Source organism: Chionomys nivalis, chromosome 4 (assembly GCF_950005125.1).
Source record: "Chionomys nivalis chromosome 4, mChiNiv1.1, whole genome shotgun sequence".
NCBI classification, from domain to species: domain Eukaryota; kingdom Metazoa; phylum Chordata; class Mammalia; order Rodentia; family Cricetidae; genus Chionomys; species Chionomys nivalis.
Genome location: NC_080089.1, coordinates 55711606 through 55781710, shown reverse-complemented (window position 1 = coordinate 55781710; position 70105 = coordinate 55711606). Strand labels below are relative to the sequence as shown.

Here is a 70105-nt window from a genome sequence, read left to right as displayed (position 1 = left end):
CTCTGCAGAGAAATGCAAACTATAGTGTTCTGTCTGCCTGGGTACTAGCAGAGCTCTGGTAACAAAGTAGCTGTTGGATACCCCTATGGAATCAGAGGAACCAAAGTTGCTCCATTTTATTGGGTGTAGGTTCACGAAAAGAAGACACATAGGCACTCTAAGGATGATTTTTGCCTTTTCCAGCTGCAGAGGGGCAGGGAGGGCAGGATCAGCCTCTGGAGGACTGACTTACTGCTGTTTAGTGAGGACTACTGAGAACTGAAGAACAATGGCAATGGGTTCTTGATCCTATTGCACATAATGGCTTTGTGGGAGCCCAGGTAGTTTGGATGCTCACCTTAATAGACCTGGATGGAGGTGGGTGGTCCTTGGACCTCCCACAGGGCAGAGAAACCTGCTTGCTCTTTGGGCTGAGGAGGAAGGAAGACTTGATTGGGGGAGGGGGAAGGAATGGGAGGTGGTGGCGGGGAAGAGGCAGAAATCTTTAATAATTAAATTAATTAATTAATAAAAAAAATCAGCAAGAAAAATAAAAAAAAAAAAAAGCAAAATGGCTTTTTATTTATATACAATTCACACGGATAGCAAGTCAATTTTCATCCACCAACACCTCTTATCTAAGCTCCCCAAAGAGACAATGCCAATGCAGATTTTCAGTTAGGAGACATCTCGGTTTGCTGAGTCCTCCCCCAACCACATCCTGCTTTTGCACCCTTAAGAATTTCCCAGACAAGATTGACATATTTCAAATGGAAAGTACTGGAGTCAAAATAGCAGTCACAAAAGACGATTAAGCTAGATGCTAACCCTGGCAGAATCAAATCAGCTGCAGCTCTGCAGGGGCTCTTCTTACAACTCCCAAAGTGGGAGCCTGACATCTTGGCTTGAGGGTATCTCTGTGGGAAGGCAATAACTGTTACTGCAAACCACTAAGTACCTAGAGCTGGGCATACCAGTGACTGGGGCGGGCTGGACTCTACCTGGGATGGACAGAACTAAACAATGTTTACTACATGATAAGAAGGTTTGGGTGCCGGAAGCAAAGACCTGTATCTTGAGATCCGCATTTTTGTGGGATAGATGGCACCCAACTTAGGGCCTGAGGACCCCATGGAGGTTTGAGGAACATCACTGCACATGGAGGACAGGCCTGTCCACGCACTTGGACCACCGCGACCAGTGGGCAAAGCACTGGTCCAGCAAGAATCGCCATGGTAACCCGACCATGAGACAGATTCGAGGGGATTCATCAGTGACGCAAGGTAAAAATTTTTTTGCCATGGGGCAAGCATTTTGTAAGCAGGATATGTTTACTCGCGGACTCAAAGAGTCCCTCAAGAAGCGATAAGTAAGGGTACGGATCCACACAGCTATGCCTGCCAAGCAGGCTGGCTGCCAGGCCTAGAGAGCCTATGTCTTAACCCCCAGTCATATGGAGCAGAAGCTGCAGGCAGGTTTGCAAAAAGGGAACTAGCATCAGAAAACTACAGCTTCAGGACAGTAAAAGGAAGTTAAACATGTTTCTTTTTCATTTTATAATTTTGCTTTATATCAAAAGAAAATCTTTAGTTTGTAGGCATATAAATTTATATCCAAGGTAGATTAATTTCAGTACTGTGGTTCTGTAGGAAAATTTTTTTTTTTTTTTTTTTTTTTTTTTTTTTTTTTTGGTTTTTTCGAGACAGGGTTTCTCTGTGGCTTTGGAGCCTGTCCTGGAACTAGCTCTGTAGACCAGGCTGGTCTCAAACTCACAGAGATCCGCCTGTCTCTGCCTCCCGAGTGCTGGGATTAAAGGCGTGCGCCACCATCGCCCGGCTCTGTAGGAAAATTTTAAAATCAAAGATTGTGATACATTCAAAGTTTCCTTAATTGCATAGGATTTTTAAATTGTTTAGTATATCCTGAGTTTTTTTTTTCTTATTTTTTTATTATGTATACAATATTCTGTGTGTATGCCTGCAGGCCAGAAGAGGGCACCAGATCTCATTACAGATGGTTGTGAGCCACCATGTGGTTGCTGGGAATTGAACTCAGGACCTTTGGAAGAGCAGGCAATGCTCCTAACCACTGAGCCATCTCTCCAGCCCTCTATCCTGAGTTTTTATATTTTCTTATAAAGTTGAAGATTGTTCTTTCGAGTTCTGTAAAAAATTTTGCTATAATTTTAATAAACATTTACATTAAATCTGTAGGCAAGTTCTGTAAGAAATGTTGCTATAACTTTTCATGGACATTTACACCAAATCTATAGATTGCTTTCAGTGAGATTGTCATTTTTGCTGTGTTTCTTCTACTTTCCCAAGAAAATAGGAGATCTTTCCATTTTCTAATGTCTTAAATTTCTTAAAAGATTTAAAGTTCTTATCATACAAGTTTTTCCATTCGTACAGTCTGCTCTTGGGTGGGAGTCGAATTGTCTCAGCTTGTGGTCCTTTCCTGCTGCCAGGTGTAGCTTCAGGGTGGACTGCTGAGACTCAGGCCTCTTACTAAATTTATCAAGGACCAGAGTTCTAATCTGACAGATAATAATGGTTAAAAATGAAAAACATTTCCCCCTTCACAAGCAGAGATGACAGGACCCAACCTTCTGTCCTGCTTGCTTAGAGTTACTCCAAGATATTTTTTGGTATTTAGGGCTATTTAAAAGGATGATGTCTCATTTATCCTAGGTGTAAAAGAGCTATATTTTGAGTTGTTTTCAGGTTCTGGCTATGATAAAGTAATTCTGCTGAAAACATAGCTGAGCACATGTCCTTATGGTACGGTTGAACAACTTTTGTATTTAGGCCCAAAAAGGTGTATTGTTGAGTTTTAAGGTAAAAGGTTGCTTAATTTTTAAAAATAGCCATACTATGAATGATCCAAAACGGCTGTGCCAGTTTGCACTTCTAGCAATGGAGTTTTTTCTTTACCCACATTTTTTTTTTAAGATTTATTTAGTATGTATACAACATATTTGACCTCCATATATGCCTGTAGGCCAGAAGAAGACACCAGATCTCATTATAGATAGTTGTGAACCACCATGTGGTTGCTGGGAATTGAACTCAGGACCTCTGGAAGAATAGTCAGTGTTCTTAACCTCTGAGCCATCTCTCCAGCCCCTACTCACATTTTTTTAAGCATAAGTTGTGAGCAGTAATTTTTAATCTTGGTCATTTTTACAAGGATAAGATGAAATCTCAGAGTTTTGATTTGCATTTCTCTGATGGCTAAAGGATGTTATGTTTAAGCATTTTTAAGTGTCTCTCAGTCACTTTTTAAGTTCGTCTGCAGAGAGTTTTCAGTTTAGGTCTGTAACATTTTTATCGGATTAATTTTTTGATGACTAATTTTCTGAGTTCTTCATGTTTTTGGAGTGGGTTTATGATAAGTAAAGATCGTTTTCCATTCTAAAGGCTGATATTTTTGTTATACAAAAGTTTCTCAATTCAGGAGATCTAATTTATTGTTTCTCTCAATGTTTATACCACTGAGGCTATGTTTAAGATTTGGCAAAGTGTACTTCTAATTTTTTCTCTGTGAGGTTCAATGTAATTTTTATATGCTGAGGTCTTTGACTCATTTAAACTTGAGTTTTGTGCATGGAGATGGATGTGGATCTATTTTCATTCTTCTACATGTTGATGTCTAATGAGACCAGCATCATTAGTTAAAATGCTTCCTTTTTCCATTTTCCTATCAGCGAGGCAGACTTGCAACTTAAGAAGAGAATAGTTTACAAACTTTTAGTTAGATATACTATTGTTCCTTTTGGTTAAAGCCTTAGTTATAATATTCTTATGGGAGATATTGAGCCAATAGGTAAAATTCTTACAGAAAACAATGAGCCAATTTCCAATAGAGAGATTAAAGAAGCCGCCTAACAGGTACTCAAGCAGGTAAAGTATAGATCAACAGGTAAAGTATACAATAATGTACAAGTACAGCATATTAATAATGATTCAGCTATGGCGAGTGTGTGTATTAAGTACAAACTTATTCTACAACGGTTTTATGAAAAAGCAAAATGTTTTTTATGGCTACACCTTCCCAGTTTTGTCAGTTAAGATATTAAAGTCTTGGGCTGGAGAGATGGCTCAGAGGTTAAGAGCATTGCCTGCTCTTCCACAGGTCCTGAGTTCAATTCCCGGCAACCACATGGTGCCTCACAACCATTTGTAATGAGGTCTGGTGCCCTTTTCTAGCCTGCAGGCATACACACAGACAGAATATTGTATACATAATAAATAAATATTTTTTAAAAAAGATATTACCTTTAATCCCAGCACTTGGGAGGCAGAGGCAGGTGAATCTCTGTGAGTTCGAGACCAGCCTGGTCTACAAGAGCTAGTTCCAGGACAGGCTCCAAAGCCATAGAGAAACCCTGTCTCGAAAAACCAAAAAAAAATAAAAATAAAAAAATAAAAAAAAATAAAAAAAATAAAAAAAAATAAAAAAAGATATTAAAGTCTTAATTTAGAGCAGTAGCTTGTCTGGTACAAAAGAGCAGGATGAAATCCGGGAGATGGTTTAACAGAATATTGACTATAATCAATGTTTCTTATACTAAACAATAGAGTCATTGATAATTTTAAGACTGATTCCTGGACAATTGTGTTTACTCAATTCAAAGGCCAGAATAATAATCTTTTCCCAGATGATCATTGCTACAATTCACACAACTGTATTTTGCTAATGCTACAGCTAAAAATCCCTTAAAGGATTTTATACTAAATTTTACAATGGCTCTTCCTATGGAAAAACTGCATATATGGTTAATAATAAAAAGAAATTGTGGAGCGTACCATGGCTCCTTGAAAACAACTTATAAAAGTTACAGACAGATCCTGATGCAAACAGATCTGACATGGAGACACCAAGCTGACCTTTACTAAGGCAAGGTAAAAAAGCCCTTGCAATGCATTATGAAAAGACCCGACCTATATATATTTGAAATCGAGGATATGTTTGTGTTTTTTTTCACAGAAAGAAAATAAAGCTGGGCCTGATGATGTCGTAGCACCCCATAAAGGAGTTCGAGAAACGCGTTGGAAAGTAATCCTTGATCCAGTCTTCCCTGCCCCCATGGAGAAAAATGCCTGCTCGCAGTACCTGCTAAGCCACTCTACACATCCTGCCTCCACTCACAAAGAGACCCCGCTGAGATAATTGCCAAGATGTGCTTAAGGTAGCTGAATCCCAGGAATCCCACCTGCCCTGAAGCACAAATGCTGAGCTGCTTCCAGACCTGGGACGCTGATACAGATACCCTGCTGAGATGACCTGACCATGGCGACTACAATTTTCTGCAGTTTGAATCCTGTTTGCTTTGGAGCTAATATGCAGACTAAACATCTGACTTTTTAAATCCTTGGGACACAGAACTCATTTTGATTAAAATATTAACCCCTCTTCACTTAAGAAGGGGGCAGACTTGGGGTTTGACTGTTGCTCAGAGACTGGAATTGGTGTTTAATAACAACGTCTGTCATTGTACTCTTACTGGAATTGACCTAATGATATTTGTAACTTCTTATAGATGTTAAGAAAAGTTTGACACACCCTGTAAAATCTTTGGGTTTAGTGCGTATGTTAAGAATTTTAGATTTTTGCTCCCTTTGCACTGCCCTAAAAGAGAAATGTTGTTTCTATGCTGACCGCACTGGGATGGTTAGAGACAGTTTTACTAAGGTCACAAAAGGATTAGAGCATAGAAAAAAGCAGAGAGAGCAAGAGGAGGGATGTTTTCCCCTGGGTCACCACACTTTTACGTTCCCTTTTGGGACCCCCTTTTAGGATTTTTTTATTATTGACGGCTTTTGAACATTGGGCCCTTACTAGGCTGACTAAGTTTATTTACTAACAGGTGGCATCCAAGCCCATTCAGGTCCATTATTACCAGCTTGATCTGGCTGATCGAGGGCTAGAAGAGCCCCTTGAGAGCGAGTCTCCTATAGAAGCCATATAAAACCCAGAGATGTGTGCCTGTCCACGATAGGCATGGGCACCAACAAAAGAGATGCGAGGCAAAGCACTGCAAGGAGAAGACCATGCATTCTGTCTCTGGGTCTCCTGAGGAACGTGCCTGATTGCACAGAGGTTGATGTCCAGAGGTATTGACATAAAAACCTAGACCCTCTCCTCCCCAAAAAGACTCTGAAAAGAAAATTCTTCCACCAAGTTGGAAAGAATTTTCCCCCACCAATTAGACATGGGAGGATCGGGTCTCTGTCCCCCCCACTGGTTAATGCCCGCTCATCTACCAGATGACCTTTAACTCGCCTCATTCTAATACTTAAAAAAGGCGGACATACCGGAAGCAAAGACCTATATTTTGAGATCTGCATTTTGTTTACAGCCATCTTAAGCTCACAAATTAAGAAAAATATTTACCTCTATTCCCTCAGCAGGGTAGAGGAAATCAACTGGCATCTTTTCTCCTAGCAGAGACCTGCAGGCACCAGGCTCCGGAATCAGTTAGCATTTTCCTTTGTTAGTCAACAATCGCAGACCCTCAGTATTTACTTATCAGCTGGGGATGTCCCCGACCTGAATTTCAGCAGACCAGAGTTTCCTGACACCCTTCCCTTCCCCCCCCCCTTCGCCCGTTTGCTATATAACAGCTTCTGAGGAAATAATAAACTGGGCGGCTTGATCAGAAATCCTGTTTTGCCATCATTTCTCCTGTGTCTTGTCCCTTTCATTCCTCTCCACTAGGTTTATCAGGGACCCCTGTTGGTATCCCCCTGGTCGGCATAGTTGGGCCTTTGCCCAGGCCAGTCACTCAGCAATGGGGGGGGGAGGAATGGGGAGGACGGAGTCTCCTTCTACAGCAGGGTGTACTCCACCCAGACAGCCCACAGGGTGAAGTCAGCCCGTTTGATATTCCCTCTCAGGGCAGAAGGACAGTGAGACAGTTTCAGTTCCACTCTCTGGTTTTTGTTGTTGATTTTGAGATGGTTATCTCACTGGGTAGTCCAGGCTGGCCTGGAATTTGAGATTCTCTTTCCTTGGTCGCATAAGTGCTGGGATTACAGAATATGCCATTATGCCTGGCTACCCTCTGTGTCTGAACGGAGAACTCCTTCCTGATAAGTTTTATCCTCCACCTCTGCTGGCAACTGTTGCTCTTCCAGAAAGAGGTCTTTCCAGGTGAGCATGAAGCGGTGACTTTGGCCAGACACTTCTGTCCTTTTCATTGACAAGTAGGACTAACTTTTCTGTAGAAGGCAGTGTGTTTGGGGCTGCTGCACTAATCAGGGACTGGCCTTTGGGAGACACGGGTAGGAGTGGACTGTTTCCTGTAATATTAAGTTGGGGGCCTCATCCCAACCCTGGGCATCCATCTTTGGAAGTCCCCTCCCCTGGGAGTTGCCTTGGTCTGGACTCCACCTCTGGGAAAGCCTGTCGAGCACTGACCCCTCCCTAGGGAGGGTCAGGACCACTCCCACAGGCTATTTCGGCTGCTGCCCAGGTTCCCTGTGGTCTTGCTGGCTCTTTCCCCCTTGCCACGCTGTCCTGGCCACACGGGAGTGCTGCACTAAACGTGGGCATCTTTTATTCAGTCTAATTTGGTCTGATTGGAATTATTTGCATCAGCAGAAAGGCTTGTCTTAAGAATATTCCTAACAGTTCCCTCCACCCGATTAGACCTGGTTGCGTAGGGCCCAGCCATGACAAGCTCAATAGAGGCCCAGGGGTCTCGGGAGTTTACTCTAAGGCAAAACCTGGTTCCAAGAAAGACCACACATTGAGACCACCAGGCCCTACCCAGAACAGAGCATGCAAAGGAAATTTATAACGTTCTGACCGTTGTAGACAGGATCACCTGACAGCATACACCCATGGCTTTTCACCAGGACACCCCTAGACAAATGTCAGCCAATCAGGGGTCCTAAACCTTAGAAATCCCTCACCTCAACCTCTGTTATTATAAAAATCCCACTACAACTGAGCTGGGGCTCTCTGATTGTGCCAATGTGTTGGACACACGGAAAGTCCTAATTCGAACTTAAATAAAAATAAAGGCTCTTTGCTTTTACATACAGGACCTGGTCTCCTAGTTGGTTTTTGGAGGACTCCATTATCTGGACATAACAGTTGCCCACCAGCAATCTCTACTCAACTTCCTTCTCTTGACCTTGGTGGAATGCCCTGCAGTTAGCAGACATTTCGGAACCCTACTGTAAGGCAGGGAATGTAGGGGAATTTATAAACGTGCAACATGAAGGGAAAGTCAAAATACTCCTCGACAGGTTTGTATGGTCTGACTCCTTCCAGCCGAGCTACTAATGGCATGGCTGTAACTGGCCTTGTTCCTGCCACCCCCTAGTATAATGAGCTAGCTCCAGGTTGGGGAGATGCCTGCAAGGCACCTTAAACAACTGTGCAGTGTGAATTCCAATTGCCCATAGCCTTGTTAAAATCTCACTCAGCCATCTGGGGAAAGGCCTGGGAATCTCTGGTTCCTTTTTGCAGTGTTAATGATTGGGCCCAGAGCTTTATACGCCAGTTTGATGTGGGATTTCATTGGTCAATAAAGAAACTGCCTTGGCCCATCTGATAGGGTAGAATTTAGGTAGGCGGAGTAAACAGAACAGAATGCTGGGAGGAAGAGGAAGTGAGCTCAGATGCAGGGCAGCTCCTCTCAGGGGCAGACGCGATGCAGCCAGCTGTCAGGTCAGACATGCTGAATCTTTCCCGGTAAGACTAGTGCTACACAGATTATTAGAGATGAGTTGATCGGGATATGAGAATTAGCCAGTAAGGGCTAAGGCTAATGGGCCAGGCAGTGTTTAAAAGAATACAGTTTGTGTGTTGTTATTTTGGGGCATAAGCTAGCCAGGCAACTGGGAGCTGGGTGGCAGGAACGCAGCCCGCAGCTCCTACTACACCAGTTTAGGTGAGGGCTCCTTCATTGAGCTGCAGCCCAACCTGGTTCTTCATGTCTTTCCTTTATTTATATGAAATAGATTCTCATACAGCCCAGGCTAGTCTTGGACTGGAACTTGGTATGTAAAAAGACTGGCCTCAATCTTCAGATCCTCCTGTCTCTAACATCCAAATGCTGAGGTTATACGCATGTGGCCTGCCATTTATTTATTTATTTATTTATTTATTTATTTATTTATTTGGTTTTTCGAGACAGGGTTTCTCTGTGGTTTTGGAGCCTGTCCTGGAACTAGCTCTTGTAGACCAGGCTGGTCTCGAACTCACAGAGATCCGCCTGCCTCTGCCTCCCAAGTGCTGGGATTAAAGGCGTGCGCCACCACCGCCCGGCCTGCCCTTTATTTTTTAACAAGTTCACAGATAATGCTGCTAGCCCACAGAGCTCTTTAGCAGCAAAGAAGACAGCCTCTTTTATTTGAGCTGAAGGACCCAGGGGTGGGGGGGGGTCACATGAGCCCCTCTGCAAACCACCCCTGACAGAGCCTCAGGAAGTTATCTTGGGATTAACTTCAGTCTCTGGCTGACAGTGCTCAGGTTTGGGGGACAGGAGAACTCCAGTACCAGCCACACTTCTGTTCGTCTAGAAAAGTCCTTTCTTGATCACTGCTTGACTTAGCTAAAGGTTGTTTCACATATGAAATGGAAAGGAGCACAGTTCAACCCATTCATTATCTTGGTGGCCACAGGAGGCCCTCTGAGGAGGTGACGCCCTTCATGAAGACAGCAGCCATCAGTTAAAGACTATGATTCATTACACCAAGGATGGAAACAGGCTCAGTTCCTGTGGCTGCCTGATGTTTCTTCAATGGAAATGTCCAGAAGTCTGTGAGGAGAGAAGGGAGCAGACAGAGCCAACCAGCCTCCTCCCTCCCCATTCTGGGCTTCTCCTAACTGGCTTGGGGCACACATTGTGGTTTGTTAGTTATTGGAATGTCTGGGGCTCTTCAGGAAGGGCTAAGTGGACTCCTATTCGCATCTACCACAGCAATTGTGGCTCGTTGTGCCAAGACCTGAGTCATCTTTGGCCTAACTTCAAAGTACATAGGAACTGCTAGCGTTTACTGTGAGGGGACCCAGGGCAAGAAGGACTCAGGCCAGTCTTACCTACTTGCCAGAACTCCTCCCATGTTGTGGACAGGAAAGGGATCCAGAGAATCGGAAGGTTTGCCTTGGGACCATCATTCCTTTAAGATCTGTAACTTCTGGGAAGTGAGGGAGATGCCAGCCGCTCTAGCAGTTTTTATTGGTCAGAGGGAGGTTAGGTAGGAGATAGAGGGAACACTTCTCTGGCTTCTTAATTGGAAGATGAGTGTTCTAACTCAGTGAGCTGCACAATTGCCATAGCAGCCATACTTAAAGGGCCAGTTTAGAGGGCTCCCCTCTTTACACTGTAAGAGGCTCTAAAGAAATAGGCAGTGTTTCCAAGCTGGGGACCTAGAGATCTGGGCCCCCGTGGCAAGCCCTCCCTATATCCATGGGTTCTCTTTTCAATGATGTTGGCATAGGTCCTTTAATGGGCAGGGTGTCCTGACTCCCTTAGCTCCTAGGCATTTGAGAGGGCCCCAGGCAAAGGGTCCATGCTTCCAAAGCTTGTGAGCATCCTTCATGGATTGTACATTATGTTGACAGATACTGATCTCTGTGCTGTGTGTCCAAATATTACAAGAAACTCATGTTCAAATATATAGCCATGTGTGTTTGTGTACAAAAGAGAGGGTTAAGTTTTCAACATCTTAAACATGGGGCACAGGTCCATTCCTGTTTATAGCCACAGCCTAGAAGAAACAAATTCCTTAAGGATGGGAGAGGATGAATGGTGTGGTATAATCCCCCCCCCCCCCCCCCGCCTTAGTCTTGCAAAACAATGAACTTGGGCCCTTATGCTAGTCAAGGTTTTGGTTGCGGGTTTTTTTTTTTTTTTTTTAATCTTTAAGATTTAACATTTTTTAAGTGTATGGGTATTTTGCCTGCATGTATGTTTTTTTTTGTTGTTGTTTTTTGTTTTGTTTTGTTTTGTTTTTCTGCATGTATGTTTATATGCCATGTGTGTGCCTGGTGCCCAAAGAAGAAAGAAAAGGGTAGTGGATCCCCCCCCCGAACTGGAGTTACAGTTAGTTGTGAGTGACCATGTAGGTGCTGGGAATCAAAACCTGGCTCCTTAGAAGAGCATCCAGTGCTCTTAGCAGCTGAGACAGCGCTCCAGCCCTGCATTCTTCCACTGAGCTATATCCTGGCCTTGCTGAGTTATTTAGTGGAGGGGAGGGAACCCCTGCCCTTAAGTTTTAGGGGTATATTCAAAAGGGTCAAGTCGTGCGCCCCCTATCCCCACCCACCGCAGTCGTGTTAGGTCCTCAGCTCAGTTGTATATTGAAATCTCGCAGGTCCTAGCAGGGTTGTAGGCACAAAGCCTGGGCTCACCACCTAGCCCAGGCTTGGAGCAGAAGAGCTGTGTCAGCCTGCGCCAGTGCCTGGGGGCAGGGCAGGCTGTGTGAATAGAGGGTGTTGTCGGTCCTCTAGGGGAAACAGGAGACAGGGCAGATCCTGCCTGGCAGGTCTGTCACCCACAGCTCCGCTTACACTTTCAGGGAGCTGATGACTCTGGGTGGAGACTGGCCCCAGATATCAAGGCCCTGAGGAGCCAGCCTTAACTTCCTGGGAGTGGCAAGGTGGAGCTGTGGGTGCGGTGTGGGGACACTCTGGACTTGATCTTCCTAACCTGGGGAACCAGAGATGTGCAGTTTATAAAAGGAAAGTAGTGTATTTCTGGGGGCCAGAGTTAACTCCAAGGCTTCTAGGGGTCAGTGCTTTTTGGGGCGGTGCTTTTCTGAGAGGCACCCCTGAAGTCTTGCTGGGCTTCAGGCGTCTTGTCTACCATTGTTTTGCTGGGTAACTCTCACAAACCCTTTCAGATTCTGTCTCCCTTTCCCTCTGGTTCCTTTGGAGACCCTCCCTTATGTCAGTGACACACCTGGATTCTCTAGGGGCAGGGTGGTGATGAGAAAGAGTGGGCTCCCTTCCTATCCTTGTTCCTGGCTCAAATGTTACAGATGCTGGGGCACATCAAGAGATTATCCTGGTCCCCAGATGCAGGTCAGCTGCCAAAGGCTGGGTACAGCTCTTTGCCTCTAACCTGCCTGCTCTTGGGCCCCAAGAAATCCTAATTTCCCCTTGGAGCTCAGACCCCTAGTGTCTCTGTCAGAATATTGAATATTGAATTTTGAATGTGGTCAAGAATGACTTTGAATTCATTCTCCTGCTTCCACCCCCCAAATGCTCGGATGACAGACAAGTGACACTTGAATCCGCTATCAGGACCAGATGATCCCCTGGGCCAGAGTTTGTTTTCTTTGCCCCTGATCTTGCATCATCCTCTTTTAGGAAGGGCCAGAGGATTCTGTCCACCGTGTAACTCATATAATGGCTTTTCTTTTGGGGACTTGGCATTTTAGGACCCATTGCCAGCTGAATGGTGTGCTCTAGGGCCAAGCACAAGGCCATATGGTTTCCCTGTGTCTGCATCGCTTCCTCTCCTTTGGCGAAATACCTTGATCATCCTGGTGAAGGATGGAGACTGAAAGATCACACAGAAGTCTACATGCCCAGATCTTCCCTTTATGCACCCACTGTGCCCCAAGTTTTGACATCCTCAAGCCCCTCCCACCCCTCCACCCCCACCCCTACCCCCCACAACCAACCCCCCTGCCATTTCTCTCACTTTTGCTGTTACACCCAAAAGGAAGGGAGGTGGGGAAGGATGGGGCTGTGGAGGCCAAGACCCAGGCTAAGAAGTCTAGGACTGGGAGCATTTCTTTTTATTTTTTTTCCCTGAAGTTCCCTGTAGAGTAAGGGCTTTGGTCCCATCTCAACAAACAGCCCATCTGCCTGTACAGGTAAGAGTGAGGTCTTTGGGAAGGCTCCAGGAGGTGGAAATTCAAGAGCTTGCCCAGATTTGTCCATCCCCACCCCCACGAAGCTAGGCCACATGGCCTGCCCCAGGGGAGTGAGGCTGCCGTGGATAAGAGCCCAGTGCACAAAGACAAACAGTGCACAGCTGCCCGGAGCCTCTGGAGCACCATTTATCGAGGCTCCATGGGGTCAAGTGCCCCAGTTTGTCTGCTCCCTAGTCTTGAGGGGAGCATGGCCATCAGAATGGCCTTCAACATTCCCAGTCCAGGCATCGATGGTTGCTCACCAATGCTTCAGTGCCGTACCACAGGGTTCTGTGGAGAAACGGCTTCAGACACTTCTCCATCCCATACACTCCAGGGCTCCATCAGGCCTGGCTAGCCCAGTGCCGTGTTAAATAGCTTTCTTGCCTTAAATTAACTAGCCCCAGAGCAACCCACCCACTTTGCACCTTGAATATATTAATCTATTGACTAACATCCCTCCCCATTCAGCTTCAGGAAAATGCCAGGGAGGGAGAGTTTGTACTTCAGAGACAACAAATGGCCAGAGCTGGGGTGGACAACCCAGGGTGCTCTCTTCTCCTGACCTTCTAGGCAGCCTGGGTCAGGTATGACTTATCTAAGGTCACAGGCCCAGGACCCAGAGTTGTTTGTGATCAATCTAGGCTGCTACCGTGTTTTCCACAGTGAGCCGACTTTAGCTGCCTCTCACCTTGGCCCCTGCAGTTCTCCAGGTCTAAGTGAACTGAGGAAGGTTCCAGCTCTTGACTCCACCCACTCCAGGATCTCCAGACTGTCTCCCAGTCCCCTCTACCCCTGGCATCTCAAGGTCTTTTTGGCCCTGGAGATCCTCAGGCCAGACCAGGGTACAGAAGCAGTGAGCCTGGAGGGTGGGCAGATTCTGGGCACAGGCCAGGTCTCACACCCAGTACTGGCCATTCCTGAGAGCAGGATTGGGTGTCCGGCAAAACTGCAGTAGCTCTGGGTCAGGCTGGCCTCCCGGTGGGGGCCCTTGGCCAGGCACAGCGGTGAGTGGAATGGTTTGGCCCGGCTCTACCTTGCGAAAGGTCTCTGTGTCACCGGCGAGGCCATTGCGGGGTTTGGCGGTCAGCACCTGGACATCATGTTTGCCTGTCTTGTTGCGTTTGCGGAGGTAGAAGAGCAGGGGCAAGATGAGGGCCAGGAGCAGGAGGACCAGGCACACAGGGATGATGACGCTGAACATGTTGGCCTCTAGGAAGCCCAGGAAACCGCTCCTGGCCACAGTGGGAACAGGGCTGGATGCTGCTGGGCCTGGCTGGCCAGTGGGGGTATTTCTTCTTGGTTTCTCTGTTTCTGTCCGAGGAGCATTGGGAACACTGAGCAGGGCCACACTGTAGGCCTTGGCTGCATGGTAAGGTTCGGTGGCAAAGTCCAACAAGGTCACCGCGGGTGGGACACCCCTTGCCCACAGCTCCAAAGTAAGACTGTCACTCATTGGGCCCGTGGATCTACCATCTGGCCTGCCCACCTCTAGACCCAGCCTTCCCTCTTCCAGGTCCTGCTGAGTGAAATGCTCCACAAGCTGGTTGCTCCTCGGTTCTGCACGGGCTTGGGACACACGAACCACACGGCCATATCGGGGTCCGGCCAGGAGCCGGAAGTGGGGCATACTGCCTGTGCGGTTGGCCAGCTCACTGGCATCTAGCACAGTGGGGTCGAGGCGCAGGGTGGTACCCTGAGGCCATGGCCCACCTGCCCACACATGCAACAGAGCTTGCACTGTGACATTCACGGTGGCGGATGCATTTACACCCCTAGCCAGAGCCAGGACTTTGAAGTGATCCTGAGAGGAGGAGAAGTTGGTGAAGGCAAAGACCACTTCCCCCTGGTCTACCTGCATCTGACTGAAGGCAGAGGCAGGCTGCCCACCCACTAGTAGCTGCCCGTACAGGGGCCCCTGGGTGAGGCGATACGCAACATCCGGCTCCTCACGATCTGAAATCACCTGGAGCTGCTGTCGGCTCAGTGAGGAGCGCCCTAAAGCTTGGGGCACCTCCAGGGGTGCTCGCAGCTGCACTTCAATGGTGGATGGCAAGACGTCCACAGCCAGGGACATGGGTATCGGGGGGCTGGCTCCATCAGACATGCTCAGCTGGAAAACGCCGGTCACACTGCTCCCATTTGCCACAAAGGCCAGCCGCCCCGCATCCACGTCAGCCTGTGTGAAGTGGGTCACGGGCCCAGCGTCGTCCCCAGCCAGGCTCAGAAAGCCATTGTGGGGTGCCCGCTGTACTTCATACTCAATCTCCCCTGGAGCCGAGTCGGGGTCTACTACACTCAGCTGGGCTCGAGAGACAGGGGCTCGTAAGCCCCTGGTGACCCGGAGTGGAATGGAGGCCTGTGGCTGAGGGGGCCGCTCATTCACATCCCGCACAGTGATGGCAAAGGCCTCAGAGGTTTGGGGTCCTGCCACGGAAGCTCCTGTTGGCCCCTGGAGATGGGCACGGAAGCGGAAGCCATCTTGCTGGGTGCCCCCACCACCATGGGCATATACCAGCTGTCCTGCAGCCAATTCAGATTGCAGGAAGTGGGGCCTCCCGGCGTGGAGTGGCTCCTCAGACACCAACAGCTGGCCCCGGGTGGGGAACTGTGTGACCTGGAAGAGCACATCATGCCGAGAGCGCTGAGATGCTGGGACACTCGCTAGGAGGTTGGAGGCATCGAGGGAAGCCACGGTGATCTTGGCCCGCTGGCCCTCAGGGACCCAGAGACCTAGGGGTGAGACATAGGCTATAAAGGTCTGGTCCACTGGAGGAAGAGCCAAGAACTCCCAGAAAGGAGACCCCAGAGCAAGTCTGTGCATTTCCTTTAGACCGGTAGCTCCAGGATGGGGCTCATGGCCCTGGGAGAACAAGGACCGTGCCTTCCGCTGATGTCATTGTTCCCCACACACTATCCCCATACCTTCTGAGGGCCTGGGACTAAGACAGGAGCTGCTAGCCAGGCCTCTAGCCCTCTGTCTGAGGCAGTTTTCTGCATCCTCAACCTTACCATCCCATCATGCTGTTCACCTTTGTTTCTCCAGAGGCGGCTGGGGCGCTGGGGACAGGCAGCATCGAAAGACACAACCACAGCAAGGGTGGCAGCCACATCCCTGGCAGGTGGTGAGGACAGCAGGAGACCAATGGTGTCATGGGCTTCCCAGAAGGGCTCAGGAGACATCTCATGCTCGTACAGAATATTCCCAGCATTCACCTGGGGGAGACGTTATGATTGGGTATGACAGGTAGGCTCACGCTTTAGTACCTGAAAGCTTCCTATCGGGCTGGCAGGACACCGGCACTCTCATGTCCCCAGTGTTCTTCTGGCTGGACCTAAGTCTCTCTGTGTAGCCTGCTGTCTACCTACCTCATGGCTTCAAGGGGTCACCAATAGGCAATTATGTGGCAGAGAAGAGCTGGGCTTTGGAGCCAGAAGCCTAAGTTTCAGCCCCAGCTCCAGCTGGGGAAATTGGTCATTTATTCAAGTTTCCATTGAAAGCGGGGTCTTTCTGCCTTTGCAATGGGTCCCATCCTCCTTGCTTCCCACATTCTGTTCTGTCTTCTGTTATGTCAGCTTTCCCCCAAATAGATCATCTTTTTTTCTTGCTATGTAACCAAGTTATTTTTTTCTTTCATCTTAAAGAAAACTACTTTGAAATTGACTTTTCCTTGTCTTAACTGAGGGTTTCATGCATCCTAGTCTGTCCTGGAGCTTGTTAAAATGCCACTTTTATGTGGTGGCTGATGACTGAACCCAGGGCTTCATGCTTTCTAGGCGGGCACTCTTCCGACTGAGCTATGCCCCCGCACCTCAGTCCACAGTTTCCACGGCATTTGCTCCCTCCTGTTTCTCATTGTTTCCTTTGCAGTGAAATTCCTCAAGAATAATCTCCACTGTTAATACACATCACTCCACGCGGGATTTTGCTCCCCTGATGTCATCAAACCCATTTCATCAAGGGTACTAATGGGTCCTCTGCATTAGATTCAGAGGTCTCAGTGACTGCTGGGCATCACTTGATACAAATGAAGCTTCTGAGTGTGATGTTCTGCTTTGAGGCTCCTCACACCTCACAGACTCGCTGGTCCTGCTCCTCAGTCATGTGGCATGCTCTCAGGGGCCTCAAGCAGCCCTTATCAGAATCTCCAACTTACCCTCGCTCTCACTGGTCCCCTAGTCTCCAATTTCCACCTGTGTCTTGCTTCACAGAGATGTCTACCAGCTATTCCAAGCTCCCTAGACCCAGATATGCCCCAGTGGCCTTGCCTCCTGAGACTCCATCACCATGTCAGCAGCTCTGCTGGTGAGTGGCTCAGGGGGAACCCCAGAGTCCTCCATGGCTCCTCTCTGCCTTGCCACTCAGGTCCTGCCTGGATTTCTGCAAGGTTCCTCTCTTTTTTTTTTTTTTTTTTTTGGATTTTTCGAGACAGGGTTTCTCTGTAGCTTTTTGGTTCCTGTCCTGGAACTAGCTCTTGTAGACCAGGCTGGCCTCGAACTCACAAAGATCCACCTGCCTCTGCCTCCCGAGTGCTGGGATTAAAGGCGTGCGCCACCACCGCCCGGCAAGGTTCCTTCTCTTGTGTTCCACCCCAGGCCTCTGCCCACTGCCTCTGCAGAGTCTTAACACAGAGTGAGTCTTTGAAAATATACAATTAGTCCACTCTGGGTTTTTTTTTTTGTACCAGGGTCTCACTATATTGCTCAGGCTGGCCTTGACCTCCCAGGTTCAAGTGATCCCCTTGCCCTAGGCTCCTAAGTAGCTGGTACATGCCACCGTGTCAGGCTCAGCATTTAAGCTCACTCTTGCTCAAATGCTACATCCTCATGCCTTATCTTTGCTTCTCCCCTTTTAGGAGACACAGAAAGGTTTTCCTTTCAGTAACACAGGACATGTGCAATGGTAACACGGAGCCGGTGTGGGAGCGCTGGTAGTGAAGGGTCTACCGCAGTAGGGCCCTGCTGGCTACCCTGGCAACAGACTCGTGCCAAGAGAGGCTTTTTCCCAGTGCTTTGCTACAAGAAGGAATCAGGGCATCAGGTTTGTGTGACATTTCCTAAAGCTCTAGTGTTGACAACTAATGTTAAAACATTAAATGTAATGTGTACTCAAATAAAACACATCTGTGGGCCAGATGTGTTCTAAAGGATTGATGACTGCCTGTTGAAACCTCTGGTCCAGCCGGGCGGTGGTGGCGCACGCCTTTAATCCCAGCACTTGGGAGGCAGAGGTAGGCGGATCTCTGTGAGTTCGAGACCAGCCTGGTCTACAAGAACTAGTTCCAGGACAGGCTCCAAAGCCACAGAGAAACCCTGTCTCGAAAAACCAAAAAAAAAAAAAAAAAAAAAAAGAAACCTCTGGTCCAGGTTGATGGTGGACATGTTAGAAATGGAGACACCCCCTCACCCCTCAGCAGCGGCTGTGGAGGTCAGGGTGATGCCTGGCTATCAGTGCTCCTGTAGGAGAATGCCTGGATGGGAAAAAGGCAGAAATCAGGCCAGGCATGCAAAGGTCTCCCAAGCTGTGGGAAACAGTGTCCTTAGGCGTAGGGAACTCGATGAGCAGTCAGAAGGCTTGGTCTTGGTTTAGCGACTTACTAGCCTAGTGCACTGCACAGTCACCTGACTTCCAAACGAACATCCTTGTCTGCAAGTTGAGGCTACCTGAGCCCTGCCCCGCGTACCCGGAGTCTTGAAGGGCAGTGGGACTGTCAAGCCACTGGAGCCTGCCCTCTTCCAGTGGAGGAGGGCGCCTGTGCCACGTACTCTCTTTCCAGCCTCCTCAGGTGGCACTGCCAGTCTGGCCCCCTGGTGGCCATTCAGTCTGGTCCTTCATGTTGCTGGGGTGGTGGTGGTGGTGGTGGGAAATGAAGGGGGCACAGACTACTGGGTGGGGGATGGGTACGCGTGGCCTTGCCCTATTCTCCCCTCCTTCTTGGTCTCTGATGACAGGACTCCCAGTGACTGGGGCACACAGCTGTCCTAGCCACTGGCTGATTTCACTGTGGGGAGGGGCTGTGGGAGAGGCCAGCGCCCTGGAGAAGAGAGAACTCAAGCCCAGCAAATGATGGGACAGACCCAAGAAATCTTACTTCACGGTAGCTAACCCATCTTCCCCCTCTGAGCTATCTGCTAGCCTCTCCATCCAGTTACTTCTCGGGGGAGCACACACTCCGGAGTGGAAAGGAACTTTAGGACCCAGGAGGCCTCTGAGGTGAAGGAGTACTGGAAAGAGTCCTGGGGGTGGGTCCTGCCATTTTCAAGAGCCAGGGTAAGCCCCTCTGGAAAGTTCTTGGAGCAGCTTCACAATGCTACAGATGGAGTGCCAGGGCCAGCTGTGTCTTCTTGGAGCCTGCTCATATAGAAATAACTGGGATCATGCCCTAGTTTCATGTGCCCACACGGGCTCTAGGTGGGTGCCCCAAGTGTGTTGTTTGCCTGTCCATGGCCCGGAGGAGCCGCTCACAGTCCCTTAGACCCTGGTAAGTGTGGGCTGCTGGTTCCCGCTGGTTTGCACAGATAGCTCTGACACCTCAGCACCCCAGCCAGCCTCTACTTGAGGCTGGGAATTATAATTTTGGTTGGTGGCCCTGGCATGGGCTAGGAACTCTGCTCCAAAGGGTGGATAAGAGTGTCCCTGAGCCTGGCCCACTCTGCCTGAGACTCATCTGCCCCCAGCTTGCTCTGTTCTTCTCTGGAACCTGCCCTGAGCCCCAAGCTCAACTTTATTCCAAGCTCTGTCCCACTGAAGCAATCTGAGCTCAGCACCAGCTGCTGGGGTGCCACTGTTCCTCCTTACTCTGGCCTTTTTTAAGCAGCTAGGATCCAGCTACAGCTTCCATCTGGAGGCCCTGAACTAGGGCGGGCTCCAGAAAAGCTCAGATGCCAGGGATGTGTGTGCTCTGGCTGGCAGCTACCAGTAAGTTTGGGGTCTATGTCTTGGCGCTTACCTCAGCCTGGGTGAAGTTCACCAAGGCCTCCTCTGCACTGCCTTGTTGGGCATGGAACAGTCGGCCAAGCTGGGGACCTCTGACCACCCGGTAGAGCAGGTGCCGGGGGTCAGTGCCGGTGCTGGAACTGGCTCTCAGGTTCTGGCTGCTGAGGGGCTGCACAGACTCTGGAAAGAACAAAGAGGCCTGTCAGTTTTGAGTAGGCGCCACAGCCAGGGACCTGTTGTACCCAGCTACTCAGCATGTAGCCCTACCTGGACAGACAATTAACTTCTGGCTGCCCTCCAAGGAGAGAAGCACTTGCTTCTGGGCCACCACTCGGAAGAAATGTCCAGGAGAAGTGTGTGCGCCATCAGAGAGGTCGAAGTGGAAGCCGCCTTCCAGGGCTCCTGAGCACAAGGGGTGGATCAGGATCCTGCTGGCCCGACAGAGCTCCCTTCCCTTAAGGTACCTCCCAGGGTGTTGGGGTGGGGGCTGAAGACCCTGCTCAGCACCCACCTCTGTGTGAGAACAGCACAAGCCCACTGTCCAGCTGGGCCTGTGTGAAGCGGCGGACCTCTGTGTCTGGAGCCGCTCTCAGCACTATCCGTCCATTGCTGGGTTGCTGGATGGTGTAGAGCAGGTCTTCCGGGCCCGAGTCATTGTCTGTGCCCCTGAGGGCCTCAGGAGGGATGGGCACAGTGGCCCCCTCCCAGATCTGGGGACATAGGCATGTGAAAGTTCTGTTCTCATCGTTCCCCCACTCCCTGGCCCTGGGACTGACACCAGGGCTCCACTCTGCTTTACTCAGCTGTCATAAATAGACCTGTGTCTTTCTGGGCTCGACCACATAAAGGGCCTTCCATCCCTTTCTCCTCCTCGATCCCTCGGCCCTGGTTCCTTCTTCTCCACCTGTCCTGATCTTAATTGTACCTCAAAGCCAGCCGACAGCCTCCTGCCCAGAAATGCCCCTGTTTGTCCTTTACTGAGTTCTTACTCCCCAGAGATCCCCATCCCTGACCAAAGGTGTGCAGGGACCTCCCTTTCCTCCTACTGTGGCATGCACCACCTGGCAGGGGTGGGCACGGGGCAGAGGTAGTGAGGTTGGCCAGCGCAGGATACATAGAAATAGACTTTCCTACCAGCTGAATGCTGGGCGGGGGCGAAGGTGGGGGGAGCTGAAGAGCAGAGAGGAGAGCTGAGAATTTCCTGAAAAGTCAGGAACCAGAATGCAGGGGAGGCCCCAGAGGCTACCCTCCCAAGGAGGGCAAGATCCTTTTCCTGGGCCTGAGGCACTGGGGCCATTCTGGGTAGGGGTCTTCACAAAAAACATACTTCTTGCATCCTTGAGCTCCTCCCTCATCGAGTCCCAGGAAGAGAAAGCTTCACTGTCGGGCTCCAAGGAGCTAACATGGACGGATATTGCCATCTGGTGGCCAATTTGCCACACAGCATTTCCAATCTGTGGTCCTAGGCAATCCTTAGTTATCGAAACCAAGTCCTGCTTCTCCAATTTAACCACTTCCCACAGGCAACGTTATACCACCTCTCCACAGATAACCACAAAAGATTCAGACCCCAGGTCAGAAGCAGCTTCTACAGCTTCCCAAAGCTCCTCCTGGTGGCGGTCTATCCCTAGAACAGTAGTTCTCAACTTTCGTAATGTTGTGACACTTTAACATGGCTCCTCATGCTGGGGTGACCTCCCACCCCACCGTAAAACTATTCTCATTGATCCTTCATAATGGTAATTTTCCTACTGTTAGGAATCATAATGTAAAAATATCTATGTTTTCTGATGGTCTTAGGTGACCTCTGTGATAGGGTCATTCAACCCCAAGGGGTTGTGACCCACAGGTTGAGAACCCCTGCTCTAGATGCTGTGATCCAAACCTTAGTCCAACCTCTGTTGTCTCAAGTAGGCCTGTCAAGCTATATCCTTTCTATACCATGTGATCGTGGAGCACTGTCCTGCTCTGGATCCCAGCTCCCATTTCTACAGAACAGGGGTGCCACAGCCTGGAAGGGACAGAAGCTTGAGGAGTCTAGCCGTCTTTATTTGATGTGGTGCTTGAGCTCCCCACCTGCAGCTCACTCTACGGGGCTTGTAGGAAATTTTGTCAGGTGTTTTGGGCTTGGGGCATGAGGGAAGCCTTCTGCTACAGGTGAGTCCAGGGAACAGCGAGGCCAAATGTGACCTTTTGAAAGCAAGACTTCCCACCGTATTTCTAAGTAACCAGGAACAAAACCTCACAGCGGCGCTGATTTCAGTGCCGTATCACACCTCTCTGCCTGGTAACCTGGCATGTGGCAGCAAACCCTTTTAAACTGAGGAGGTCAGCACCCCCCCCCCCCGAAGCAAAGGGGAGAATTAGGGGACCCTAGTCTCTTTCCAGAAGCGGAGACGGGGTGGTCCTAGGGGTGAACTCACCTGCAGACCTGTGTTTGTGCTGAGGACAGGTGGTTGGTCATTAACAGGCAGGATGGTGATGGTGAAGGCCATGGGATGGCTCTGGCGATCCATCTCCGAGGCATTGGCCACCAGGACAAAGCTGTCTGTCTGTGTCTCACTTCCATCATGCACATAGCGGATCAGCTGCTCTTCCACCTACAAGTAGACCCAGGGCTGGTTGTCAGACTTCAGCTAGCCTAAGACTTACTAGCACCCTGAATGTTCTATTGTTGGGTGCAGGAGAAGACAGACCCCTTTAGAACCCATTTCCACAGGTGAGAAGTCAGGGGGCAATGGTTTCCAGCTCCCAGAAAAAGACACGAAATAAAGCATAAAACAGTACCAGCAACCAGAGCCGGGCTGCGGCCCTGGGGTCTCTGGAACAGATATACCTCTCTCCAGGCGAAGGTACTGAGGCTCCCGTCTCGAGGTTGGTCCTCCTTCTGCAGGGCCCCGTGCTGGGGTGGTTCTAGCACCTGGAGGAGGAGGCCTGGAAGTGTGGGGAAGTAAGGCCCCGTGATTTGGAGCAGTGGAGGGGCCAGGGTACGGGTGCCACCTTCAGGAACGCTGAAGTTTTGCCCCTCCAGGGGGATGACTGTGGGCAGCACCTCCAGCTCCACAAAGATGCCCTCAAGAGGGTCACCCAGGCCTGAGGTCACATCCAGGGAGAAGGAATCACTCCAGGCTCCAGGACGAGAGTGCAGGTAGAGAACCCTGCCTGAGTTCACTGCCTCTTGGGAGAAGCTCTGCACAGGGTCCAGGCTGGGCGGCTCATCCGCTGAAGCACCGTGGGACACCATCACCAGGTAGCCGGCGCTCGGGGGGCTCCTCAGCGAGAACATGATGTCCGTGGGCAGCACTGCCTCCTGGGCTACCTGGTCAACAGAGACCATGGGGACACACGGGGTCACAGGCTGTTGTGGACCTCAGCTGGCAGAACAGGCTTGCTCTCCACCTGTTGCTAATATTGCCAGGATATTGCTGCTCACATGCATTTGGGTTCACACGCAAAATGTCTAGACTCATGGCTGGCTGGCCAGCGGGGTTGCAACCAGATTCAGTATCAAAGGCATAAAAGTGACAAAAGTGCGCGCGCACGCACGCGCACGTACACACACACACAGAGGTTTCTCTGCTGGAGCTCTGCTCAGGCACTATTTAGATCTGTTAGGTGGATTTTTCTAGGGCTTTCAGCCCCCAATCCTGTTATGGCTACTACTGTGTACCACTAGAGGGCACCTCCACCATTCCTAGAAGCACAGGCTCCCACACTACAGGTTATAAGCAGTTTGCTGAGCTAGGTCCAGCCCAAAGGCTCCCGAGTACTCCCTCCAAGCCTGATCTAGCCACAAACAAACAAACAAACAAACAAACAAACAAACAAACAAACAAGTCTAAGTGCCACCCTCAGATTTACACATCTGACTCTATGTCCTTGCAGAGCACATTCCTTTTGCTAGAAACGCTATCCCTAGTTTTGGTCGTCTGTATTATGTGCTCCCCCAGCCCCTGCCATTCTTTTGGGCCTTTGCTGGCCTGGAACTTACTAAATAGACCAGCTTGGCCTTGAACTCACAGAGATCTACCCGCCTTTGCCTCCCAAGTGCTGCGATTAAAGGTGGGTCACCACAGTTAGGGCTCATACGCTACCTCCTCCAATGTGTGCACTTTCTGACATGTTTAGTCACGATCTTTCTCGAAGTTCCAACACTCAGAACGAGAAGGGTGTCAAGATTTGAAAGAATCTGGTCTGAGTGGCACAGCAAGGCCGTGAGCCTGCTGGGCAGCATCGTACTATGAATTCCCTGAGTTATTAAGCACTGCATAGACCCTCACCGTCCCCGTATGGGATCTGGGAAAAGAACTGAAGGCCTGGGGGATCTGAGCCGCAGTACTCCTCAGAGGTCTTGGTCCATGGCAACCTCCTAGGAAACTTAACAGAATAAATATGCGTGGGTTCTACTTCAGAGATTTCATGGGTCTCACTGGAGCCCAGAGTTTTTATGGTTAGCCATAACAAGGACACGTGTGTATGTGACCCCTGGAGGTATATGCAACTTACAGGGAGATGTATGTGTAACAGAGTCCCTAAAAGCACATATAGGTGAGTACTGAAGCTATGTAATACTGCTAAGCCCTGAGTCTCCATAGTAACATCCCCTTCATGGAGGTGGCCCTCTGCTTGGCCCGTGGCCATGCTCATCTCCTTGTTCCTTACCTCTAGCTGGTCCCTTCTGATCTCAGCTGCTTCCCCCTGGAAGACGTATATCTTTTTGTGCTGAACCAGTTGTAGTGGGGCCAGGGGGCCCTCCAGGGCAATGGTCACTTGCAGGATGGTGTCGGTGTGCACTGGTCCTGCTGCTACAGAGAGGGCCAGGGAGTCGTGGGGGTTGAGGCTGCCATTGTGACTGTAGAGAATGGCTCCATCCAGCAGGTCCCGTTGGGTGAAGGAGGTGACTGACTGGCCATCCCGGAGCAGCTGTCCCCAGTGAGGGCCAGCTGTTACGTGGTAGTGGACTTCATTTCCACTTCGAATGTCCAGGTTGGTGTCCAGGTGGAGTACAGCTGTGTCGATGGTGCCCTGGCCTCCTTGAGGAACCACAAGACTAGAATTGTTGGCTACATGAAGGTAGGGCTCTGAGGCCTGTACCTCCAGCATGGCAGTGGCCTGGTGTTGCCCATCAGATACCTGCAGCTGGAGCCAGCCATGGTCGGCCCCTGAGTGCACGAACAGGACTTGCTTCTTCCTGAGATCCTCCTGGGTGAAGCGGTAGATGGGCCTTGTGGGTTCCTCCATAGCCACGATGCTGCCAAAGAGGAGGTCCTTGCGGGTCAGCACCAGCTGAGCATCGGTGAAACCCGAGTCAGCGTCACTGAAAGCCACGTCGTCTGTGGTCAGCAGCCGCTGTCCACCCCGGGCCACATGGAAGATGCGGCTGATGGTCTGCACGGGGGCGTGGTCATTCACAGGCTGGATGGCCACTCGGAAGACACCACGCACCTCCTCCCAGGCCATGTCACCACTGCCCTCGCCCTGGCGTGTGGCCACAAACGGGATGTCATCCTCGGTGGTCTCGGAGTCATCGTGCTGGTAGACCAGCCGGCCACGCAGCAGGTCCTCATTAGTGAAGGATGTCACTGGGGCGGTCTTGTCCTTCGGTTCCTTCCAAACCAGCCTGCCGTGGTGGGGCTGCTCCATAACCTCATAGAGATAGCTGGCGCTGTTGAGACTCTTGACGAAGAGGTGGTTAGCAGACAGGACTCCCTCCCCTCCCTCGGGTACCATGAGGAGGACATTAGTGAGGACAGGAGCATTTGGGTCACCACCAATGTGGATGGGGAAAGTATAGAGTGGGGAGAAATGCGGTGGGGATGTCACACGGAAACGAAAAGAGTCATCCGCTGCCTCAGAGGTCCGCATGGTGGCCCTGTAGGTCACACGACCGGCCTGCAGGTCACTCTGGCTAAAGCTCTGGCCATCTGAAAGCCTTGTACCCTGGAGCTGCAGGTTGCCTTTCCGGGGGGCCTGAACCAACTCGTAGTGGAAGGTGTGAGGGTACGGGCCTGCCTCCCCCTCCAGGGAAGCCTCGAGGTGGGCTAGGGTGAGGGTCTCCTGATGAGGGTTCTGGGTATGCAGAGGCTCAAGCCGCAGCATCCATATTGTAGCCCTCTGGATGGTCACGGGGAAAGACAGGTTGCTCAGGGTCTCCTGGCCAACCTGTACCTCCAAGGTCAGCTCCTCCACGGTGTCTTGGGTGTGGTGTTGTGGGTCAGTGCTCAGGTACCTCACGCGGCCTTGTTCCACATCGCGCTGGTGGAACGCCAGTGTGTCCCACCACTCAGTGCCCTCCACCCCTCCTGCCCCCTGCTTCTGCAGCTCCCCGAACTGCAGGGTGCCGGTGACTCGGAACAGCACACTCACATCCTGTCCCACCGCATTTGTTTCTACGGACAGATTGGCAGGCAAGATGGTTGCAGCGGAGCCCTGGGCTAGGTGCAGTCCCGTGTTGTGGAGGATCTGTATGGCCGGCCGGACAGCCACTACCTTCAGTGTAGCTGGAGCGCTGGCCTGCATCCCATCACTGAGCCGGAATGTCAGATCCTGGGCAGGCCCGCCACGGTGGACATAGACTATGTTGCCTGCCTCCAGTTCCCGACAGGAAAACTCAGTTGCTGCCTCTCCAGGCTGGTCCCGATGTTCCACCGGGACACCAGTGGAGACACCAAGGAGCTGGATGGTGATACCCTCGCAGGCAGAGTCTGGATCATAGGCTTGGAAAATCTCAGGTCCCAGAGGTTTCTGTGTGTGTTCCAGGATCACCATGAGGCTGCCGTGCGGGAAGATGACTCGGGGTGGGTCATTGACAGGGTTCACCTGGATGGGTAGAATGTAAATCTGGCCTCTTCGAAGGCAGGAGGGGACAGGGGCTCGAGCGGTCACTGACACCTCCAGCATCAGCTGGTCAGAGGTGTCCTCAGAGCCATCATGAACAAAGCGGACCTTCCGGTTCACCACGTCCAAAAGGGTGAACATCTTCCGGGTCTGGGCTCCTGGGATGTCGAGCTCCAACTCGCCATGGCGTGCATTCTGGCTCACGCTGAACAGCACCTGGGACTTGCGAAGCTCTGCTTCCGTCAGGTCCAACGTGGGCTGCACGTGCCTCCACTCCAGCCATGCCGTGCCACCCTCGGCCACCACCAGCGGGCTAATGGTAAGCAGCTGGGTGAAGTTGGCAAAGACAGGAGGCAGTCCTGGCTCGGGGATGCATGGCTCTGGCAGTTCCATGGCTGGCCAGGCTTCCGGTGCCAGGGTGGAGAAAGTTCCATATGGGCCGTAGGCCTCTTCCTCGTATTCATCTTCCTCAAGACTGCAGCCTGCTGCCATGTCACGGGTCAACCAGGCATCCCGGAGGCCCTGCCTTCTGCCGTTAATACTGAAGTCTTCTATGCAGCCTACCAGGGAGATATTGACAGCCTCTGGTGTCAGGCCTAGACGGCGTTCTTGGAGGTGGCGAGAGGCCTCTGCGTCCAGCCCCCCAAGGAGTAGACCACCACGTGGTTCCAGGTAGCTGAGGACCCCGCGGTTGAAAGTGCGTGTAGGGTACTGGTCCACAGAGATCTCCAGCCGATGAGCATCTATGTGTACGCTAACCTCGTGGGGCTGCCCATCGGCGACAGGCACGCTGTTACGAAGCAGCATGGTGCCTTGGCCCATTTCAACGACAGCCCGCAAGTGGCCCTCGAATATGTCCACGTAGATAAAATTGCCACGTTGGTCCCCTGCTTGGAAGGCCAAGGGGGCTTGCTGACTCCGCGTGGTAAGAGTAAACTCCAGTGTGCCTTCCTTCTGAGTGCTCCAGGCAGAGAAGGTAGCCAGCGAGCGGGGTCCAGAGAAGCCCAGGCCCACGTCGTCACCAGCAGAGAATTCTTCAGCACAACCTTCATGAACGTCAGGCGTTAGTGGACGGAGAAGATTGCGGCCATTGAGAGTGGCTGAGTGGAGGCAGCCCCTCAGGGGTCGGCTGATTCCCTTCAGGTAAGGCAAGTCAATGCTTCCAGAGCCCCCCACAAAGAGCCCATAGGTGACCTCCAGGTGGGCTTTTGGGATTGGGGCCGAGGTGTTTAGAATCCCATCAACAGACAGCACAGCCAAGCCGTCAGAGACAGTAAACACAATGGTGTGGGGGGCAGAATCACTCAGCACTATGTCTGTTGGGGTCTGCAGCTTCATCTCCTTTTGGTCCAGGACAAGTCTGACCTGGAGAGAGATAGGGAGATCAGGGGTGGGAATAGGTGACGTATCTATCTACCCCACAAAATCACAGTGGGTCTCTCACACCAAGCCCCCCGCAAAGTGGGACCGGGACAAAGGCGTTCGTGACATCACTCATGTGTCCCTCACTGACCAACAGTAACGGGGCAGAGTCAAGGCTCCATGGTACTTTGTGTAATCCTGATCCCACAAAGCAAGGCTCTCTCCTGAAGTAGCGCTATCCACAATCTCATTCTACCTCTCTTTCCTTGGGTGAGCAGTGCCAGAAAACCTAGTTTGGATTCTAGAAAAATTACTTCTGGAGGAGCAATAGGAATTCTGGAATTTCCTGGTGAACCCCTTTAGCAAGGAAAAGTAGCTTGGCTCACTGTACAGGATAAGAACTCAAAGGGATGGTTTGTGTTTTTTTTTTTTTAAATTTAATGTGTGAGTGTGCATGTGCATGTGTGTGCATGCACATGTAGAAGAAACTCTCAGGAATCAGTTCCCTCCTGCCACTTTGTGGGTTTTGGGGACTGAACTTCAACCATCAGGGCTACACAGATGTGCATCTACCTATTGAGCCATCTCAGCAGCCCAGATGCTGTTTTGAGGATCCAGCAGAGAAGGCTCCCTCCGTGACATGGACACCAGAACCAGAGTGGGTGGTGGCAGAGTACAAGACCTTAGCTATAAACAGACTATCTCTGTACGGTGATGGGCACCACTGTGACTACTGCACCAGGCCCCGGGTGACACCTTGTGGCAGCGAGAAGCCATAGCAGCCCTAGGGTGATAGGGTCACAGCCCCCAACCCCGAGGGGCACGAAAGCAGATGTGTCCAAGGCCAGGACCATAAACTATTTACGATTAGTAGGAAGATTCAAGAGAGAGCCAAATGACCCCTTGCTAATAATATTGATCTTGGTAACAGCAGTGTTATCATCACAGAGTGTACCACCATACCACGGGGGGCCTAGCAGGAAGCCGAGACCCCAGCGGAGGGACTTGAGTCAGGTGAGCTTCACGGGACACTCCCTGCAAAGGGGACTAGTTCCCTCACAGAGATGTCAAAGACGAGGACTGGTTAGGCACAGGGGAGAGGAAGGCAGGCAAAGAGAAAAGCCGGGGCCATAGAAAACCTGTCAGTCAGTCAGACACTGTGAAGAGGTGGACAGAGGAAGCGGTTGAGTGTTCTCAAGTCCAGATGGCCAGCCAGGGGCGAGGAAGAGAAGTGAGCTCCGAGTCAGCAAGTAGGCAGAAGCGCCAGAACAGAAACACCCACTCTGGGATGTCGTCCACTCACAGTGGACAGACCAGGACCCCAGGGCAGAGGTGATGTCTACGAGGTTGCACAGCCAGAAGCAAGGCAAGAAGGAACGCCTATCCCTGTCCCCAGGCGTGCCACTCACCTGCAGGCATCCAGAGTAGAGCTGGAGCAGGAGATGGTCAGCTTGGCCTGCTGCCAAGAGAAGCAGGGCATCGGGCTGAGATGTGGAGAACTGGAGCAGCAAGTCTGCTCTGGTCAGGGCTGTGGGCACGGGCACCTCCAGGTGGTTTTCCCCAAAGAAGGAGGCTGGTGAGAGAGAGAGCTGTGGTCAAGGCCAGGCTCCTGGCAGGAGGAGGCTAGGTACCGCAGAGACAGACAGCTGGGCTGCCGGAGGGGCCTCCATGCTAACACGTCCCATAGCTCTATGTGGCATTGTCTAGGGGCCTTGTTAGGACTCAAGCTGTTGGGGACTGCTTGGGTTCCTGAAGCCACGTTTCAACCACCTCTGGGCCCTAGAGACTGTCCATCCTGGCACTGGTCTCTCCCTGTCTTGTCTTGATCATCTTTCTTGGTGGGCACAGTCCCCAGGAACAGGGGATCCCTGGTCACGTTCCTGCTCCTAGGGTGGGCTCTTCATACCCCTTGCCACGGCCGTGTTTTGCCTCTGTGGTTGGCCAGAGCTGGTGCCAGATGGTGGAATGTGGACAGGTAATTTCTTCTCTCGTGCTATTTTCCTAGTGCCTCTGGGGATGGGGTGGGGCGGGGCGGCTTAGTACTGGGGTCTGCCAAGGAGCAAAGGCTCTCAGGCCAGATGGAGAGCACGCGTAGTGTCAGCCTCAGAATGGGCCAGAACTTCCTCCATCATTCTGCAATTGCTTCCTGCTGCAGCACTACACCAGTCTCTGGTGAATAGTCACATCCCACATCCGGGCTCTCTGTTTCCACACTTGCCCAAGGAGCCAGGGAAGACAACGGTGGAGTTTCCTTCCCTAGGCCAAGCCAGGACTGAATCTGAGCACAAGGGTAGGAGGGACCACGGGTCTGCCAGCTGGACCAAAGTGAGCGTCCTCAGGCAGCAGGACAGACAAGGTCTCCCCAGGGTCAGTGACCGCCAGCCAGGCTCCTTTGGACCACTCTGAGATCATCCTCTTTCAGTCTCCCTCCAGGCGCTTGACCCTGTCTCCCGCCCACCACCACAGTTTCTGGTCCATTCGTTCATGGTGATTAGAACCTTGACGGCCTGCAGATATCCAGCGTTGGGAAAAGGCTACAGGAGGAGGAAAAGACTCATCCCAGTCAGGCTGATGGCTCTGATAGAGGTGATCTGGCATCAGTCACACAAGCGCTGGGCCCTGGCCAGCCTGAGCCAGCTGACATCCGCCTGAGAGAGCAGCATCAGCCACCGCAGGGGCCTGCGCCCGCCTGCCTTCTCCGCCCCAGGAAGGATGGCCAGGAAAGATAATGCTGTTCTCAGGGTTGAGCTGAAATCTCTCTGCTGGCTCCTGGATAGAGCGAGCGCAAAGCCACCTGCCCAGGTGTGGCTGTCAGGCTCTGCAGGCCCGGCATATCTTGTACCAGGGAACCTCAGACCAAGGAACTGGCAGGCAGTATGTGCTTGTGGGGGGTGCCGTATCTGCTTGAGGAAAAGGCTGTGGGCTAAACCAAGGGCAGCCAGGGTACAAAGGGTGGGGCGCATAGCCCCCACCGGATGGAGCCACCACCCCAGTGGGCTGGAGTGGCTTGGAGCAGCTGCTGAGACTAAGCAGTAAACCTTCAGGGACTTTGTGAGCCAGGTGACGCTGCCCACTCCGAGAATATTTATATCCTGTAGAGGCAAACATCACAAAAGAGATCTAGGCTGCTCACCATCCCCAAGGAAGAGGGCGCTCTCTCTCTGGTGAGAGTGATCTGGCTAAAACTCCCTTGCACAGAAAGTGTATGTCAACTTCCTAGGTCTTAGATGAAGCCAGGGCTGTGGGTCAGGCACCAAGGAAAACGGCTGGCCCTAACCATTGAACCACTTGCCTCTGCTCTCTTCCCACAGGAGAGAGCAGCAGCCCATTTGGCTAAGTGGGAGGGTGGCAGGAAGCAGAGGTACTTTCCAGAGAGCTGGGGTCTGAATAAGCCCATTGAGGGCCTGGGCCCTGCTGTTTCCTGTGTGGAGAGTCGCTCACACTGGCTGCCTTGTGTTGCTCGAGTGTGCAGGCCAGGCAAGCCCCCTTGTCCGAACAGAGGCCTCTGAAGCCAAGCTGGCTGGGGCTTTGGAAACTCTGACAGGACTACCACTCACCTCCATATTCGTGTTCCTCTTACTCCCTCTGATAGGCTGCATCCAGAATTGCTGTCATTAGGTAGGGGGCAGCTGGAAGGGGCCTTCAGATATAAAGAGGGTGCCGGATGAAGAAATAACGAGCTAGAAGCCAATCTCAGAGGCCTTCCTGGAGGAGGTGAGGGTGGCATCACCGAGGAAGGGGAATGAATACTCTCAGAGATTAGGATCAGTGAGAGGGTGGTAGGGAAGCACAGATCCTTCTGCAGGGAGGGGGAAAGGGGTGGCGGCATCAGCTCCCATGCCCCATGCTGGTTATAGATAACTTACAGGCAGAAAGAGTTAGTGGTATGGGCTGAGGAGGGGAGGTTATTGTAGTGTGCTTTGGCCAAGCCCTCTGTGTGGGAGGGGCAAACGCCTTAGGCTCTGGGAGATGAACTGGAGAGGCAGGAAGGCTGCTTGCTGCCTGTGTGTGGGCTTAGGTCACAGGTGAGTGTCCAGGGCTACGCAGATGTGCATGCATGTGCTTGAGTGTGTGGGTGGCTGCCGGGGCGTCTTTGGGGTTTGTATAAGGCTATGTGTTTGTGTATACGCGCAAGGGCCCAGAGCTGCTAGGACAGAGGAGCGATTGTGCCCAGTTTGTCCTGCCTCCCTTGCCTGCCTGCCATTACTTGGGCAGGCCTGCTCCCTCAAAGAGGCCATGTGTTCCTAGAGGGCTCCTGCCCCTCCCATCCCAGAGCTCTGCTGAAGGTGGAGAAGTCCTCGTGGCTTCCCACCCTTCCTCTCATGAACAGGGAGCTGCTGTCTGGGCCCCAGGGTGGGGTGGCTCCATGCTTTTCCTGAGACTCAGGGTCAGGAGACAGAAAGAGCTCATGTCCTGACATGATGGTCCCTCTCACAGATGGTCAGAGGCGGCTTTGGTCAGTCTTCAAGATAGCCACCCTTTGGCAGGCCCCGGATTGTACTGGTTCCTCCTGGAAGCCTGGGGCGACTAAGTGTGTCCATGGGGATTGGTCCCTGCCCCAGGGAGCACTTAGCATTTAGTTTTGTCAGGGTAGGGTCACTATGTAGTTGACGTTATCTTTGAACTCTGCATCACCTGGTAGGATTACAGGATTACTACCATGCTACACATGAAATTGCTTCTTAGGATGCTCAACCTTCAGCTGGTCAGTCGGCTCTGGGGACAAAGGGGCCCTATGTAGGGGGTACCTGTGTGTTTTAACCCTCCCTGCCTGGCTGGGAGCAAGGTTTTCAGTTTCCATGCTTTACCTTGTGCTGGGGCATTGCTGTAGACCCAGCTCCTCAGCTCCTCCAAACTCAGCAAGCCAGTGGTCTTTCTATCTGTCCTCTCAATGCCTCTGCCTATGACTCTCGGTCTCGCCACAGCCCACCTTAGGCCTCTGGCCTTCCTGGTCTCTTCTCTCACCTCTATTCCTCATGTCCATCTTCCTGTGACTGGGAAGACAATTCTCTGTCCTAGGAAGTACCGGAGAGTCAGGTCTCTGGCTACCCATTCTGGGTCCCCCACCCATGCAGAACAAGTTCCACAATATCAAAGTTCTCTGTGGCACAGGACATATTGGGGACACAGCGGGGAAGCTATCAGACTTGGTCTCAAAAAGGCAAGCTTGAGGTCTCTGCTCAGCCACTGTCTGAACCTCACCCCAGCACCACCCACAGCACCCAAACCCTGGCAGTGAACCCCTGTGAGCTCCATGCTCACAGCCCCTCATAGCCTAGGGCAGTCAGGCAGGCCTCCACGGCTGGCTTGCGTCATGGGCAGCACCAGCATTCCTCGTTGTCTGCCGTCGCCTGACTTTATAAGGGAGAAAATGGGAGCCCAGAGCTGTTGGGCAGGATGGCAGTAGGAGTGCCTGCTGCCCAGCTGAGAGCAGGGTGGGGGTGGGAGCCCTGGGTATGTGAACATGGGGTGATGCCCAGTGCTGCTGCAAGAGAGGTAGGTGAGAGAGACAGGGGACCAAGCTTCATCCATCACTCATTCGTTTATACACACATGCATGTACCCACACAGACACACACACAGACACACATACATACAGACACACACACACACAGAGACACAGAGAGACAGGCAGACACACACAGAGACACACACACAGACAGGCAGACACACACACACAGACACACACACAGAGACAGGCAGACATGCAGATACCCACACACAGACAAACACACACACAGAGGCACACACACATACAGACAGACACACAGACACACACACATAAGACAGACAGACACACAGATACATACAGACTCACACAGAGACAGAAAGACAGACACAGACACACAGAGACAGACACATAGAGATGAAGACACACACACAGACAGGCAGACACACACACAGACAGGCAGACACACACACAGACAGATACATACATAGATATACACACATATAGACAGACACACAGATACACAAAGACACACACAGAGACAAAGAGAAAGACAAACACAGACAGACACGACACACACAGAGACACAGACACCCAGAGAGAGACAGATGCACAGACAGACAGGCACACAGATACACACAGACACACACAGAGACAGAAAGACAGACACAGAGACAGACAAACACAGACAGACATGACACACACAGAGACACAGACACACAGAGACAGATACACACACAGACACAGACAAATACACACACACACACACACACACAGCCTAATACAGCAGTTGGGATGGAAAAGAAGAGCCAGTCTGGGAGAGAGAAAGTCTGAGGAAAACACTGAAAATAAGACACAGTGCCCCTCCTCACGAAGACTGAATGCAAGGGACACAGTCTAGAGTTAGGAAAGGAGATGGGGAAGCCAAGGGAGACAGCAAAGGCAGGAGTCTACTGCTGTGGGTTGCAATGAGGGTGCCCAGTGAGTGGGGAAGAAGAGGATCCTGCCTCAGGGAAGCTGGATTTCTCTACTGCAGCCTGTGGGGTTTGCCATGGGGTAATAATCCATCCTGGTTCCAGGTCTGAGAAGGCAGGGTGAGGTTGGAGTTTTCAAGGGAGTCTAGAGGTCTGTGGTCCAGACTCTTGGGAGGGCTGAGGCAGGGATGAAGGACTCTCTGTCTACCGGCCATGGGGGTGGGGGACCCACCTGGGGCTGAATATAGCCTTTGTAAGGGCAATGGGCCCAATGCCCTGCTTGAGCCATAGCGCTCTCTCTGAGGTCACCCAGCCCTCAGGCCAGCTTGCCGGCCTCCCCTTGTATCTCTAAGGACTCCTTCTCTTTTCTCCACCAGAGACACCTGGTGCCCTGGCTACTGTCTCTCCCTGCTATGGGCTGGGGGAGCAAAGTGATAGGGAGGCAAAAGCAGCTTATGGAGTCCCCACAGACTAGGGTGTGTGTGGTGGTGTGTGTGTGTGTGTGCGCGCGCACGTGATTCAGCACACCTGGATAGAGCATGTACGTGAAAGTGAGGTCTGTGAGGACGACAGACCCTGGGTCCAAACACTCATAGGACTGGGTGCTGCATCCCGGTTGACCAGGACTGAAGGATAATCTACCATACTGCCCGTTTCTTGGACCCCTTGGCAAGGACAAATCTGCCTAGTGGGCCTAGCTTGGGGGGGTTATCTACTCCCAAATCTGCTCCCCACCTCCCACCCCCATCAGCACATCTCACCTCCTTGGAGGCCACGCTACCACCCTGACCCTGGCCACCACCTTTCTTCACTGCTGCTACTCTGGAGGTAAGGAGGAGAAGATGAAGTAGAACAAATTCAGGTCGGACCAAAGGGGCGACAGCCTCCACAGGCATGATGTTGGGGTGAGCAGCCTCATCACCTCTCCCTGCTAAGGGCTCCCTGAAGACGGCACACGGTCACTGTTCTTTAGCTAAGTCCATCTGATTCCGGGCTAGCTCAAAATCACAAGGGACCAAGATTTAGAGCAGAAGTCATTCATTCTCCCTCTCAGGACGAGACCCCATCCCAGGGCAGCAGGACCACCAAGCACTGTCAGAGTCACAGGCAAATGACCTCTACCAATGAACACCAGACTTCTGCTGGGGTCATCATGACCTATTTCCCCTCACCCCAACAACTGTGCGGCCACAAGAATCACACTTGGACCTTCACTCTCTCACTGACTTTTTGGTTTCCTGAAAATCCAAAGAGGGAAGAACAGAAGATGGTTTCCTCAGTTATTGCCTGAGCTCCACCTCTGGCCCTGGCCTCAGCTCCTGGTCCTCTAAACAACTACCACCAGTCAGCCATGCTGTGGGCCATAGACTGAGGATGCTTTCCAAAGCAGAGGCTCACATGAGGGATGAGGGCTCCTGGAAAGAAAGCAGGAAGGGGCTGGGCGATGCCCTGTGAGCTCTCTAGGGGCAGGGCTAGTGTCCTGGGCTTCCAGCCACACATCCCAGCCCGGGGGCCATGTGGGGCACTAGAGGAAGTCGGAGGGAAAATGAGAGGTTTTGATGGAACCAATAGCACAGAGTCCACCAGGCTGGAGGCTGGGACTGGAGGAAGCACGTCTCAAAGGAGTCTTTGTAGAGCTCTGCTGCTCCCCAGCCCGAGGCAAAGAGGGAGGAACCAGCAAGGGGGGAAGCAATTCCAAGAGGCTTTTCTCTGCCTTATAATTTTCCTCCTTGTTCAAATGGGTGGATTTCTAGGCCCTCTCCCACATTCCCCATCCCTTGCTGACCAGGCCCTCAGGGGTGTGAGATTCCCATCTCAGTGGACTCAGGCTGGGATAAGGTTAATGGCATGCAAAAGAAAAAGAAGGGACTCCCTGGAGCCCTAGCAGGATCTCTCTGAGACACCTCCCATCTTATAAGTGGGAACACTGAGGCTTAGAGAGGACAATTCCCTGTGCAAGGGGTTTGCAGGGACAGAGGCCAGACTAGGGCTGAAGTCCCTGGGGCTGTGGTGCCAGAGTTGGGTGATGTGGGTGCCAGCAGGGAGGTGTATGCACACAGAAGTGGTGGCTGCCATCGGAAGTGAAGCATCTGCACTGGCTGTGGTGGGAGGGGTGAGGCTTGGCATCTTGCCTGGGGAAGACACACTTTTTCCCTTCTTGTCCCCCTGAGGCTCCCTCTGTCAGGGTCGGGTGGAAGTGGGAGGAGAAGAGGACCGGAGGGAATGCATCTGCTTTGGCTGGCAGGGTGAGGCGGCCTGGCTTCTCCTGGAGCAGCTGCGGGTGGGCTCGGGGAGCTGCTGGAAGAGGGAGGGGCTGGCAAGAGGTGGCCCAGTCTTCTCAGAAGCCAGTGATTAAGTGCCAGTTCTGCCCACTGGGATCTTGGAGGTCAGGGAGAGTGGAGAAAAGGGGGTCTAGGAACTAGGCCTGGAGTGTGTGTGTGTGTGTGTGTGTGTGTGTGTGTGTGTGTGTGTGTGAACTACTCCGAGAGTGTCTACTGGGCCAAGTCCTCTCACAGGCAGCTCATACAGACATAGACCGCAGTGCCACAGACCAGTCATGAGAGTGGGGGTGTTGGGAAGGTATCTCAGAGTTCCCTCGCCTGGCAGGCTGGATTTGGAGATGGAAGGGGTGAGCTGGGATAGGAAACAATGACTGTGGGCCTGGGCAGTTCTGAAGTTAAAGCTTGGTGGCATTTGTGTGCAGAACAGGTCATGTTCCTCGGAACAATCATATCTAACCTTTAGGGAAAAAGAGGGAGAGACCTCCAGATAGATGCTTCTCAACAGGAGCTGGATTGGGAACATCTGTCTCCTATAACACAGACAGACACACAGGTGGACAGGCAGTGTATGTGTGCGTGCGTGTGTGTGTGTGTGTGTGATACTAAGCATGTGCTTTACCACTGAGAGACAAGCCTGCATGTTAGAAGCTCTCCAGGCTCGTGTCCCCACATCGGGCACCATGGACATGTAAGTGGAGGAAGGACCAGTAGGCAGAGGAGTAGAGAGCAAAAGGAGGTGACATTTGGTCCTATTCAATAATTTCCTTTTTTAAAAAATATTTATTTATTATTTATTATGTATACAATAGTCTATCTGTGTGTATGACGAAGGCCAGAAGAGGGCACCAGACCTTATTGTAGATGGTTGTGAGCCACCATGTGGTTGCTGGGAATTGAACTCAGGACCTTTGGAAGAGCAGGCAATGCTCTTAACCACTGAGCCATCTCTCCAGCCCCAAGAATTTCCTTAAAAAAAAAAAAAACTTTCTTATTTATTTATTTTATGTGTATAGGTGTTTGCCTTCATGTATGTCTGGGCACTCATGCATGCAGTCCCTGTGGAGGCCAGAAGAGGGTGTCAGATTCCCTGGAACTGAAGTTATAGCCAGCTGTGAGCTGCCATTCAGGTGCTGGAAATCAAACTCATGTCCTCTGGAAAAGAAGTCAGTGTTCTTAATCTCTAAGCCATTTCCTTAGTCCTGGAAATTTCTTCCTTCCTTCCCTCCCTCATTCTCTCCCTCCCTCCCCCCCTCTCTCTTTTCTTTCTTTCTTTCTTTCTTTCTTTCTTTCTTTCTTTCTTTCTTTCTTTCTTTCTTTCTTTCTTTCTTTCTTTCTTTCTTTTTTTTTTGGGTTTTCCGAGACAGGGTTTTTCTGTAGCTTTGGAGCCTATCCTATCCTGGAACTAGCTCTTGTAGATCATGCTGGCCTCGAACTCACAGAGATCCACCTGCCTTTGCCTCCTGAGTGCTGGGATTAAAGGTGCCACCACAGCCTAGCCTGTCTTGAGAATTTCTATCAAGGAGATCTGTCTCAGATGGGCTGAGCAACAAAACATCACAGTGGCCAGTGCCCAGCTGTAAGAATTTATGGCTGGAAGGTCGGGCCCAGAAACCACGGAGTCAAGGGCTAATCAGGCCATGCACAGAGCCCTAACGGAGGTCTCACATCTCCTGTGGGTCTGCCTCCTGTTGGAGGTGGGTCCCACTGCGTTTCCTGCCACCTGTGGCTCCCAGGAGCTAAATCCTGCTCTTGTTACAATGTACCCATCTTTTTTTCTTTCAGTCTCAGGTATGGCCTCTTTTACTGAGCCCCAGGACCACTACCAGTGGCTCTGGACATCTGGGCCAGTAACCCCTATATCCAACTGCACTCATAGCAAACAAGGTCATGTTGCCCCAACCTGTACACTGGCCCAGTAAAGTTTCTACTTCCAGCCACTATAGACAGAAGTCTGAGTTCTCCGGGATGCACATATTCCTCCGTCCTTACAGCCAAGGGATATCCATTTTCCATCTATCCTGCCTCTGCCTCTAAATTCTCCCTCAAATTAATCTCCCTTCCCATTGTGTCATTCTACAAGGCAGATGGCCACCATCCCGTGCCCGCCTAAGTTAGCTTCCTGCCTTCCACTGCAAGTAGTAGCCAAGTTAAACTGATATGGAAGACCCTGAGTGACCTTGTGCCTGTCCACAGCCTTCATCCTCATATCCCTTGAACTTAACCATGCGCCAGCCTTGCTGGACCTCAGGCTTTTCTGTCCAGATCTAGCAGACACCCATGCCCTGTCTTGGATCCAGCTCTTTTTTCTTTCTCCCTGAAAACAGACCTCATGCCTCCCTCCCCTTGTCTTACAGCCAAGGCACCCTCCTTTCATTTGGGGCTCAAAGTCACTCAACTGTGGAGAGTTGTGTGCCGTCACTTCTCTTTGTTGACACTGTGAGTCTCAGGCTCAAGGTCACTTGTGTGATCAAGGGAGGTCGCGGGGAGGGTTATATAAAGGGTGGCCACATGCCCTCAGGTGGCCCAGGTAGCACCGTGGAGACTACCTTGGATATTCTCCACTGTGTCTCACCTCCAACCTCCTTTCCAGCCCTGCTAACCACCTAAGGGGCCTAGACACAGTGACTGAGGAAGGGTAGGAGACTGGTCCAGCCAGGGAGTGCTTTTCTGGCCATGGTGACCCAGTCTGACGCTTGTTTTTAAAGAAAATAGACTGTGAGCCCCTATTTATAGCTGGAGGCATAGCCACAGACAGAGGATAGGATTTGAAGTTGTGCAGGCCCTTGCTCCGGCAGAGCTCAAGGAGGGGCCATTCCCAGGCCCCCTCCCCATCCCCCAGGCTCTGAGGAAGTGTCTGTGGGATCCTGACATTCCCTGGGACAGGATGTAGTCTATGCTTTGGGCTAGGGGACAGGGCCTGGGTGAGGGGGATGGAAAATTTCTCTCGGGATTATTGGTCTCCAGGGCCCAGACTCCCATTTGGGAATGGGTGGATGTGGGTCTATTTTGTCTACTGGGAAGACAGAGGAGCATCTAGGGGGTGCCATCTTCAGAGGGAGCACTTCAGACTGTCATCCAGACTGGGTAGAGGATGACAGAAAGAAAGTGCTGGACCAGAGGGGGAGAGGCAAAGATGCAGAGCTAGCGATGGGGAAGGAGGAGATGGAGAGAGAGGAATCACAGATATGGGAGAAATTGAGAGAGCCAGTCAGGGACAGGGATGGTCAAGATGGAGAAGCAGAGATGGGGTGGACAGAGTCTGGGAGAGACATCAGCATACCAGTGGTAGGCAGGAGCAACAGGGGAAGCCAGAAGAGGGCATTTCTGCCTGCGGTGAGTCTTCAGGCACAGTGTGGGACCTGAGCTGGAACCAAATAGGCCAGGGCAATAGTGGGCATCTCCGTGACCTTCACTCTAGAAGCCAGGCCTTCTCATTCATCCCTAGACCCTGGGCTTGGGGACCCCTCTCTGGTTCTCTGAGTGTACAAGACTAGGTCTGGTGGAGGGGCAATAAAATGCTACGGGTAAGGCAGGGCCTGTGGGGTCAGCTGCACCTTAGGCTTACTAGAGAGTGCACTTCCCAGTCCTGAGAGGTTCCAAGCCACAGCAGCAGGGACAGCCACCTGCTGCCAGTCACTATGCTGTCGCTGTCACCGTTGTGCTTATTAGGGGCTACGGGCTGGCTGCAGCTTGGGCATGTGTCATGCAGCCATAGCCACAACCGGTGACTCAGACGGTTAAAAAAAGGAGCAGTCCCGAGCAGTGACTCAACTGGCTCTGGAGGGGCTGGGTGGGTCTGGCTGGGACAAAATGGGGTGGTCGGAGTTTATTTTTGGCAGGGTGGGGCCAAACTAGGGGGTGGAAGATGGGAACCTGGGGGTGGAGGGAAGCTCTCATTCTGGAAGAGCCCCAGGGTCTGGGGCTAACTTTGGGAAGTGATTCCCAATGCCAGAGAACACTGGCTCATCAGTGCCCTGAAGCCTATCTTACTGTGTGGCCCAGGACAAGCAGCTAGCTAGAAGCTGAGCCCCCATCTCATTCTTAAGAGCTTGGATTCAGAATTGGGAGATTAAAGTTCCCAGGCAGAGGCACAGAGAGGGACAGGGGTCTGTTGAAGGCCACACAGCAGGGTCAGATATCTCAACCTGTCACATAGTAAACATAGGCTCAAGTCTCCTACCTCTCTCTCAGATGCCACTAAGTGGAGGAAGAAACCTCCATCTCCCTCCCTATTTCTAGAAGGGCTCAGCTGGGCTGCAGATGGGTGACCAGAAGCACACGGTCCCCAGATGCCTGGAGATAGAAACAGCCAGGGGTAGGCGCCTGGATTCTATTAGCACATCCGGGGAGCTAGCCTGTCCTTTCCCATTGCGCTATGAAATGCAGGCAGAGGTATCCACACAGTAGGATCTCAACCCGAGACTTAGGATTGGGTAGCCCTTCATCCCAAGGGTTCTTCTGGAGACACAGTGCTAGACTTCACACCCTGTAGACTTCTCTGGAAATTAACTTCTCGCATGTCCTCATGGGGCTCACACATGGACATCACCAACATCCCAGAGATTTCTTTTCGACTTCTCGCAGCCTGCATTTCTGCCCGTTGCTATGTAGTTACCACTGCTGATTACAAGTGGTGTTAGTGGCCCTGTGGTACTCTGATGTCAAGCCACTTTATGTCAAAGTCATTGGGCTCTTGTCAGAATTGGACAGTGTATCAAGAAAAACCCCGTGGGGTTGGCAGAGGGCAAGAAAAAGACAGGCTTCTGGGTTCCCCTGCCCATAAATAGTACTGGGGCCATTTTTCCCTGCCCACTTGCTTTCTCCGGGCCTGGGGTTTGAGTACCTTTGGACACTCACTTGGCATCCTCTGACTGAGTTTCAGCTGCACGCCAGCTTAGGGTGCCTTGTTCGGGGTTCTCAGCTAGTGGGAAGCGGGCTCTGGGAACTCAGGAGGGGCCTTCTGCTCCTGTAGGTGAGCAGGGCAGAACCTGAGCCCTCAAGCAAGATAGACATGGAGCCCTGCCTCCACTTTGTGCAGGGTCCTGGCCTGGGGGTGCGGTGAGTGAGCAGCAGTAGGCTGGCAGCCTTCGCTGAGTCCTTGCCTGGGAACCTTTCCTGAGCAGGAGCACCTCACAGCTGAGCCACCCACCCCAGAAAGACAGGAGGAACCGAATACCAGCAACCTCGGACACAAGGGCTCACAGACCGTTTGTTTATTCCAGGTCTCGGACTGGCTTCGTTGTCTTTAACACATGTGAGAAGCAGGAATTATTCTTTCCTGTTTTATAAAAGACTAGCTGGAGACTCAGAGGGGGCCAAGCCAAGGTCACACGAGAGTGTTAGAGCTGGAATCTAATCCCAGATGAGAGCTCTAACACTGTGTTTGTAACCTCTGTGCCTAGCCTCTTGCCTCCCCATAGAAGGTCCAGCCCAGGGCTGAGAGCACGAAAGGTGGGGGTTGAGTCAAAATGAGAATAGGAAAGGAACTCATCCATAGCCCAGAGACTCCCCAAAATGGTGATTTGTTCTCCCTCTGCCAGGAGGGGGTGGGGAGGCAAGGCTGCCTTGCCCCAGCTGCAGCAGGGAGGAACTCTCCTCGTGGGAATCAGCATCCTGGGCCCATTGATATTTATAGCTGCCCCCTCCTGAAATGTGGGCGGGGAAGGATTTGCTCTTAGGTGGGAACGGAAGTTGGTCTCCTCTCCCCAGTCTCCTCTGCTCCCCAGAGAGCAGATTGGCCCAGACTTAGTCTAAGGTCCTTCCTGGGCCAGGGTGTGTGTCCTGAATTGGGGGGCTTCTCCTAGGGCTTGCCGGCTTGGAGCCTGGACCTTGTTCTTGCCAGAGCCCACGGAACAATGCACTGTGTGTGTGTGTGTGTGTACATGTGGGCACACACACATTCACACATGCACACCTGCTGAGTATCTAGCCGTGGGTCAGGAGACAGAGGGACTGTGAAAGTGGGTTACTTTATACAGGGCCCCAAGAGAAAAGCTTACTAGGCTATAGGTCCAAGAGCTGTTAGTGGTAAAAAGACTTTTTACCATAAGTGGTAAAAAGGGACCGTGGTGATGAAGCTCGAAGGATTGGGAAAGGGAAGTCCAGTTGTGGAGACCAGCTGGGACAGATGTAGAAGGGTGCTGGGAATAGCAGATGCTAACTGGCTGGCTCAGTCAGATACTAGGACATGATTCACCTTGACCTTGGAGGCTGCTGCACTGTGGGGAGGGAAGGGCACAGGGTAGCGATGGTGTGCTGGGTTCTGCTGGCAGTGAGACAATGACGCTTTTGCCCACTTGAATGTTCAGGAATCCTATTTGATTATAGGAGTATTAGAGTGGGAGTATAAGACAGGAGAAACCTCAGAGTCTGGGTGTGAGGAGGCTGTGTTCAGGGGCTCCTCCCTGCCTTCAGGCTTCCTGCTGAACTGCCCGGAGAAGGACTCTATGGGAAACCCCACAATCAGTCTTGAGTGGGATTCTTTGAAGTAGCTTCAATCTATCTCTCTTTCTCTCTCTCACTCTCTCCTCCTCCCTCTTTTCTCTCTGCCATAGAATCTTCTATTAAAACAGTATATTTTTGTTTTGTTTTGTTTTTTGACACAGGATCTCACTCACTATCAAGTCTAGAATGTTTAAGGGCCTTAGACTCACTATTTAGCCAAGAATGACTTTGAAATCCAGATCCTTTTGCTTCTATCTCCAAGTCTTGGGATAACAGGTGCATGCCATTACACTCAGTGTATGTGGTTCTGCTGGGAACTGAACCCATGCTAGACAAGCTGCCAAAGAAGCTGCATCGCTAGCCTAACATTATACCATCATCATCATCACCACCATCACCATCATCATCATTACCACCATCATCATCATCACCACCACCATCATCATCATCATCATTATTACCACCATCATCATCATCATCATTACCACCATCATCATCATCACCACCACCACCATCATCATCATTATTACCACCATCATCATCATCACTACCACCACCATCATCATCACCACCACCACTATCATCATCATTATTACCACCATTATCATCATCACCGCCACCATCACCATCATCATCATCACCACCACCACCATCATCATCATCGTTATTACCACCATCATCATCATTATTACCACCATCATCATCATCATCACCACCACCATCACCATCATCATCATTATTACCACCATCATCATCACCACCACCACCACCACCATCATCATCATTATTACCACCATCATCATCATCACCACCACCATCATCACCACCATCATCATCATCATCATCATCATCATCATCATCATCATCATTACCACCATCATCATCACCACCACCACCACCATCATCATCATTATTACCACCACCATCATCATCACTACCACCACCACCATCATCATCACCACCACCACCATCATCATCAATTTTGAGACAGGGTCTTGCTATGTAGTTTAGGCTGGACATGAACATTCAATCTCACTTCTCCCTCTTGAGTACAGGGATTATAGTAATGTGCAAAATTACTCTTGGCAAAAAGGACATAAAACTCAATCTATAAACATTTGTTCAGGAAGCTGCTCCATGTGCACTGGGTCAGACAAGCATCCCATAGTCCCAGAATCATATACCTCCAGGTGGGCTGCAGTGTGACCCCTGGGGGCACTTTGAGGCACATTCTGAACTCCCCAGTCAGCACAGTGACCTCCACAGCCCCCAGTGGAACACCCTGCGCTCAGTTATGTGTTCGAGAGCCACGAAGAAGGAGATGAGACATCTGCTCCCACGAGGCTGCTGCTCCTGTGGGTGAGGTCACCGCCCATGCCAGGGAATAAGGACAAAGGGCAGGGAGGCCTGGCCTCCAATCTACTAAGGAAGCACTGTGTGACTCCAGAGCAAGCATCCTCTTGAGCCCTGCTGTGACCCACTTGGGTCTGGTCTAGAGTCAGTTTCTGCTGTTAGGTCTGTGGAGGCACAGGGGGTGGGGACATACTGAAACATTTAAGTAAGCATGAGCCATGGCTGGCAGCCTGGCTAATGCACACCAGACTTGGCAGAACGGGCTCCTGCACAGGCTTTGAGCCGGCAGGCGTGGGCAGGCACTGAGCGAGAGGGACTGGTCAACAAGACAGGCACTGCTCTTGGCCAGGGCCACCCACGCTACCTCCAGAACACGGGCGATCCACACCACTAAGCCACCTTGACAGCAGCCCCAGGCTACAACCTATATCAGAGACAAATGTGTGGCTTCCTTTGCTGCCCTAGCTGGGAGTAGGTGGAGGCTTTTAATGGGGGATTTGCTGTGAGGTAGGAGGGCTTGGAAAGGTGGGAACAATTGCTGGAGGGACCTTCACTTCTCTAGGAGATATCGCTCTTCTTGTGGGGGTAGGGGGCTGAGGTCACTAGTAGAAACCTTTACCCTGCTGGCCTGATCTGGGATGCCTTGAGTGATTGGGGGAGTCCTTACTTCTCTCTGAACCCTGTTTCCTCCTCTATAAAATGGGACAATTTCCCTCCAGCACCCAACAGGGCTGGCTCTGGAAGAAAATGATCAGGCTGCGTGATGAGCTGGCTTTACCCTCTCCCTGTTAGGAGATTTGGGTTCTCCTGGTGGCCAGAGGGCTAAGGAACCCTGCCCTAGAAAGGACCTAAACACTTAACTATTGGTGCTGATCCAGTTAATGCCCAGATTCCTTGCAGATTCAGCAATGAAGGTAATATGGTGCATCCAGACCCACCTTGTCTGCACTTAGAGCAAGAGTTTTATCTTTGGCAGGCTTTGCAGAATTGACATAGGCTGGGGCAGAGGGCATGCCAAAGGGGCTCTGGACATGGCCAGCACTTGTCGGGGAGTCAGTGAGACAGAGAACCGAAGAGGAAGCAGGCATAAATCCTAGCATATAGGACCCTAATTTATCTGCTCCTGGTCTTGACCAGGAGGAGCAGCCCTGCCCTGCCTGCCACTCACGTCCCCCAAGGCACCACCCAAGCCCAGGTCTGTCTGGTAGAGGGCTGGGGAGGAGGCAGCAGCTACTCCTGCCCTTACTGCCTCTGTCACGCTCTGTGAGAGCAGTCGGATGCCACCATGGCCTGTGGGTCCTCATGTGCACACCCCATCTGTGTGCACCAGTGAACAAGCAAGCATGGACGTAAGGGATATCCAAGTACCCCTCCCCTACCCCATCCTGGGCAGCACGCCCAGTTCCCAGAGAGCCTATACACTTCCTGTGTGAGCTCCACACATGCCTGTTCCTTTCCCTGTGGCCCTCTCCCCTTCTGGTCCAAGCAGCCAGCAGCCTGGCCCACCTGGCATGGCTCACCCTCCCCCATAGCCCTCCCTAGTCAGGCACTGCTAAAAGGCTCTTCTTGTCCTGCTTGGGCATGCGGACACTGGGAGCGGGAGCTCAGTTATGTTTGGTTCTGGGGCAGCTTTTCTAGAGTCTGGGTGGGCTGGGTTAAGGCCCTGGCCTCTGCCCTGCCTCAGAGATCCGGGCCAGCGTGCACAGTGCAGACACAAGGTTCATCTGTCTCCACGCCACTGATGCCCTGTAAATCACTCTCAGAGCCAACAGAATCAATCCACTCTGACTCTCTTTTTAGTATCTGGGTCCCGGAGCACCAGTGTCTTAAATGCCCCATCTCTTCAGATCCCCGTCCAGATAATCCTGACTGCTTCCGCTATGTAGGCCCACCTCAGTCCCTTATATCCCAGGCGAGGCCGGACCAGAGGAGAGGTATGAGAGTCAATGTCCCCAGAGCTGTACCCTGACACACCCAGGTGCTAAGTTAGAGCCAAGCCTTCTTGCACTGGAAAGCCATCTTCTGTCTCCCCAGCCTGTCTTTTGGACATCACTTTCACCTGGCCTCTGGTTCTTTGCCAAGGGCCTCCCACAGAGCTCAAAAAAGTGGACTCCATTTCTTCCCCTGGGCTCTTCTTGGGCATCTGGGGTTCTGCAAAGGCCTTAGACTTTGGCTTCCTCTCTGGGGGCTCATTTCTCCTGTCTGTACAGTTGAGATGTTGCCCCAAATGGCTGCCAAGAAAACTTGCCTTCCAGATCCCATGACCTGGATACTCTGGAATGCTGATAGGTGCAGGGGAGACACCCAAGTGTGCCCTGGCTGGGACAGGAGAACTCAAGCACCTCCAAGAGAGGTGGCGTAGTGACACTTTCCTCAGGCAGAGCTCAGGATGGGTCTGGTCAATTTGACTCCCTGGGTCATGAAAGCCAGGCAGCATGGGTTAGCTGGAGGCCCCACAAACAGAAATCAGCCTAGGGAAGAAGCACAGCCACCCCCTCCCCCGGACTCCTGATGATTGGGCCGTGAGTTCAGCCCCCACATATAAACCTCCTAGGCAGTGTTGCGGTAACAGAGCTGGGTGTGCTATGTAGAAGCTCTGTCTGGCATAGGGGAGAATATCAGCTATTTCATCCCCCCCCCCCCCCCGCTCAGATTCTTGCTGAATCCAGGATGGGTCTATTGTTAGGCATAGGCACCGGGCTGCTCCCTGCGCTGTACCTGCACCCTTTTCTCCTTACCAACAGTGCCTAGGCCGTGGGCTTCATTTTGCCATTTAAGGTTTCTGTGTCCCAGCCCAATGGCTCTTCCTGTCCTGTGCTCAAAATATGCCCTCCAGTCAGGCTGGTCTTTCTATTTCAACACCCTGTTACACCCACCTCTTGCCCCTGTCCAGGCTGAGGACCGCAGACAGGAGTGCAGACTCCCTTCCCACTCTCCAGGGCTCGAGTCAAGGACGGCTGGCCCACCCATCTTGCATCTGATTTCTTCCACACCTTGCAAGTGGATCTTTCTCTACACAATTAGAAACTGCTCTTTGAATTTTACTTGATTTTTCTATCTCCTGAATTAACACAAATTATCTCCATTTTCCCCCTTCGTCTTCCCCCCTTTTCTCTTTCATCCCTCTTCTTCCTTCTTCCCCTGCACTTTTTTATTTTTTGTTTGTCTTTGAGGCAGGGTCTCACTCTAGCTGAGACGGATCTGCAACCCATTCTGAAGCCCAGGCTGGCCTTGAACCCACAGTGCAATCCTTTAACTTCAGCCTCACCAATGCTGGCATTGCAGGCACGCAATGCCACACCCTGGTTCAGCTTGCCCATCTCTGCGCAGCCCTAGTGCTGTGTCTCACGTTGTCAGTGCTAAGATGATATCTGGGAATTTTACTCAATTGAAGCCCATGTAGGTAGGGGCTGCTGGGAACAACCTCTTGGCTGGAAATTGGGGTCTGGATGAGCCGAACCCCCAGCTACCTCAGGTGTTCCCTTTTCATGTCTCTCAGCTCTGTTCACCACCAACGTTGTGGAATTTTAGAAAGCGAAGTCTGTGAAGCAGAAATGGTGAGCCTGTATCTACCCATGAGTCACGTTAGTGCAGGGGGTCCCTCTCTGACTCATTCCCTTCTGGGTGCCTTGTGATCCCCTTCTTTAGAGCTGGTTTCCCCCATCGGATGAGAAGGGTGTGGCCTGGGTCCCTGGAAGGGAGACTCTAGTTCCTTCTCTGCTCTTAGTTGCTCTTGGAAATGGTCCAGAAGGAGGTAGGCTGAACGCCTGATTCACACATGGGTAGTAGTGACTGATGGGCCCTGAGGCTGCAAATCTCATGGCATCTCAGCCCTCGTCTCCAGCAAAGGAAGAATGCTGTAATGCTAGGGTTCCTGGCTCTGTGACAGAGGCGGGGTGCACTGGCACCTCTCAGAAGGTACACTTCCATTCAGTCTGCTGGTCAGGCACTACAGCTAGGGACAGGGGGTGTGGCATGGGGTGCCCTAGGGCTGAGATATCTGAGAGGTAGAAGCCTTGACTCTGGGACCTGAAGAGGGGGTGGTTCTGTCTGTCACTAACCAGGTTCTCTCAATGAGGGGAGCAGTGATGGAAAAAAAAAAAAGACATAAGGGTAGGTGTAGGTAGAGGCAGAAGCTAGCCATCCCTGGCATGAAAGGAGGGGTGCAGAGCTTTGAAAGGGTCCAGACACCAGGCACTGAGAGGAGGCCATGGCAGAGGTGTGCTGGGTACACACAGGGTGGGGCATTAAGCCTCCTCTTCTCTTCCCACCGCACAACACTCCCCTTTTCTGGCTCAGGGTATCTGTGTTCGATGCCCACTTATTACTGCCACTGGGTGCTCTTTAAGTACCGCTATGGTGACCCCAAACCTGTCTGGCAAAGAGATTGGATAACACTGAGGTGGCCTGAGTGACCCGGACAATCTGGGTGATCAGAGCCACGCCCTTGGCAATCTGACTCCAGGGGCCCCTTTCCGTGGGTCTGACTTTCTAGGGTCAAGAAAGTCAGACAACCTGGGATAGCTGGAGTCCCGATAAACAGAGATCAAAGCTTTCCTCCCAGACCCTCAGCTTGGGGAAGAAGTAAGGGCCCTTAGACTCTTGATCCTGGCCTGCGAGAGCACCTCCACATAGATCCCCTAGGCTGGGTCAGGGTCTCAGCCCCTCACTCACCGGGAGACGCAGATCTAACCAACAGGGCCAAAGTAAGAGCCAGGGTCAGGGCTGGAGCTGACAGCGGGTGTCCTGGGCCGAGAAGCATCGCGGCGGGCTGGGTGTCTGGACTTGAAAGGCTAGGGAACAGAGCGTGCCGAGTCTGGACAGCAGCGAGTCTTCAGTCGTAAGTCGAGGGAGCAGGGCTCCTCGCGCGGGCTAGGACGCAAGGGCTGTCCGGTACTTAACTCCGGGGGCGGGGCAGGCGTCGACCCGCGCTTGCATTTCGGGCGGGGGTTCCCGATGTCTGCTCCCACCCCCAACCTTCTTAAAGGGGCCGTTCTGGGCTCCTGCTCCCGGTCAGGGTTGAAGAACTTTTACCGCGAAGGCAGACTCAAGGCCTGTTTTAAGGATTTGGGACAAAGTGTCTGAGACTTTAGACCCCCAGAACACTGTGGGCGGGATCGCTTAAGAATGGGAAAGGAAGTGTGAGCTGCAAGCCGTCTTCTGCCCTTGAGGAGATGGTGAGGATTTAGGTGCCCCCACCGTCACAGGACTCTGAGGACTCCACTGAGCGGACCGCTAGACAGGACCCTGAGTTTGGTCTCCTCTTTCAACAAACTGTACTTTCTCTGCCTGTAAAGACTAGGGATCTCGACCCTACGGTTAGCTCAGTCCTGTGATAACATATGTTTCAAAACAACCCTCAAGGCGGGGGTTGAGCACCCTTCCCTCATTCTGTATAGGAAGAGCCCAGCTCAGAATTCAGGGTCAAAGGCAGGTGCCTGGCCTTTCCTGCCAGGAGCCCAGGCCTCCTGACCTAAGAATCTGGGTGTTTTCCCTCGCCCCACTGCCTCCTGGAAATCTGGCCCTGGATTTAGCTCCTACCTAACAGCTTCAGGCTGGGGCCTTCTCCTTCTGGCTCCATCCCAGGCAAAAGCCTGCCTAGTCCCAACCGGAGCTGGAAAAAGCAGAGTATTGTGTCCTTTCCCAGTGCCTGTGTTTCGCCAGCCCCAGCTGCAATGGGATCTGGCTTAGGTTTCTCCAGTGTGCGAAGGTACCCCTGTACCTCTCTTCTGTCACACATATCCCTCCGCTGGGTTCCTTGCTGCAGACCAAGCTCCACTGTACACCCTCATCCCAATCCTTGTCCCCAAGCAGCAGTCAGATTGAGTACATTTCATAACTTTCCACAGAACCCAGCCCCATGAATGGAGAATCTGAGGCTGAGCGAGATGAAAGGGGTGAGTAAGTTGGTCTGGGCTAGTTTGAATTTATAAGGATTAAGTGTTTTAGTATGTTTCAAATGCCTACCCCAGGGGCTGGCATACAGTAGGTACTTAGCATATATTTGTCTTGTATCCCCTTTCCATTCTGTACATTCCAGCACTTCACAGTTTGTATACAACTTACTCACCTCCCCCGACCCCATGGAGTATCTTCTGTGAGCCTTCAACTTTCCCCTCGAGAGGCAGTTATTTGTGTATAGTAGGTGTTCAATAAGTGCCCGCTAAAATTGGCTAAGGTGCCATTTGTTGCTATTTTACAGGAACTTTGACAAACTTAAGAACTATCCAGGCACCCTAGGTAGGTGAGGCCTTGAATCCTCCTCTCTTGTTTTCCTTTTCTGAGTCAGCCAGGCACTTGGTCCTCATCAGGGGCCAATTACTGTCCAAATATGGATCCAGGGTTGGGGAGCGGAGGCTTCTGGGAGTGTTAGGGGAAAAGAGTTTTAAGAATGAAAGGGAAAGGAGGTGTCTGCCTTTTTATGAATTAGAAACAAGAGTGGAGGTTCGCACTGGTCCCACACCGCCCGTCTTCTCCCATCTTGCTTGGCCCCTACCCACAGATTTCGTTGCCCCCCCCCCCCCCCAGGAATCATTTGCCTGGGGATCCTCCAGACAAGTAGCTGCTGCCCATCCCAAGGCTGAGATTTAAGACAGGATGAGCTCAGAGCCTTCCCCAGCCTTGTTGCTAGTGGGGCTGGGAGACACAGACCTGAAGAAGAATGCAGATGTTCATGACCCAGCTTGTACATCTCTCCTGGGGGTTCCCAGTTTGTACAGCACTCACCAAGGGAAATAACTAGGCGGTAGAACACTTGCCTAGCACATACAAGGCCCTGGATTCAACCTTTATCACTGGGATGGTGGGAGGGTGATGTAGTTTTATTGGTAGAGTTTCTGTCCAGTATATAAAAGCCCTGGGATTGCTCTGCAACACAGCATAAAAACTGGGCATGGGACTAAAGAGATAGCTCAGCAATTAAGAGTCATTTCTGCCCTTGCAGAGGACCTGAGTTGCTTCCCTGCACTCGAATTGAGTGGCTCACAACTACCTGTACCTCCAGCTCCAGGGTCTCTGATAGTCTTCTAGTCTCCACGGGTACCTGCATACATGTCATACGTTCACATAAACACGCACAAAATAAAATTCATTTAAAAAAAACTGGATGTGGTGACATAAGCCTTTAATCCTGACACTGGGGTAGAAGTAGGAGAATCGGAAATGCAAGTCATTTGAAAATACAAAGTTAGTTCCTGAGGTGGAGGGTGTGGGAGAGAGATTAAGAATTATTCACCTAAGATCTTGACACCTTTGGAAATGTCTTTTCTCGGATGAAAGAGAAAGCTGCGGCTCTGAAGCTGAAGGGTCACTGGGGCTCTGGGCACACAGGTTTGATATCTGTTAGTCTGTAGCATGAGACTTGAACCCTGGACTGAAGCTTTAGAATGGCTAATCATCTCCCACTGACTCAGAGCTGCTATTGGATGCTGCTAGTGCCAGCTCTTCCATTGTCCTCACCCCAGCCTCTAGGGCATGCCTGTCCTGAGCAGAGCTGACCCAAACCTCCCTGGCATTCTCAAGGTTGACTTTTGCCTCCATTCTGCCTGCTAACCTTTGCCATGACTTTCCTTGGGCTGACCAGTCATCCACAGGCAGCTTCTGTTGCCCCTACCTCCCTGGTCACATCTTTTCCCCTCAGGAAGCCCTCTCTGGCCTCTTTCCCCCACACTGAGCTTTCTGTGTAGACTCCATAGAGTCTTCTCTCTAGTTAGACTGATGGAGGTGGGGGGTAACTCAGTGTTTTTCCCACCCCCTAGAGTGACACCCCCTAGAGTCATAGGACAGGACACCCAAGCAGACAAGGAAAGAGGATGGTTCAGAGTGCTCCACCTATAATATGTCAGAGGGTTACAAATTCTCTGACGTTTCAATGATCTATAGTATATACTGTCTCCGTTTCCCTAAGAACTCTAGGGGAATGAGACAACAGACACCTAAGGACTTCTACTTCCCCACCAATGTTTAGCCCGGCAGATTGGCCAAGCTCTTTTGGTGCCTTTTACTGTCCCCCATCCCCAGTGCATCTGGGACTAAGCATGCCAGCGCTGGCAATGGCTGCAGCCCCACCCTGCCCTCAGCCTGGGTGTTTTGCACCCTGACCAACTGGCTCCACCCAAGGAGCCTGTGGCCAAAGCCAGCCTGCTGGTAAATTTTGTGTGCTTGTGCCCTCAAAGGGGCGGTGTCTGCTCCGTGCTGTGCTTCAACTGGGCCCTGCCCTTAGGGAATTGGCCCTCTGCCATGAAGGCCACAGAGCACAGACTACCCTGTGCAAGGGGACATGGGCTTTAGGTATTGGTTCCTTGGCTCTGTAGTTTCATAATCAGGAACTCCTCTGCAGAGCCTCAGGCGAAGCCTCAGTTAGGAGTGGTCTTGCTCCGGCTTCTGGCCCAGGAGCTGGTGGGGCTCCTCCAAGTGCAGGCAGCCAGACTCCAGCGGGCAGGAGCAGTTAGTCCCAACAATTACACAATTCAGAAGCTGAAAAGTTGTCATTGCTACTTTGGGAGCAAGGCTGTGGATGGGAGGCCAATGGGGAGCATTGCTTGTCCAACCCCTGGGAGAGGGGCTCTGGGCCACGCCTATGCCATATTTGGGGTTATGGAGTGGGGACAGGAGTGGTCTATCCTCTCAGGGCCTCTCAGGTTCCCCAGAGCAGGCTCTCCCCCTGCCATACCGTGTCCACAAAGGCTTGTGGCTTCAATGGCTGTGACCAGCTGGCCACAGCTGACTCCTCTGGGATGTGCTATTTCTAAATATTAGTTCATGCTGTTAACCCTTGCTGTGCTGTGTGCTGTTAGCCCTTGCTGTGTTGTTCTGATGGACAGTGACCACCTGCAAAGACAGCCTCTGGGAGGGGGCTGAATGGGCCCCAGCTAGGTGGAAAATCTGTGCGTGTACTTGCTCAGGGTCCGGCATGCGTTGGGCACCTTTGAGGAGTTCGGCTGGGTTTCTTGGAAGGATGAGAAATACCTGCTTGGACCTGGGACCAAAGCTTGCAATGGCTTTAGATGTGGGTCTGAGCTGGCGGCCCGGGTAGGGCAATGGAAAGAATGTGGGGTGAGGAGCCAGCAGCCGGGTCTTGCCAACCCTTTTCTGTGTGTCTTGGATGAGTCACGTCACCTATCTGTGCTTCCCCGTCCTCTGTACAGAGCCACCATGATCCTGGGCTGATGGTCTCTAGCTGAGACAGGGAGGCTTTGCAAACCCAAGGGCAGAGTCTGGAGCTTCTCACTCTTCGTTTATGACTTTCAGGATTCCTTTAGGAGAGGGACCTGGAGCAAGCTGGTGGGGCTACACCCTGTCTGGAGCTTGTACGCTACACAAACCTGCACAGCCTGGGCTGTGGCCATTCCTGGTGAAAATCCTCCTAGGGGAGCTGGGGAGATGACTGAGTCCATGTGTGAGGACTTGAGTTTTTATCCCCGGTACCCACACAGAAAGCTAAGAATGGCCTAGCCTGTAATCCCAGATCTGGGAGGTAGATACAGGCAGTTTCTGGGAGTTTGCTGGCTAGCCAGTTTGTTTTAAAACTGTGAGCTCTGCATTTGGTAAAAGACTTTGTCTCAAAAATAAGGTGGAGAGAGGTCTGGAGAGATGGCTTAGTTGGTAAGAATGTGCATCACTCTTTCAGAGGATCTGAGTTCAATTCCCAGCATCAATACCAGGTAACTTTTTTTTTTCCCCTGAGACAGGGTTTCTCTGTAGATTTGGAGCCTGTCCTGGTGCTTGCTCTTGTAGACCAGGCTGGCCTCAAACTCACAGAGATCCGCCTGCCTCTGCCTCCTGAGTGCTGGGATTAAAGGCATGCACCACCACTGCCCGGCTATACCAAGCAACTTACAACTGCCTGAACCCCCAGCTCCAGGGACCTGATGCCTCTGGCTTCCTGGGCACTCCCTTACATATAGCAAAGGCAAACACACCCAGAAAGACAAACATATATAGTATTAAAAATAAAATAAATCTCTAAAAATAATAAGTTTGAAAGTGTTAGAGAAAGACAGCTCACGTTAACCTCTGGCCTCCACATGCACAGGCAAACACACCAGCACATACATGCATGTAACACCCACACACACAACTTCACAGTAGCCAGTCCGTGAGATGCCCCCGTGGTCCCCATCTACTGGTATTTCCATTCCGGTGCAGCCCCTGCCCTGGATGAATAGAGCTGGCCTGTGCTCCTAGGAAGGCTGGACAGAAAGGATGGTGCAGACTCCAAGGCAAGGTCACAGTGGCATAGTGGCTTCTGCTTTGCTGCTTCCAGTCACTCGCTGTGAGTAGTCATTCCATGAACAAGGACAGGTAATGTCCTGTGGAAGGCCATGTGGGGTGGAGCTGAGGCGTCTCACTAACCATAAGAACCAACTCACCTGTTATGAGAACATGCCATCTTTGGGTATGTCTGGATCTGCCAGCTCTCCAAGAACATTTTTTTGATGACTGTGGGCCCTGCTGCTATCTTGACTGCCCCCTCCCAAGAGCTCTAGAACCAGAATCTCCAGCCAGACCTCTTCCAAATTCCTAAAGCCCAGGTCCTGTGTGAGACAGGAGACTGCTGTGGTAAGCGCCCTGTATTTTGTGACAGTAGATAGTGGGTGTAACACTGCATAGCTGCCTGCCAAGGGTGGGCCAGTGAGGGAGATGGTCCTGCGTCTGCACTCAGAACGGATGCTCTGCTCCTGCTGATAGAGTGGCACTCTTCTGACCAACCAGTGGGCCAAAGAATTCACGTACTCAAATCTCCTCTGCTGAGGGCTGAACTCAGGCTCGTCCAGCTACTCCTGCCTGAGCTGCACATTCAGCCCCTCAAAGGATTTCTTTTCTTTTTTTAAAAATTTTTAAAAATATTTATTTATTATGTATACAATGTTCTGCCTGCATGTGTTCCTGCAGACCAGAAGAGGGCACCAGATCTTATTACAGGTGGTTGTGAGCCACCATGTGGTTGCTGGGAATTGAACTCAGGACCTCTGGAAGAACAATCAGTGCTCTTAACTACTAAACCACCTCTCCAGACCCAGATTTTTTTCTTTCTTTTTAAAAAAACATTTATTTATTTATTTATTATGTATACAATATTCTGTCTGTGTGTATGCCTGCAGGCCAGAAAAGGGCACCAGACCTCATTACAGGTGGTTGTAAGCCACCATGTGGTTGCTGGAAATTGAACTCAGGATCTCTGGAAGAACAATCAGTGCTCTTAACCACTGAGCCATGTCTCCAGCCCCCCCCTCCCAGATTTTTTTCTTTCAGGATGTATACATGTTGTGTATTCATGTGTCCATGTGAGTGTATATATGGGAACATGTGTGTGGTATGTGTGTACGTTTGTGCACATGCATGTTGAGAACAGAGCTCAATGTCAGGTGTCTTCCTTAATTGCTGTACGTCTTATTTTTAATTTCTATGTGTGCACAAACACATGTGACAGCACACGAGTGAAAGGCAGAGGGCCACTCTTGGGCATTATTTCTCTCCTACCACTTGGGTCTCAGGGTTTAAATTTAGATCTTCAGTCTTGGTGGCAAGTGCCTTTACCCGCCGAGCTGTCTAGCCAGTCCTTCACTTTAGTTTCCTTATTATTATTTGTGTGTGTGTGTGTGTGTATGCCACATGTGTGAAGGTGCTGGTAGAGCCCAGAAGATGTCAGATCTGCTACAACTGAAATTACAGGCAGTTGGGAGCCAATGGCATGGGTGCTGCCAAAGAACTCAGGTCCTTTGGAAGAGTTTAACCATTGAGCCGTTCTCCAGTCCCCCCCATCTTTGCACAGGATCTTGTCCCAGAACCCGGACTTCATTGATTAGACTGACTGGACAAAGTGCTCCTATCTGCCTCTCTCTGCTCTCAGCCCCTGCTCCTTGGCGCTGGAGTTATAGAGGTGTGCAGTCGTCCTTGGCTTTTACCGGGTGCTGGGGATCTGAACACTGGCACTCATGGGTCTGTGGCAGGTACTTTATCAACAGATTCATCACCTGTCACTCAAGAAAGATTTCTTAATTGTAGACCAGGTGCCAGGCACTATGCTGGAGGGGGCACTGGTGACATGGGGGTGACTAATATATGGGAGCCTGACTTTTCGGGACTTAGAAATTCCCCAAAATGACTTGGTGATTAGTTGGGCAGTAAAGACAAGAAAGGTGTGCAGGACAAGCCCAAGGCTCAGGCACTAAGTTGGAAGGTAGGGTGACACACTGAGATGAACTAGGGGTGGGGGACATCTCACAAGAAGTTCTTTGGAGACTGGGGATGTAGCTTAGTTGATAGAAGGCTGGTTTAGCATATACAAAGTCCTAGGTTTGATCAGAAATACCGAATAAAACCAGGCATAGTTGGGAAGATGTGGCTTACACTTGGGAAGTAGAGACAGGAGGACCAGAAGTGCAAGGTCATTCTCAACTACAGCGTAAGTTGGGCATGTTGATTTTTCCCCTCATGTGAAACCCGAGTGGCATGGTGCAGGCATAAACCTAATGCTGCTGAGAATATAGGAGGAACATAGAAATGTTAGGCAATTGTTGATGTGCCTTTAGTGAAGGAGCCACAAGAGGAGAGGGGACTGCCTTGGGCAGATGAAGAGCGACATAAAGTGAGACAAAGGTCCAGATCTGAGCTTGGAAGAACCAGGTGCTGATTTTTAAATTTCTCTTCTCCTCTCTCCTCTTCCCTCTCCTCCCCTCCCCTTCCCTCCCCTCTCCTCTTCTCTCCTCTCCTCCCCTCTCCCTTCCCTTCCCCTCCTATCTCCCCTCCCCTCCCCTTCCTTTCCCTCCCCTCCTCTCTTCTCTTTGTCCTCTTCTCTAGTGCCAGCTCTTTCTCTGTCTCATGTGTATGTGGTGTGTGTGTGTGTGTGTGAACCACCTCTGGTGTCAGTTCTTGCCTTCCCCCTTGTTCTGGCAGAACCTCTTATTGTCTGCTGCTGTGTATGTCAGGGTAGTTGGCCCTCAACTTCCCTGAACTCTCCTGCCTTGGCCCTCTATCTCATAGGAACTCGAGGATAGCAAACACATGCTACTGAGCCTGGGTTTGTGTGGGCTCTGAAGATCCCATGGCAAGTGCTTTACTCACGGAACCTGATAACATTTTACTCTCTATTGATTTGTTATTGCACACAGTTTTAGACGTACATAGAAGTGGCAAGGTTATTACAAAATGTTCTCGCACACTCTTCACCTAGATTTCCTAGGTGTTAATATTTTACTACACTTTCATTTGTTTTGAGACAGGGTCTCTATGCAGCCCTGATTATTCTGGAACTCTACATCAATCTGCGCTGGTCTACTCTCCACAATAGTGTACACCAGTCTGGTCAAAATCACAGAGACCTGCCTGACTCTGCCTCCTGAGCGTTGGACTAAAGCAGGTGCCACGACACTTAGTACTTTTCCTTTAAAAAAGTCCATATGTATTTTCTAGGAGCAAAGACCTTCCCTTTTAGGAGTGCAATGCTCAATCAGGAAATAAACATGGCTACACTTTGAAATAAACCATAGACTTATTTTTGCTTTGATCAATTTTTGTAATGACATCCTTTGCATCAAAAGCAAGCCCTGCCTTCTGTGTTGCATTGAGCTGTGTGTCTTTTGGAGTTTTTATAAGTCTGGCACAGTTCTTCAGTACTTCTTTATTTTCTGTGATACTGACTTTTCTTTCTTCTTTCTTTCTTTTTTCTTTTTCTTTTTTGTGACTCCAGGCTAGTTATCTTGTGGATGAATCTTGACTCGTCTTGTATTCTTTTGTTTGATTTAGATTCTGTTTCTTTGTGGAGCACAGACGAGTGATGCTGTGGTCTCCTTGCGTCAGCCTACCAGGAGGCACCAGCAGCTTCCTTGGTGGGCCTTTGTTTTGTTTGCCTTTGTTTGGGTTTTTATTTTTAAAAATTGGGGAATGAGGTGTGGTGTTTTATGCTTTTTGACCCAGCACTGGGAAGGCAGAGGCAAGTAATCTCTGTGAGCTTGAGGCCAGCTTGGTCCTACATAGCAAGTTCCAGGACATCTTAGAATACATGGTGAGACCTGTACTGGCCCCCCAACAAACTGGGGCCAGCAGGATAGTTTAGTGGGTAGAAGCGCTCTCTAACTGAACAACCTGAGTTTAATCCCTTGACCCCACAGTGGGAGGAGAAAACTGACTCCCCAGAGTTCTCCTCTCACCTCTAGGGGCATGCACACACCCAGACCACACACAATAACCGAATAATAGAATAACAAAAAACTTTTGTGCGAGATCTATATGTATGTACACCTGTGTGGAAGCCAGAGGCCATCCACCATTGAGTTTCTTTCTTGATTGCTCCCCACCTCCTCTGTTGAGGCAATGTCTCTCCCTGCACCTGGAACTCACTGATTAGGTGAGCTGAATGATCAGGCATTGCTCCCCAGTGCTGGGATCAGGCACACACTGCTCCGCACAGCTGACTATGTGAATCCTTTGAGTCTGAACTCAGATCTTCCTGCATGCACAGCAAGCATGGTGCCCCCACCCCGAGTCATCTTCACATGTATCACCTGGGAGAGGGAGAGCCCGGGAGACTGCATCCACAGAAACTTACTATTTTCTGTTTTGTGATTAATAAGCGTTTGCCAGTATGGAAAGGTCAGGGTGAGGAAGAAGAGCCAGAAGAAAGCCTGCAAAGAGACAGCCAAAACCAGGAAAGAAAAACCAGGAGGACGTCCTGGAGCCGGGAGCGGTTCTGCGGGATGCAGGGAGTGGTCAGTCGTGTTGGCCAGTGCTGCCAAGAGGCCAAATCAGAAGATGCTGCCTGCACGTCTGTGGGCATCTAGTCCAGCCTGGCTTGGGTGGAGCACTAGGCCTAAAGCCAGCTTCCAGTGAGTCAAGAAGGAAAGAGTGGCAAGACTGGCCACCGCAAGAGAAAACACCCTCTGAGTAAATGTGTCTGTGAACAGGCAGAGAGGGGCAGGTAGGTACAGACACATGGATGGGTTCTAGGGCAGAGTTGTTTTTTATTTTTTAAAAAGAATTATTAATTTTATGTGTGTGTGTGTTTGAGTGTGTATGTGTGTGTTTGAGTGTGTGTGTATACCACATGCATGCAGGGCACTAGAGTGCAGGAAAGGGTATCGGACCCCCTAGAACTGTAGTTATAGGTGGTTATGAGTCACCTGATGTGGGTTCTAGGAGCTGAACCCCAGTCCTCTGGAAGAACTGCAGGTGTTCTTGACCACTGAGCCATCTGTCCAGTCTCCAGAAGCACAGTTTCTTAGCAGACGGAAGGGACCTTAGATGTCAGAGGTGGCAGATGACGCATGGAACTCTGAGGAGAAGCAGCCATGCTTCTGGTGGGAAGTGGAAGAAGGTCGGCCTGGCTGAGAGGGCTGCAGCTACAGCAGGACTTCATGGCCTGCTTTCGCTTGGCACCGGCGAGTAGGAACCGTATGGAGCCCTAGTCTAGCAGAGGGGAGTAAGACATGCTGGGACAATGTCTGGGGACAGGGGAGCAAGCTGCCCAGAGGTGGGGCTCATTGAGGTTGCCAAGTCCACGGTTGAGAGCTCTGAAGGCAGGAAGCGCCTGAGGTGAGGCTCTAGGAGTCAGGTGTCTCCTAGAGCCTGCTAGGGAGTGGGAGATGGGAAGGCTGGTGTCCAGAGGGAGGTGGAGGGAGGTGTTGGAAAACCCAGGGACACTGTTGGGAGCAGGGCCTGAGAGGGAGTTGGCAGAGATCTTGGCACAAGAGGAGGATCAGGTATTGACTGGGGAGTGGGCCCTAGGAGCCACAGTTACCAGGGTCAGGACAGGAGTTAGAAGGGCAGAGGCAGTCATGAAGCAGGGCCCCCAGGTTGTAAGTGAAGGACAGCTGGCACTGAGAAGCTGAGGAGACACTGGAACCCACGTGACAATGAGGGGACTCTAAGATACAAGGAGGGGCCGGGAGTGGAAGGACTATCAGCTGGAGTGGGCCAAGTGCCTGCTTCAGGAGATCCCAGACTCCATCAGAGGTGGGGAGTTAGTGAGCACAGAGGGCGGAGGAGAAAGAAAGCTATGTGTAAGGACATGTGACAGGAATAGAAGAGACCCCTGGGAGGGAAGCATGTGGAGAATCCCACCAGGCAGAGGAGCAGACTGCCTGGGGTGCACACAGGGTGAGGTAAGCAGGTAGCATTGAGATGTGCTCTCCCAGAAAAGAGACTGCTGCTTCTGGCCAGGAGCCAGCCTCTCTACTCTGAGCCTTTCCGTCCCTAGGAATCTTGATTCCCAGCTATCTGATGGTGACCAGGCTGGGTGGCTGCCACGAGATCATCACCACAGTGGCGACTCTGTGAGCAGCGAGACTGTGACCTAAAGAGATTCCTGAACTTTGTGTCCTGGTTCCATTCCTGTCACTGATGAAGCTGGGGTCTCTGGATAAGTCCTTAATTGTTGTGCAGTATTCCTTTACACTGTGTGAGGATGTGTCATTGTGATTGGCTTAATAAAGAGCCAAATGGCCATTAGCTAGGCAGGAAGAAGTTAGGTGGGACTTCTAGGGACAGAGAGCTCTGGGAGGAAGAAAGGCCATCGCCAGCCAGAGGGAGGGGGAGCGAGACGTGCGGGAGGACAGATAAAAGCCACAAGTCACGTGGCACCGCGTAGATGAATTACAACGGGTTAGTTTAAGTTATAAGAGCTGGTGGGACAAGCCTAAGCTATAACCGAGCTTTTATAATTAATAAGTCTCCGTGTTGTTTTTTGTGAGCTGGAGACCCAAAGAAAAGCCTATCTGCATTTGATCCCTGTTGTGGTCTCAGTGTCCACACTGAGTGGTGACAGATCCCATTTAAAGGCCACCACTCTGTCCTTTTGTTCCTATGAAGACCTTTCTTTTATTTATTTATTTATTTTGGTTTTTCGAGACAGAGTCTCTCTGTAGCTTTGGTGTCTATCCCGGAACTAGCTCTTGTAGACCAGGCTGGCCTTGAACTCACAGAGATCCGCCTGCCTCTGTCTCCCGAGTGCTGGGATTAAAGGCTTGCGCCACCACTGCCCGGCATGAAGACTGATGGAGGTGGGTCTTGTATCTTATCTGTTGCTTTCATTGGTTAATTAATAAAGAAAACTGCCTTGGCCCATTTGATAGTCCAACCCTTAGGTGGGTGGAGTAAACAGAACAAAATGCTGGGAGAAAGAAGCCGAGTCAGTGAGTCGCCATGATTCTCCCACTCCAGACAGACACAGGTTAAGATCTTTCCTGATAAGCCAGCTCATGGTGCTACACAAAATATTAGAAATGGATTAGATCAATATGTAAGAGCTAGCCAATAAGAGGCTGGAACTAATGGGCTAGGCAGTGTTCAAAAGAATACAGTTTCCACGTAATTATTTCGGGTAAAGCCAAGCGGGCGGCTGGGTGCCGGGGACGCAGCCCCGCTGCTCATATTACAACAGAAGACCTTTCTTAACTTGGCTCACACTGAATCCCATTGGTGGATGGAAGACGGAGCCCTGGTTCCTCCTGAGCTCTTAGGGGTGAAGAGGTTTCTGGGGTTTTCCTAGCCCTGGGGCTCATCCCTCTATCATGTAGAGCCTGCAGAGCCGCTCCAACCCTCCGTATTTCCTCACACACTCCCTCAGAGGTGCTCCCCACCATAGGCATGGGAAGCTGCTGCTGGGGACATCAGTGTGAGCCCTTTATCACTCTCTGTTTGCCCTTCACTCTGTGTCTGAAATGTCACCATTAGGTAAGTATTTTTTTTAGCTAGGTGTGGATGTTTAAATATATCATGCCCTGGCAAAGAAGTCTGGGAAGGGGCTGTGAGACAGTCACACCCCAGTGGGAAGATTGATAGAAGAGAGGACTTGTTTCAAAGTCTGGGAGAGAGTGGTGAAAGGGACAGAAGGTAGAAGGCCCCAGAGGGCTGTGGGGGTGAGCGGGAACCCTTCACCGAGGACCTATGCACCCTTTCTCTTCCTGTCTCCAATGATAAGAGACCCACTGGTAGTAAGTAGCTGGCTCAAGGGCCGTGTCACTCCCTGCTCCCTTCTCAGACCAGGGTTATTGGGGAACGCTGAGGACGTTCAGCTTGGTTGAATGTAAGAGTGGGCAACGGAACTGAATTTTCCTGTAGCTGGGCTCTCAGCACAGAGCTGCTGTGCCACAGTTCAGGCACCACGGCAACGGGGGAAATAAACACTCCGGCCTCACAGTGCGAGTTCTGTCGCCATGTGACGTCATCCTCCACTCCAGTCACTGGGCCCTACACTTCTGTGGCTTCAGCTGCCGAGCCCAAGCTTCTTTCCCCGCAACCCCCAGCCGTTTTGGAGTCTCTTAAGTGGGTTGGGTGGTGACGGAGGGGCCTGGGTAGGGCGCCTGGCTCCTGGCTCCCAGGCACTGCTTGTAATAGCTCATGTTTCCTCCCAGCCTTCACCATGAAACTCCCCAAGGGGGCCAGGAACTGTGTGTTCTACGCACAGCACCCGGAGAAGAGAGAAGAGATGCCCTCATGGAAGGAAATAAAGCAGACCCCTGTTGTCATGGCCACAATCAAAGGTGAGAGCGGCCCTACCCTAACGGCCTAGGCTAGGCCTCTGCTAGGCTGCTGCCAAGGGCCTAGACTGCCAGCTCTGCCTAACCATGGAGCCCCAGTAAACACTCCTCAAGACCTTAAAGCAACCTGCACCTCCGGGCTAGGCCCACTCTCTGGCTCTGTGAGACAGGGAAGAGCGTTGGAGTGTGGGGGTGCACAGCATGGTTTGGGGAAAGGATTAGAGAGCTTTTCAAGGTGCTAGGGTTATAACCCAGGGGCCCATACATTATAGGTGAGAACTCTACCACTCAGCTACTTCACCAGCCCTACTTTAGTGATCTCTTTCAATGGACACCAGGCATATGAATTCTCACTAGGTCATTACTGACTGATGATTACTTGGGAAGTGTTTCGGAGCAGTGATTAATGTTTGGGTTCTATTGATCTCACGTCACCAGTTGCTGTAGCTGGATAGCTTTTTTTTTTTTTTTTAAAAAAAAATCAGTATTGTTATTTGTAAGATGGGAAAGACAGGAGTGTCTGTTTTAATAAGGTTGTCTAGAGGTTCAACTGAAATAACAGGATCAAATGGTTAACATGAATCTTAGTATAGACCAAGTTCTTAATTAACTGTGACTGTTGTCTTTCTGTAATGGGCTGCGGAACCACAGGAAATTGCATCTTAGCTCTGCATACTACCTTCCTTGTGGGGAACCAGCTCGATGCGCGGCTCTGTGGCAGCATGCCATCAGCCAGAGCAAAGCCCCTTGTGTTCTCATGGGGGCCGAGACCAAAGGTTGTCTCGTCTGTCCTCACAGGTCCAGGGCCTGCCAAGTACCTCCGGCCATCCTGTACCGGCTACATAGCCCACGACACCTCCATGTTTCAGGAGCCAGCTTACAGCCTGCACAGGCGGCACACTGAGAAACGTGAGCGGTCCCCACTGTCTGTCCCTCAAGGTCCAGGGCTGCTGTCCAACATGCAGTCACAGGCCACTGGGGGCTGGGGCTGGTGAAGAAGGACTCAGAAGGAAACCAGTGATAGTTCCTAAGTGGACCCCACATATGAAGGTAGAAGGTAGCTCTCCCCAGGGAGCTGTGGGGGCCTAGACCTGTCACCGGCAGAGCAAGTTTCTCTTTCCCTGGGGATCTTTGGCTGTGTGTGTCCCATATTCTGCTGGGGATGCTTTACAGTAGTCAAAGATGATGACCGGTGGCTGACAGCCAAGGCCCACAGTGAGATGAGAGGTTGAGTGGGGATACGGTCATGTGTTTGGGGGCCTGAGGTTTAGGGTGCCTACTTCCCCTTCCCCAATTCACATCCTTGGCAGAGAGGTTTCTTGGCTGGGACTGAGCCCTTTCTCAATACTCACGGCAGCTACAGTGGTTGTCACTACCCTTGGCACCAACCCGGACGTGTCTGTGGTAGGAGACTGACCACACTGCGGTCTGCCTGTTCCTATCTGGTCCCGGCAGCAGCCTCCAGCAGTCAGGCACAGAAGGTCCCATTTTACAGATGAAGAGATCAAAGTACACAGACAGCTAAGAGGCAGAGGAATCTGAAGGGAGCCCTTGGTGGGGTGGCAGTTGTGCCAGGCAGACCCCTCTTTGTCCCCTGCAGGGATCGTAGACATATGCAGTCCCGGGCCTTGCTATTTCTTGGATCCTAAAGCAACTCGCTTTGGAATATCTACCTGCCCTCAGGTACCCATGGAGGAGCGCATCTCCAACTTACGTAAGATGGACGGGAAAGTGGGTCGCTGGGAGAATGTGGTACGGGAGGCATCGGTTCTTAGAAACTGGGAAGGGGCAAAGCAGGGGCCGTATCTGAGAATGCTGTTATCTGCTCATTGTCATATCACCAGTGTTTAATTAAGTCTGGTGGGACACGGTAGTAATCTCAGCACTTGGAATCCAGGCCAGTCAGAGTTCTATTAAAAAAAAAAAAAGACACAAATATCATGATGCTCCCCTCACTATATATGTGTCCCTAATTTCATGCATAGAGGCCAATGTTATGATAGACATTGTGTTATGATGTCACAGGGCCCATGTCAAAATAGCAATATTGTCATATTAATGAGCTCACAGATTTAGTGACCTAAAGAGAATTTCCTGGTGCTATCATGGGACATGGGGCAATGCCATCATGTTGACTGCCAAGGAATCATTGCTATAATGACAAGGTTGGCTTTTGTTTTATGACAACAATGTCACCATCATGGTGACTATTTTGGTTCCCTTTTGCTACCCACGGAGCCATTTAGTCCTAATGTCTCTGCTACTGCGCTGTTTTTTGTTTTTGTTTGTTTATTTTGTTTTTTGATGTCCCCAGGGCTGGGCAAGAGCTCAACTTTCTCTGAGACCCAGCATCTGGCATCAGGGTCTGTGAGGTTCTCCCCATCTTCCTCCCTTCCAGGCCTAAGCACCACCCCAGCCCCCTGCCACTACAACCTTGAGAAGACTCGCCCCCCTGGCGAACGTACGGCTCCCCAGTACACGTTTGGCCACCGGTGTCCATACAGAGTGATGGATCCCAACCCAGCCTCCAACAAGTACCAGCTGCCACACTCGCTGGGGCCCAACATCCCTGTCTTACCAGCTGCCCCCTGCTATAGTCTGGGTTCCTCAAGCAAGAATTGGTTCTACAAAGAGGATATAGCAGGAGGCCCTGGACCTGCTATGCATGCCCGACCTGAGCCGTCAGTCTATCAGAACCGCAGCCCCATGTATAGCGTGGCCAAGCGCTTTTCCTATCCACTGGACCACACACTTCGGCCTGGCCCTGGCTCCCACAATGTCCAGCCGGTCACTGTGCACAAGCCCCGCATACCCGCCTTCACCATGGGCATCAAACACTCGCCCCACTTGTGCCCACTGATTGTGGACATTCTCGACTGAGGCCACTGCTGGTGCATGCCCCTTCCTCCTCACAGATGCCATTTTTTCAGTACCATATTGAGCGACATGATCATGGATTCCTGTAGCAGAGCTGGGGTCTGCTGAGTGGCCAGCACACAGAGGCATTAGATAAATATTTTTGCTTATTCATTTCTTTGTTTTGCAAACATTCTCAGCGGCTTCCTCTGGGTCCTGCTCTGGGTGAGGGGCTGGGGATCCTTGGTACATGTATCCTATATACATGGGATTCAATGCTGGTCCCTAGGGGAAACAGCTGTGTGACCTCCAGGGAACCTGGGAAGGCCCACCTTAGAGTGGCCACTGACTAGCTATGTGGCTTTTCTCTGTGCTTCTCTGGGTCTCATAGTTCCTTCCCAAGTAGCTCCAGGATAGCCCTGGATGAAGTTCTAGGGCTACATCTCTGGTCCCTGTCAGGGGTCAGTCCTCAAGACAGGAGCAGAGAAGCCAGGAAGTGGGCAGAAATGGGTGGGGTCATCTTGGTTTGGGATGGGGAAAGACAGGCTCCTGGAGAAGAAGTCAAATAGACATGTAGAGACTGTTGGGAACAGGCAGAAGTAGTGACAGCGTGCAGGGTGTCCCAAGGGTGCAAGCTGTGTGGAACTCCAGCGAGGAGCTCCGCCTGAGCCCTGAGGGCTTTAGCTAGATAGGACACAGTGGTTTTGTATGTTTGTTTTGTAGCCCAAACCGTCCTCAGCCTTCCAAGTGTGGGATTAGCAGGCAACACTTACACCCAGTGAAGATAGCACTTCCAGAGGACCTCGGGCAGTTAGAGAAAGCCGACCAGCATGGGAAGTGCTGGAGGTTGTGGTCAGCCTGCAGGCTACTGAGAGGAGGGCTAAGTGTCACATGCTATCTTTGGAGAGTCATTTGCTATATCCCCAATCTTAGCAGTTCAGCCTAGCAGAGGACATCAGTGTGACCAGGGGAGGGCAGCACCGCCTCAGTCCTCAGGGCCAGGCCTGGCTCCACCTGCTTTAGGTTGGCCTTCCAAGCAAGAATTTGCCATTCCTTGACTCTTGATTCTTACCCACTGGCTCAGCCAGAAGGGGACCAGGGTCTGATGCCTGGTCCCCTCTTATTTTATTGAGACAGGGTATCTCTTTGTAATCCTGGCTGTACCAGAACTTTCTACGTAGATCAGACTGGCCTTAAACTCAAATATCTGCCAGCCACTACTACTCAGGACTGAGATTAAAGGTGAGTGCCACCATGCCCAGCTCCCTCCTTTGTTTTAAAACAGGCTAGTTTTAAACGTGTATTGTAGCCCAGGCAGGTCTTGAACTCAGGATCATCCTACATCAGTCTTCAGAATACCTGGGGGTTCTAGGCCTGCATCACCAGGCTTCCCAAATGATTCATCCTTATAAGATCAAGAAGTATTCAGGATTTTAAAAAAGACTGTTTTGTGTATGTGAGGTGTTCACATGTTTGCGCACACATGTGAGTATGGGTACACATATGTGTGCATCTGGAGGCCAGGGTAAACACTAAGAGTCTGCCTCAAGTCAGGCAGGCAGATCTCTGTGAGTTTGAAGCCAGCCTGGTCTACCAAGTGAGTTCCAGGACAGTCAGAGCTAAACAGTAAAACCCTGTCTCAAGCAAAGGACAGATCTTGCAGTACAGCCCAGGCTGGCCTTGACTTTGTAACTTCCTGCTTTAGTTTCCGAGTGCTAGAATTTCAGGTGTGTGCCACTACACCTGGGCTAACATTGAGATTTTGGCTGAAGTGAAAACTGAATTCAATAGAGCTAGGCAAGGATGGCAAAGAGCCGAGATCATTGTAGGAATATTAAAAAAGACCCAGCAATGTTTAGGAAAGAGGCTTGTAGCATCCACCTGGGTTCACACCCGGCTCAGAACCTTGAAGTCTCTTTCTCCCAGACCTGAGCCCACGTCTGTCCCATCCTCCCCATACCTTGGCAAGGCTGGCCTGGGCAGGTTCTCCAGAGAGAGAGAGAGAGAGAGAGAGAGAGAGAGAGAGAGCCTGCTCAGGGACCCATCTGTCTTGCAGCAGATTAGAAAGATGTCATTTTGCCGACAATGCCATTTATCACAGCAGCTGCAAAAATTAGTGATGCTTGGGCTGAAAGTGTTGGATGGGGATGGGGGTAGCAGGTGGCAGCCGCTGATCTCCCCTGTGTCATCAGGTCAGGTGAGCCTCAGTCAGTCTCTGCACAGGCCTTTTTGGATGGAGTGCCTAGGTAGGGCCACTGTTGGAAAGATGAAATGGAGTCTCAGGGCATAGAAACAACCCTGACTACATAAATAATGAGTTGCCTGTCTCCAAATTCATTTTGTATGTGACCAGGATGAGGGGTAGATGTGTGACTAGAGGTTTTGCTCATCCCGGGACTGAGTCTCACTTTTTCTCCACTAGACAGACTGGCCTGGCCCCTAGACTCACCAGTCATGAGGAGGGTTGGACATGAGAACTAGAAGGGACTGTTGGAATGGATTTTGGGTTCTGAAGGATGGAGAGAATGAGGAAAGAGGGTCAGAATGAGTCACTTGTGAACATATATCCCTCAGTTATAGGTACACAGCTAAGGTATCCCTCAGAGAAATGAAAAACCCTATGCTGGCTTCCCCCAAACGCATACCTTGTACTGTCCTCCCAGGGAGAAAGCAAGAACGTCCCCTAGACTCCACAGTAGACACTACCCACTCCTGGTGGCACCTCCTTATCTCATGCACCTGGGGCTGGCTCACAGTTGCACCCCAACTCCCCGAAAACAAAGGGTGGCAGAACACGTGCACACACACATACATAGAAGTGGGGGCTGGGGTGGGAAGGCAGTGCTATGAAGGAGCTAAGGTGCTCCAGAGAAGGGAGTCACTTGGTGGCCTCTGCCAGCCTCCAGTACCCAGGGAGGCAGCCATCTCCCTGAGTCCTCCGGGTGGGAAGGTGCGTGTCCCAGCTGCCCCTGCTGGAGAGAGGACTTCCTGTTGTTCCCCTCCACCCTCTGTGTCTGCAGCCTCCCATCTGGCCTAGCTCTTCTCCCCACTGGGTCTCCCTTCCTCTGGTCCCCACAGCTACCCTCTTTCTTGATTCCCGTGTCCCTCTGCCCTGTTTATACTCTAAAATAAAGATCGACATTTTCAATTACCCCCGAAATAACACAGCTGCTCTTGGAGGTTCCAACCAGAGGGAGGAGTGTGTGTGTGTGTGTGTGTGTGTGTGTGTGCACGCAGGCATGCAGTCATGCACTTGTTTGTATTTGGGACTCATGTGGGAGTGGGGTGTCATCATGGTCCCAGGGTCCTTTGTTTGTGTCCTCTCATCTAGAGCCTTTATTTCTTCCTGGGAGATTGGAAGCACGTTTCCCTTCAGGGGAGGAAGGGAGACAAAAGAGAGAAATAAAAAACTGTCATCGCTGTCTTGTAAACACAGTTGCAGTGCACAGCAAATGGAGACTCAGCAGGACAGCAGGAGAGGGGGATGGGACGAGGGAGAGGCAGGGCTGAGGAGAGGGGGCTGGGAGACAAGGGTGGGCATGGAGAGGAGAGCAGTGGGGTGCTGGGGAGAAGGGCTCCCTTAGTTCTCTCTCAAAGCCTAGGTGGGTGGGGGTGGGCAGAGGGAGGGCTTCCTGGGGAGGAGAGAGATGAAGAGCTTGGCCTAGGACTGTGGAGGGGAAGCAAGGAGGAAGACTCCGATGGCAGGTGCCAGGTGCGTAAGATAGACACGCCTCATTCTTGTGGAGCGTGCCCAGAAGCAGAGCAGGAGCCTCACGCACAGTCCTTGTCATTTGCAGGCACTGACATAAGCAAGGGATGAGAGAGAGTAGAGGTGTGGTCCAGCGACAAGGCTGGAAGTGAGAAGGAGGCTTCCAGCCAGGTCAGCCTGGCTGTACCTCTTCCTTCACATGGCCTCTCCCATAGGAAGAAAGAGGGCTGAGGAGTTGGCTCCAGCACACTTGGTTGTAGGTCTTTGTGCAAGTCCTCCCTTCTCTGGTCTGGCTCATCAGTTTCTGCATCTGGAAAGCGAGGAGAACGCTGGCTCCTTCTAGGGGTCATGGAGAGCATCAAACATCTGGATGCGATGGTCTCGCAGTTCTGGTTCTCTGAAAAGCTGGCTGGAGGCAGAAGGGAGTTGGAGATCCCATCAGCCCCGGGAGAGGGACTGGCCAGCAGCCAGACTGCAGCCTCCACAGACGGAGGCTGAGCTCCAATTCCACTCCCTGCTGCTTCCAAGTGGTAAGAATCGGGTACTGCATGAGATGGGTCTCGTGG

General features: G+C 51.5%; 2 protein-coding genes across 2 annotated transcripts; one reads left to right on the top strand and one right to left on the bottom strand.

The window, feature by feature from the left end:
- Positions 1–12636: 12636 nt before the first annotated feature.
- Cspg4 (chondroitin sulfate proteoglycan 4) lies at positions 12637–49358 on the bottom strand. The gene is made up of 10 exons (XM_057767673.1): positions 49173–49358; positions 29406–29569; positions 24460–27999; positions 22634–23116; positions 22221–22397; positions 20309–20507; positions 20065–20199; positions 19811–19977; positions 15893–16076; positions 12637–15593 (listed from the first exon to the last, which is right to left on the bottom strand). Exons 1-10 carry the CDS (start codon positions 49258–49260, stop codon positions 13759–13761), a joined length of 6972 nt encoding a protein of 2323 aa, XP_057623656.1. The 5' UTR covers positions 49261–49358; the 3' UTR covers positions 12637–13758.
- A 13360-nt stretch (positions 49359–62718) lies between these two features.
- On the top strand, positions 62719–65970 carry Cimap1c (ciliary microtubule associated protein 1C). The gene is made up of 5 exons (XM_057768490.1): positions 62719–62759; positions 62849–62977; positions 63773–63883; positions 64575–64688; positions 65373–65970. The coding sequence occupies exons 2-5, from the start codon at positions 62857–62859 to the stop codon at positions 65852–65854; spliced, it is 828 nt and encodes a 275-aa protein (XP_057624473.1). The 5' UTR covers positions 62719–62759; positions 62849–62856; the 3' UTR covers positions 65855–65970.
- Positions 65971–70105: the final 4135 nt, after the last annotated feature.

Coding starts and splice junctions, on each gene's coding strand:
- Cspg4 (XM_057767673.1), bottom strand. CDS start 49,260: ATGCTTCTCGGCCCAGGACACCCGCTGTCAGCTCCAGCCCTGACCCTG. Junction 28,000..29,405: donor TCTACTCTGGATGCCTGCAG/GTGAGTGGCACG, acceptor ATCTCTCTCCAG/GTCAGACTTGTCCTGGACCA. Junction 23,117..24,459: donor TCAGAAGGGACCAGCTAGAG/GTAAGGAACAAG, acceptor TCTGTTGACCAG/GTAGCCCAGGAGGCAGTGCT.
- Cimap1c (XM_057768490.1), top strand. CDS start 62,857: ATGAAACTCCCCAAGGGGGCCAGGAACTGTGTGTTCTACGCACAGCAC. Junction 62,978..63,772: donor TGTCATGGCCACAATCAAAG/GTGAGAGCGGCC, acceptor CTGTCCTCACAG/GTCCAGGGCCTGCCAAGTAC. Junction 63,884..64,574: donor CAGGCGGCACACTGAGAAAC/GTGAGCGGTCCC, acceptor TGTCCCCTGCAG/GGATCGTAGACATATGCAGT.